The 72089-nt window shown below is 38.3% G+C and overlaps 2 protein-coding genes across 3 annotated transcripts; both read right to left on the bottom strand.

Moving 5' to 3' along the window:
* Window positions 1–35198: 35198 nt before the first annotated feature.
* LOC132296150 (uncharacterized) lies at window positions 35199–42061 on the bottom strand (the record flags this gene model as incomplete). Its single annotated transcript, XM_059794379.1, has 3 exons — window positions 35199–36395; window positions 36481–36515; window positions 41662–42061. Coding segments are annotated over 3 exons (1302 nt in total), but the record flags the coding sequence as incomplete, so codon positions are not given.
* Window positions 42062–45569: 3508 nt separating this feature from the next.
* On the bottom strand, window positions 45570–49873 carry LOC132294840 (uncharacterized). Of its 2 annotated transcripts, none has more exons than XM_059792841.1 (6): window positions 49475–49873; window positions 49025–49120; window positions 48712–48930; window positions 47418–47514; window positions 46570–46632; window positions 45570–46475 (listed from the first exon to the last, which is right to left on the bottom strand). In XM_059792841.1, exons 1-6 carry the CDS (start codon window positions 49811–49813, stop codon window positions 46282–46284), a joined length of 1008 nt encoding a protein of 335 aa, XP_059648824.1. In that variant the 5' UTR covers window positions 49814–49873; the 3' UTR covers window positions 45570–46281. The 2 variants fall into 2 exon arrangements, with proteins under 2 accessions (XP_059648824.1, XP_059648825.1); XM_059792842.1 differs by having other exon boundaries at window positions 49470–49601.
* Window positions 49874–72089: the final 22216 nt, after the last annotated feature.

Raw genomic sequence — 72089 nt, 5'->3', positions numbered from 1 at the left:
ATTGGGATGCATAACTAGCTATGATGGTTTGATGTGTGCCCTGCTAGGTCTGCTAGTCAGGTTGAGACAGGCATGTAGTCCAGGGAAAGTCCTGCAGTATGAATATATTTATATTTATGGACTATTTAGATATTGCTGAGCTATCTAGGATGTATATGCGTATCGGGTTTATGTATGGATTGTAGGGATTGGAACTTGCATGTGGGCCTGACCCACTCTTATTTTTTCAGGTGTTTGTTAGTAACAGGCTTAGAGCTTGATCGTGTTGATGCAGATACAGACACTCACTCTTCCGACTACATAAGATTTTCTTTCTTATTTTAGTTTTGGATTTTAATTCTATAAATTTATTTATCGGTTGGGATTATTAGGGGTCCACTAGATGGATTCCTGAGTTGTACAGATTTAAAGATTTAAATTATATCAATATTTTATATTGGAGTTTCAGTGCATTATTATTTTATTCTTAATTCAGTTTTTATTCCTGCTTGTTTAGATATTGATTGTCTGATATCTCTCGGATCTGTGCTCGGACTTAATCACCCGTGGCTCTAGAATCGAGGAGTATCAAGTTGGTATCAGAGCACTCCAGGTTCTAGTGTCCTTAGGAGTGTCTTTCGTTAGAAGTCTTTCGCGTTGCGTCTCTTAAAAATTTAGAGCCATATTAGGATTCGTTGTACTCTTTTATGGTTCGTTAGGAGGAGCAGCTGATGTCAATTATATTCCATAATTTTGGAATGGTTGACACTAGAAGGAGGGTGGGGTCCGCGGCGACAGCGAATCAGACCGAAGGAGTAGAGGAGTACGTTACCAAGTTCTCTATCAGAAGCAGAACTTGGGATTGAAGGTTAATTCCGGTTGGCACTACTTTTAGAAGTATACGCTAAGGAAGGATTTAAGAGTGTGTTTTAGGTCACCGCATAAAGGGACCAACACAATTTCAGTGTTTTCATAAAGGAGACAACCGAGGAATAGGAGTCCAAAGAGGACTCTAGGGGAGGAGTTTTCAACATACTCAAGAAAGAGGGTATTGAATCTTGGAAAGCAAGGATCACGCGAGAGTGATCTTGTTCGTTAATAGTATAGTGAACGATACTAGTCGAGTTGGCATGGATCGACCTACAGATAGTTAACCTTTGGGATTACCTTTAGAAAAGGTAGATAAAGTGAACTCTTCAGGAGTTTAGGATCGGATGAAGTTCTTCTCTAAACGAAGCGATGATTTTATATCACGTTCCGAGGAGTATGGGGATTAGGTTGGGACGTTCTAAGTTGCTTTACAAAGCTACATTAGACGGTTTGCATTCCGGGGATAAGGAGGGTGAAGGTTAAGCCTTTGGAATTTGCTGAAGCAAATGGATTGTGTTGAGCTATGATTTGAGCTTATGTTTCGAGGTTAGATGATTTCCTCTGAAACTGTAAAAGGGAGATTATGAACCAATCAGGTAAAGTTGATTTCTAAAAGAAGATTTTCTTTGCTAGGAGGAACGATGTTTTACGTAGGGTTCTATCGTGTTTTATTGTGTTTTATTGTGTGTGCTTTGTGTGTTTCCTTTTCGTTAATAATTCAGGATAGGGAATACGGTCTGGTTGGGGACACAAGAGGGTAAACAGTCAACTACTGTTTTGGAGGAATAACGTTAATTATGCTAAGATTTTGGGTATGTGGTCATGGGATTTGGTAGGTATACCAACTTTTAGCCACTCTGATGAACCTAGACATGTGAGGTTATAGTACGTTTTCAAGATGGGGTAAGTAAACCAGCAGTTCGAGTCAAATGATATAAATTCATTTGATAAACTGTAACGTCACGATGGTTTATCGGAGGAGCTGACGTGGCTGATTATTTTCTCAAAAATTTTTAAACAGGTGTTTCCAAGTCAGTAGGAGGATTTTGTACTGGTTTAAGTACTTATTAGAATGGCACCGACTGAGAATAGTAGATGAACTAACTAGTCATCAGTAAATCCTTGATCAAGAATTTGGTTCATGAGGGAGTGTCATTAGGAGGCGTTGCTGGAGTTGCATATCGAGAAGGAAGCAAGTCTCTTTATTTACACAAATAATATGGGAATTTTTTTTTTTTTTTTAGGTCCCAGTTTGCAACAAATAGTTGTTGCTGGGAATTGTAGACTATTTAGAGAATGGAAAGATTCAATATTCTTTTGAAGTTAGATAGGAAGTCTAATCGACACTTACTTGAGTTAGAGAAGTAGGATGGCACAGACTTGAAGGTGAGACTGAACATCTAAATATGGAAGCTGGTGCTACCAGACTAATGATATTTTCGTTAGATGAATTGGAAGGAGGATGTAAGGGCTGAGGTTCATAACTCTTGGTCTTTATTTGTTCTGGAGGAAACATGATGCTTCACAGAGGGAAGCTGATGTTTGGAGGTAGGTCAGAGGAGGGACATAGTGATTTTTTTTTCTCATAATCTGATATCTGGTAAATAATCTAGATGGACCATTAGATATCATTAGATCCTTGCGGCCATTTCTCATGCTGAAGCGGGATTGACAGAGTAGTTTCCACGGATCTAGATAAGAGGTTACTGATTCTACACAAGGGTCAGGATTTTGGTTGGGATATAGGTTGTCTGATAAAAGTTTAATCAGCTTCGCTTTGTCTATTGTGGAACTAGTAAGGTATCAGTTCCTACGAATAGCATGAATCACGAGACGGCTTAGATGGATAGATGTGGTGATTCACACTTTGCATTAGGTTGCGTCTAGTTGAGGTAATAGGGAAGAGGATGACTTTACTAACCCCTATGGTAATTGAGTCTTTGGTGGTTATTTTGGAGTCAGTTGAGTTTAGCATGTGGAAATAATAACACTTGCTGTTACCGGGGAAATGGAGGCGGTCAACTTAAAATATTTGAGCTGACCCCACAGGAGATCGTACTTTACTCAGATGAGTTTAGGGCATTGAAGGAGGATTGGTGGTTGTCTGTTTGATTCTAGGAAGGTCGGAGTGACTGAGATGTAAATTTCATAAATTTTACGGTGCAGTCAAATGGATAAGAGCTACTGCACGACTTACCAGGTTCGTCTTGGTAAGCCGGTATGGATGGAGACATGTATATCATTATCTCCGAGACATGTATATCATTATCTCCGAGTATATCACTTGCTAACAAGGTGGACAGTTGATACTTGGATATCATTAGAGGTTTTAGCCACTTCCTATATCAACAGGGAAGTAGGGCTAATCCGGAGGTGGATGGTTGGTAGAAAGTACCGACATTTGGTTGGAATTTTAATTCCATATGGATTAAGAGTTGTGGATAAGCAAGTTTGATGGTAGACATCACTGTTAGTGTGGTTTGTTTTAGCGTGCTATGTCAGTTCTACATTGCACTGATAATGGAGTTATAGTAGGTGGTTATCTCTTATAAGGGTTAAACACTGCTATAGCAACGGAGTCTTTGAACGTGTTGGAGCAACAACTATGCTTCGCATCTCTAAATGGAAAATTTAATCACAATATAATATTGGATCATGGCAAATATGCTTAGGATATATATCCTAGGTTGGTATGGGTAATTGAAAGCGTTACTTAGCTTTTCAGTTATTATCTGTGCTGTTGTTGGCACAAGGAGGTTAGTGCGACAATGTTTGGGATTTTGGATAGTATGTTGTACAGATCTCTCACTGGTTGGTCTGCCATGGAAGTAAGGTTATATAATAAGACCTTGTCTTCTTTAAGGATACATTGGAGAAAAATACTCTATTTTGGTAAGGATTGCGCGCGGGTTGGGGGCGGCAGTCGGAGGTAGTAGATAGTTGAACTCGTACATATGAGTTTTCTATCAAGAAATGGTTATTTGGGAGGATTTCTGTATAGGAAGCAATGTGTTTTGGAGGAAGGTCGGTTTTACGTATTACACTGACTTTTCATGGATTTTGTTAATCGAGTTAGGCAGTTGCCTATTGAAGATGCAAGAAACTCCTTCTATTCTTTCTCTCTCTAGAATTCTTACACCTCAACCCGAAAAAGATCCCTCTCCTCTTCATTCCAACTCCTATTTATAGATATTTACAAGATATTTACAAGATATTTACTGATTGCTGGATCTGGGCCTATTCCTCTGCAAGCCCTGGTCACCCTTGATGGGCTTACTCCCGTTCGGCCCATATGGCAGTGTCTTTCTATGGGCTGACCCAGCTGTTCGGACTGAATGTTGTGTTTTGCGAGTCGGACCTGGCCCATGTCATCCGGGGCCTCCTCAACTGCCCCCATAATTGCCCCTTATTTAATAAGGGGTAATTATTGATGGCGTCTCATCATGACGCTGACGGCTCGAGATAACCACGTGGGGGAGCGGACGGTCAGATCCAGAATCAATGTTCCGGGGCTCGAGGGATTTCTCGCCTTCCCGACGCTTCGGCCCTCGGGCCCCCTCGCCTTTATAATGCTCTAGAATTCCACTTCACTTCCCTTTACCGTCTCCATCATCAGCCAAGTCTCTTTCTTTCTAGAACAGTGCTAAGCTTTTTCTGGTGAAATCCTTCAAGAGTCATTCTTCCAGCGATCTTGCAGTCCTCCGAGGTTAGTTTCGTTCTTTTTACTTTCGGCAGGCTTCCATTTACCCTCTTTTAGATTCTTCTAGCACTTCCACCATGGTTGTAGATCTGGATGTTCTTCGTATGAGACTTAGACTTCCTGACAACATCGAAGTTAGGGTTTGCCCCCAAGACGTTAATATTACGACCGGCGCCGGCCTCCTGCCCGGCGAAGTCTTATTCACGAACCTTCAGTTGAATGTTGTTAGGTTCCCTCTGCACCCTTTCTTTAGTTATGTCTTCAATAGATTGGGGATATCCCCTCTGCAGGTCAACCCCAACTTCTTTAGGATCATATCTGTTATGCTCTTATTGATGCGTGACAGAAATCTGGACCTCGACCTCATAGACCTCCTTCTGTGCTATAAGGTCAGTAAGATCCGTACTAACGAGCCCTTCTACCACCTCTACCCGTTCGAGAAGATGTCCATATGCACTGACACAATAAAATCTGAAAAGGGTTGGAGGGATAGCATAGTGGGCATTAGTGGGGCTTGGTCTTCGCCGGCTGCAGAGGATTACCCAATCCCGAGCGCCTTTGGTGTCTGCTCTGTCTCCTCCTATAAAAAATTCAAATCCCATAAACATGACTGCCCCTGTGAAACATGCGTTCCTCGTTTTTGCACTTACTTATGCCGCTCCTTGGGAATACCTTGTGATGACTTGAGCTATAGTGTTTGCAGGGATAGGAGTAACTACTTGAAGAGATACGTTCTGAACGATATTCCTTCCTGCTCAGATCTCCTCACTTCAGACAACCTCTTTGCGCTCTCATCACTCGGCTACAACATGAGCAGACTTCAGATTCCCTCTTTTGGCAGGAGGAAAAATACTCCCCCAGCCACTCCTGCTGCTGGGGTGACCTCCTCTCCAGCGTCAGCTTCTTCTTCAGCCACCATATCTGACACTGTCCCGAGCGTAGTGGCTACTAACCCTGTTGCCAGCGCCCCTGCTGCCAACCAGAACGCGCCCTCCCCAGCTACCATAGCTCCTGCTGCTGCGGGGGGCGGTCGGGACAAAGAACGAGGCAAAAGGCCTCATCCTGACAGTGAAATCGATCCTGAGGAGGAGCCTCTCATTAGAAGGACCCGGGTCTCTGGGCCGGGTACTCTCTTGCACCGAGCGATCAGAGCTCCTTCTCCCTCTGGGCCTCCCGCAGCTGGTGGCTCTGCTTCTGCTTCAGGCCCCCCTTCTATCCCCAGCTTACCGCCATGGGCCCCTCGGTACACCCGAACGGATGGGACGTTCGTGAAACCGAACGAGACCATGCTGAAGGATGGCCAGACCGCTATGGCCTACTACAGGAGCATGTGGACTCCGAAGGACCTTGAGGCGGCAAAAGGCCTTTCCCAGAAGGACGTGTTCAGTCGCTTTCCCCAGTCTGCTATGGAGGTGACTTTTATTTTCTAACTCATGAATTCTCTCATATTACTTGGTCCTGCCTTCACCCGTTCTGACAATTGGTTTAACCGTTTTTAATGTGCACCTATGCAGACATTGTTCGGGATGATGGCCATGCAGAAGCAGGTGGAGATGGGGAACGCCAGGGCCCGTAAGTATTCTGACAGCCTGGAGGTGGCTAATAAAGAAAACGACCTCCTTGCCATGAAGAATACCGAGGTGCTGGTTCGGCTTGACAAAACCGAGCAAGAGAGAGATGTCCTGAAGAAGGAGAATGATTCCCTTCAGGATGAGAAGGACGCCCTCCAGCTTGAGAAGAGCGTCTGGCAGACCGAGAGGGAATCAATTAGAGAAGAGAAGGCAGAACTCCAGCGCCTTCTAGCTGATGAACAATCTGCTCGGATGGCCTTTGAAAGAAGAGCTCTGGACGAGCGTACCGCTTTGATCGACGCGATCAGCAGAGTGGGTGGTGGGATGCTGGCCCTTCACGCCCGGTTCTCAAGGGTCGGTGCTCTTAGGTATGCTCAAGGATTCCGGGAAGGTTTCACCGACCGGGTTCCGGATGAGGGACAGACCAGCTCCACTCCGGATGAGGTAGACAAGGATCTGGGGATCGAACCTCTGGGGGTCTATGTCGACCCAGAACCTACCGAAGCGGAGCGTATATTTGATGAGTGCCAGGACATCGCATCCTCAAGGATCATCACAGCTCCTCCTACCGCTCTGCCACTGACCGCTCCTCAATCGTCAACCGTGGTTCCTTCTATAGCCACTGCTGACGCTGAACCTCAGCTGAACGATTCAGTCATTCACCTTGATTCCCCACCTCATGAAGGTGAGGCGGCTGACGGGGCCGAGGAGGCGAGTCGGCACGACCAGGATGCTGTTGGTACTGAGGCGTCCAGCTAGGGCTCCTTCGAATTCTTCCATTTCATATCTTCTTGTAATGATGGACATCTCTCTTTTGTAAACTCAATGTTCAATATTAATAAAATGACAGAACTCTTTTTCCCTATGTGTTGTGCTCTATTCAACTCATCTTCAGTACATACATATCTTTTCTCTTTTTTTCTTTTATATTAGCTTTGTCGTGTGTTTGTACGGCAAGTGCCTGGCGCTCGGCTAGAATGCCACTTGCCACTTGGCTTTAAATTTTTAGCAAGTGTCTGGCGTTCGGCTTGTAGTGCCAGCTGCCACATATCTTGCTTAAGTGCCTGGCGCTCGGCTAGAATGCCACTTGCCACTTGGCTTTAAATTTTTAGCAAGTGTCTGGCGTTCGGCTTGTAGTGCCAGCTGCCACTTATCTTGCTTAAGTGCCTGGCGCTCGGCTAGAATGCCACTTGCCACTTGGCTTTAAATTTTTAGCAAGTGTCTGGCGTTCGGCTTGTAGTGCCAGCTACCACTTATCTTGCTTAAGTGCCTGGCGCTCGGCTAGAATGCCACTTGCCACTTGGCTTTAAATTTTTAGCAAGTGTCTGGCGTTCGGCTTGTAGTGCCAGCTGCCACTTATCTTGCTTAAGTGCCTGGCGCTCGGCTAGAATGCCACTTGCCACTTGGCTTTAAATTTTTAGCAAGTGTCTGGCGTTCGGCTTGTAGTGCCAGCTGCCACTTATCTTGCTTAAGTGCCTGGCGCTCGGCTAGAATGCCACTTGCCACTTGGCTTTAAATTTTTATAGTAGACCGTTGGAAAAGAAAATTCTTTTTTGTAAATTCCAGTAACTTGCTCATTCATACGTATTTGATTGACAACAAACAACATCCAATTAAAGCCAGAACTTAGCTTTTATTGGTAGTACCTCTTCAGAGACGTGGCGTTCCAGGGCTTGCTGACCAACCTTCCCGCCATGGTTTCCAACGTATATGCCCCCTTGCCAATGACTTCTGCAATTCTGTATGGGCCTTCCCAGGGTGGCATCATTTTTTTGACCATCCTCACCTTTCTTTTCAGAACCAGATCGCCCGGGGCAAAATCCCTGTGTTTTACTCTCTTGTTGTGACTATTCGCCAGCACTTGCTGATACGATGCTAGCCTTATAGCCGCTGCGTCCCTCCTTTCGTCTATCATGTCGAGGTTCAATCTTAACATCTTGTCGTTCTGATCTCGACTCCATGCTAAGCTTCTGATAGTGGGGACTAAATGCTCAACCGGTATAACTGCTTCGGTACCATACGCCATTGCGAACGGGCTCTCCCCAGTCGGCTGCCTTGGGGTGGTTCTGTAAGCCCATAGAACGTTCGGGAGTTCATCCAACCACTTCCCCTTATGATCTTCCAGCTTCTTCTTAATGCAGGCGAAAATGGTTCTGTTTGTGATTTCTGCTTGTCCGTTGGCCTGAGGATGATTTACTGCAGCCAACTTCTGGTTGATTCCATACTCCTCCAGCAGCTTTCTTACTTGCCTGCTGTCGAGGTTTATGCCATTGTCCATGACTATCGATCTGGGAACACCGAAACGGCAGATAATGTTGTTCCAAATAAATCGTCTCACCTGAGTCTGAGTCACGCTAGGATACGGTTCTGCCTCCACCCATTTAGTGAAGTAATCCGTGGCCAGTAACACATACTTGTTCTGAGCTCTTGCAGTTGGCAGAGGACCGACCACATCCATCCCCCATTGCGCGAAAGGCCACGGCGAGGCCATTACGTGCAATTCCTCAGGTGGTTGGTGGATCAATGGTCCATATCGTTGGCATTTATCGCACCTTCGGGAGAACTCCTCCGCATCTCTTGACATGTTTGGCCAGAAATACCCTTGTGTCATTGCTTTATGCGCTAACGATCGCCCGCCAGAGTGATTGCCACACACTCCCTCATGAATAGCCCGCAATACCTGCTGCGACTCCGCGGGGGTGACACATTTCAAGTATGGGCCAGAATAGGACCTTCTATACAGCATTCTTTTTGAGTCTCCTAGCTTCATCCCTTTGCATAGGCAGAACGCCATCTCGAATATAGGCAATGATTGGGTCAATCCAACTCGGTTCATACGGTATGACGTTGACTTGCCAAGGGTCAGAGTCCAACGGTTCTTCGAAAATAGATGGCTGGGTCACTATCCCTACTGGAATCACCCTCGCCAATGTTTCACCGCAACACGAAGCACTGCATGCTAAACGGTCTGCATCTGCATTCTGTTCCCTCGGCAGCTGTATGAATTCAATCGTTGCAAAGTCCTTGGCTCTATGCAGAACGGCAGAACGATATGCCCCCATCGTGTCATCCTTGGTCGCGTACTCACCATTTACCTGCCGAACAATCAGCTGCGAGTCACTATACACTGTCAAACTTTTAATCTGTAGCTCTTTGGCCAACTTTAATCCATTTAGCAACGCCTCGTATTCCGCTTCATTATTGGTGGCTCGGAACTCAAGTCTGAGTGCTTGGCTCAAGGAAGTACCCTCTGGGGTTTGCAGTTTGATCCCAATCCCAGCCCCCGTCTGGTTAGAGGAGCCATCCACAAAAAGTTTCCAAGAGCCGCTTCTAAGGTCCTCTTCCGTATCTTCGGCGTCACATTCTAGTAGGAAATCGGCTACCGCTTGCCCTTTAACAGCTGTTCTCGGCTCATACGTTATGTCAAATGAACTCAACTCTATGGCCCACTTTGTCATTCTGCCCGAGAGCTCTGGCTTGTGCATAAGCGTTCTGATTGGGAAAGTTGTCAGAACAGCTATGGGGTGGGATTCGAAATAATGCCTCAACTTTCTTTTTGCATTTACAAGTGCAAGTACCACCCGTTCGGCCTTTGAGTATCTTTTTTCTGCCTCCATCAGCGTTTTGCTTACATAAAATACCGGGTATTGCACCCCTTCCTTGCAACGAATCAGAACGGCACTCGTCGCGACACCAGATACTCCAAGATATAAAAATAACTTTTCTTCCGGTTCTGGGGCTGACAGGATTGGTGGATTCCGCATATATTGCTTCAAACGAGTCAATGCTTGTCGTTGCTCATCCCCCCAGACCTGCCTTCCATGGCTCTGAATCGTGTCAAAGAATGGTTTGCAGTGATCTGACAATTTTGAAATAAATCGACTTAATGCAGCTATTCGTCCTGTTAGGGCTTGCACCTCTCTGATCGTCTTTGGCTCGGCATTCTTAATCAAAGCTTCTGCTTGAGCGGGGCTAACTTCGATGCCCTTGCGGTTGACCACGTGTCCCAGAAACTGTCCGGAACTCACACCGAACGAGCACTTGGCCGGATTGAGCCTCATTCCATATCGCTTTAGTACATCGAATACATCTTGCAGATGCTTCAGATGATCATCCTTTTTCCTACTCTTTACCACCATATCATCAATATAGGCTTCGACAATCTTACCCATTTGATTCTTAAAAACTTTGCTAACAAGTCGTTGATAAGTTGCTCCCGCATTCTTTAGCCCGAAAGGCATAACTTTGTAGCAGTATGTACCTCGCTCGTTGACAAAAGAAGTTTTTTCTTCATCTGCGGGGTCCATAGGAATCTGATTATAACCCGAATATGCGTCCAGAAAGGTTAAACGCTCATACCCAGTGGTGGCATCCACCATTTGATCAATCTTAGGCAGCGGGAAGCTGTCCTTCGGACAGGCTTTGTTCAAATTGGTGAAATCAATGCATACTCGCCATTTCCCATTTTTCTTCTGCACTACAACGACGTTGGACAACCACTCAGGGTAGTGCACTTCTCTGATAAATCCCGCATCAAGCAGCCTATCGACTTCTTCCGCTATGATCTGATTACGTTCTGGAGCAAATCTTCGCTGCTTCTGTTTCACTGGTTTGAAACTGGGATTGACATTCAGGGAATGATAGGATACGGAAGGACTAATTCCAGGCATGTCTAGGTGACTCCATGCAAATACGTCGACATTGTGGGACAAAAAATCCACTAGCTCTTGCTGCTCTTCTCTGGTCAGTCTTATACCTACTCTGGTAGTTCGTTCTGGCCTGGACTGATCGATCTGCACATCCAGAAGGGGCTCCTCGGTCAAGTCGACTGACTCCTCCACCCTATTCTGCTCGGGCGGAGGTTTCTGTAATTGCTATCTGGGGCTTGTCGAACGGACGGGCGCCTTTCCTTTCCCAGCATGCTTTAGTGTGACGGAATAACACTCTTTGGCTGCGACCTGATCCCCCCGAATGTCTATTACTTTATCTCCATCGGGCCCGAGGCACCTCATGACCTGATGCAGAGTTGAGGGTACACCCCGGACTCTGTGAATCCATCCTCTTCCCATCAGGAGATTATACGAGGGGTGAATTTCCACGACCACAAAAGTTTCCATAAGAGCTCGTTCTCCAAGTATATCACTTGCTAACAAGGTGGACAGTTGATACTTGGATATCATTAGAGGTTTTAGCCACTTCCTATATCAACAGGGAAGTAGGGCTAATCCGGAGGTGGATGGTTGGTAGAAAGTACCGACATTTGGTTGGAATTTTAATTCCATATGGATTAAGAGTTGTGGATAAGCAAGTTTGATGGTAGACATCACTGTTAGTGTGGTTTGTTTTAGCGTGCTATGTCAGTTCTACATTGCACTGATAATGGAGTTATAGTAGGTGGTTATCTCTTATAAGGGTTAAACACTGCTATAGCAACGGAGTCTTTGAACGTGTTGGAGCAACAACTATGCTTCGCATCTCTAAATGGAAAATTTAATCACAATATAATATTGGATCATGGCAAATATGCTTAGGATATATATCCTAGGTTGGCATGGGTAATTGAAAGCGTTACTTAGCTTTTCAGTTATTATCTGTGCTGTTGTTGGCACAAGGAGGTTAGTGCGACAATGTTTGGGATTTTGGATAGTATGTTGTACAGATCTCTCACTGGTTGGTCTGCCATGGAAGTAAGGTTATATAATAAGACCTTGTCTTCTTTAAGGATACATTGGAGAAAAATACTCTATTTTGGTAAGGATTGCGCGCGGGTTGGGGGCGGCAGTCGGAGGTAGTAGATAGTTGAACTCGTACATATGAGTTTTCTATCAAGAAATGGTTATTTGGGAGGATTTCTGTATAGGAAGCAATGTGTTTTGGAGGAAGGTCGGTTTTACGTATTACACTGACTTTTCATGGATTTTGTTAATCGAGTTAGGCAGTTGCCTATTGAAGATGCAAGAAACTCCTTCTATTCTTTCTCTCTCTAGAATTCTTACACCTCAACCCGAAAAAGATCCCTCTCCTCTTCATTCCAACTCCTATTTATAGATATTTACAAGATATTTACAAGATATTTACTGATTGTTGGATCTGGGCCTATTCCTCTGCAAGCCCTGGTCACCCTTGATGGGCTTACTCCCGTTCGGCCCATATGGCAGTGTCTTTCTATGGGCCGACCCAGCTGTTCGGACTGAATGTTGTGTTTTGCGAGTCGGACCTGACCCATGTCATCCGGGGCCTCCTCACCTATACTATAGCGTTACCAACTTGTTAAGCGCTGGATGCATCGAACTTTTATGCGTCTGTTCTGTTGAACATGGAGGAACAGGGATCGCTACCTTTCGCTTCATTTTGGGTACGATTGGAGTGTTGATAGATACAACCTATGAGTTGTACATTTATACTATTTTTTCTTTTACATAGAAACTTAGTATGTTGTTGGTTATGTTAGGAATTTGGTGGAGCTCATATAAGCGGCTGTGCCACACAAAAACGGAAATGAATTTTGCACAATAATTAATTCAGAGATTCGTGAATTCTGAGGATGGAATTCCTTTTTGTTAGGGGGGAAGAATGTAATACCCCTAATTTTCAAAAGGACAAAATGAGAATTTAATTTTGCATTTTATTTTTTATTTCATTTTTATTTGATTATATGACTTAGTTGTTTGAATTGATTGTTTTATTTGGGGAATTTATTTTATATGTATTTACTCAGTTGCTTAATTATTAGTTGTGTGTATTTGATTTAAATTGCTTAATTACTATTTATGTGTATTTAATTTAATTGTTGAATTGTTTATGTATGATTTAATTTAATTATTTGACTAGTATGATTTAATTGACGTGTATTATTGGTTAGTCTATATAATTTATTTGTCAATTGTTTATTTAATTTTTTTTTTTTTGCTTTATTTACAGTTATGCTTGGGTGACTCATTTGGTTTATATTTTAAATGGTCGTGGATATAGATTAAGGTCAGGGTTTTCCTTTATGGAGAGTATTTAGCCGACTTGTAAATTAGTCGAAATAAAAGTAGGTTAAATATAGAATGAAGGCCTATATATATTGAACAACATAAGTCTGCTAGGGTTAGAAAACCCTATGCACGTATTAGTTTTGAGAAGGAAAAAACAGAGGAAAAAGGGGCAGTGACCAAAGGAGGATGGGAAGGTCTTAGGTTTGCTGGAATTTGCAGACGAAGGTTAAAGGTTTCAAACTGAAACCTAGAGGCAAGTTTCAGTCTATCTCTTTCCTGTAAACTTGTGTTCTGTGCATTCTAAATAGACTCTAGGACATTAATTAAACATTAAAAACGGATGTGTTATGCATAATTAAATCAAACTGTAATCTATTGTTTGCCTTTGTTTAAACTGTAACTGGTTTGGTCTTAAAACTGTTCCGAGTGTGTTAAGTTTTTGTTAATCAATTCATAAAGGTTTTAAAGAGTTTCTAGGACTGTTTGGATTGAAAGTAGACCCTAAGAAGTTTAAAAACAATTCGGACAGAGACTTGGAATTTTGCCGGTTTTAAATAACTGAAATCGGTTCACGCATAAACTGTTTTGATTATGTATTAAACTTCTGTAATTTAATTCCTAATGGAATGTGAGGAGTTTCTAGGACTGTTTAGATTTAAATTAGACCCTAAGAATGTTAAAAGTGTTGGGACAGTGACTGGAAGCTTCGCCGAAAGCGCAAAAGGCAACCGGAAGAAGCAGAGACGGCTCTCAGGGGGAGAGAACCGGCTCCCTAAGTGAGGGAGCCGGCTCCCATTAAGATAGAGCCGGCTCTCCATGAGGGAGAGCCGGCTCTGGAAGATAAAGAGCCGGCTCCCATTGGGGGAGCCGGCTCCCTTGAACAGAAACCCCTTTGGGGGTATTTTTGGTAAGTTTTCTGGCTTCAGGGGCTTGAACGGAGTTTCCGGAAAGTATGGGAGGTCGTAAATACTTAAAATTCACCTGTTAGATCCTTAAAACAGTTAGTATAAGTTGGTGGGTTAACTGGAGAAGATGACATGAATTATAAAATATTAAATGTGAATGCCGTCGGAAGGAATGAGGACTGTATTGCTAGCTATATTAGCAAAATCAATGAACTGAGATAACATGTATTGTTAGGCTTTTATATCAAAGATATTTATGATATATTTAAGTTCCATGAGGGTTGGTTGGGTGTGGTTGTGGACGTCATGTGATTTAAATACATGACTGCTTGCTCTCAGGAGTAGATGAGCTTTGGTTTGCCGGTTTGTTTTAGCCAGTTTATTTCGATAAGTATAAAATACCGTTGGGGTTTTATATAATGTGCAGTAAGACTTCTTAGTTGACACATTATGTCAGGCACATGTTTTAAGATGGAGGATTAAAAAGGATGTCATGTAATGAAATGATAATTTTCATGCCGTCGGGGATTAAGGAGGACTTTCAATACTAGTCTTTATTTTAATAATTTAAATGAACTAGTATGAGGGTATGATTAGGGATGTCTAGTATAATGTGCTCAGGTCATATTTCTGATAGTCATTATACCGTGATGTGGGTGTTAATTGATGAACTATTGAAATTTCTGTTTTGTCAATTGGATGGATATGAATGGTTTAAATTGTCTATCAATGCTTTAACAATTTAAATGGAATTTTTATGATTATAATCATATACTGGATGCATGATAGGGTCTTAATACTATCTAAATTCTATTATGCTGGTTTCTAGATATATTTGATGTTCTAATGAATGTGCATCACTTGAGGATCATTTGCATTATATGTACCGGTATGGGACGGTGACATATCAGTGATGGATTAGATCAAAAAAGCTAAGTCCTACCCCTTTATACATAAAGAATGGATTAACTAAAACAGTTAAATCCTACATGGATACATGTCCTGTCAACTAAAACAGTTGAACGACATAATGGATGTTTACTCAATATTTTTCTGCAGTAGGAGGGTTAGGGATTTAATTGAAACATTTAAATCCTAAGTAAATGTCGTGTCTTGGCAATGAACAGTTGAGCGGCACTTCATTGGTTTTGGATGGAATTTATATATATATTTATGTTACAACGATATGAGCTTGAGTCCCAGGATCGACGGTTAGGGAGCGTGTATGCATTGAGATGCATAACTGGCTATGATGGTTTGATGTGTGCCCTGCTAGGTCTGCCAGTCAGGTTGAGACAGGCCTGTAGTCTAGGGAAAGTCCTGTAATGTGAATATATTTATATTTTCGGACTATTTAGATATTGCTGAGCTATCTAGAATGTATCTGCATATCGAGTTTATGTATGGATTGTAGTAGATTGGAACTTGTATGTGGGCTTGACCCACTCTTATTTTTTCAGGTGTTCGTCAGTAACAGGCTTAGAGCTTGATCGTGTTAATGCAGATACAGACACTCACTCTTCCGACTACATAGGATTTTCTTTCTTATTTTAGTTTTGGATTTTAATTCTGTAAATTTATTTATCGGTTGGGATTATTAGGGGTCCACTAGATGGATTCCCGAGTTGTACAGATTTAAAGATTTAAATTATATCAATCTTTTATATTGGTGTTTCAGCGCATTATTATTTTATTCTTAATTCAGTTTTTATCCCTGCTTGTTTATATATTGATTGTTTGATATCCCTCGGATCTGTGCTCGGACTTGATCACCCGTGACTCTAGAATCGAGAGGTATCACATGGATTTCATCATAATGCCCTACTTTAGTTAGGGCTTGGTGGTTAGATAGGTTATTCCACATAATTTTAATTACGGTTATGACACAACAAAATTTATTAAATTTTTTGCTTTGTCTTTTTGAAGTGAAAAGAAACCAAGTATTTTTAAGGAATATATCTGTATAAGAATGTTGGAATAGAAACCAGCCAATTCTTAGAAGTTGCAAGGGTGTAATTATTTAATTATCTTCTCTCTATTAGTTGTAACTATCACATTTTATAGACACAAAAAAATAAAAATAAAATAGAGAAATATTTGTTAATACATTAAATAATTAAAAAATCATAATGGGATGAAAAATCATATGAGACCATTTTCCACAAGTGACCTTGTTAGTTAACTAACCCAACAAAATTTGTTTGTAATCATTTGCAGTGAGCTGTTTTCCATGATAGCTAAGCAATTAAGACAAGGTAAGAAAAGAGTTAAACAACAACAACTAAATAAATAAAGACAGCTCGTTTCAGAAGGAAAAAAAATAAAGATGAGTTGATAAATGAAGTTCAAAAGGGGGGCATCTCTTGCCATTTTGTCTCTTGGGAACGATTTAAAGCGCTCATGTAGGTGCACATGCAGTCTATTTGGCTGTTTCCTACATATTCAAAACTCATTTGGCCTTTTTTTAATTCTTTTGGACGCATTCTACCAAACAACCACAGCCAACCTTGAAGCACGAAGAGAAAGGCAATTTACAGCTGTTTTTTTTTCTATAAAAAAACATTATTATTTAAGAAACATATAGTTTTGAAATTTTTTTTTAAAATCCAATTTTATTTGACTCTTTTTTTTTTTTTATTACATACATTTTCATATTTATTAAATAATATTTTCACCTTCCGAAATATATAAATAAAATCTTCTTCTTTTTTCTTTTTTCTTTTTTTTTTTTAATTTTGGCTATGTAATGGTGTGGCTATTCCATTTTCCAAATAGGAAAAGTTCCCATGTATGTATACCATTATTTTACTTTAAAAAGTGTCTACGTATACAAGTGTGATACCCCTCGGATTCGAGACACGGGTTGATCAGGCCCAGGCCCAAACCCAAGGGATATCAAACAATTAATTTGTTATAACGAACATAGAATATAAAAATATGAATTTAAGAATAAAAGTTTAAAGCTGAAAAGAAAACTAAAAGATAATCCTTAAATAATTAAATACTTAAATCTGATAAACCAAAAATCCATAATTTGAACAACTCGGGAATCCATCTCTCGTGGACCCTTAATAAAAATCTCACACTGAATGAAAGTAAAATGGAAGATAAAATCCAAATCCAAGATCTGGAAAGAAATCCTACATCGTCGGTAGAATGGAAGATCGTCTCTGCTCAGCACGAACAAGCTCAAGCCTGGAACTGACGTACACTTGAAAAATAGGAGTAGGTCAGGCCCACGAACAAGTTCTATCCTACTACAATCCAAGCAGAGACTCGATACGCATGTACATACTAAATAGTTCAACAATAACTAATAATCCGTACATAAATATATCCACCCTACTGGACTCTCGCTAGGCTATGAAGGGGGTCTCAACCTGGATAGAAGGAATCACACAATACGCACCTGAGTGGGCATGAGTACCTAAACCTAAACAGGGTATACCTCAACCCTCACAGCCAGCTACACATCCAACTGCGTATACGCACCCTAACCGTTGACTCTGAGACTCAAGCTCATGTCACGGTAATATATTTAAATTCCGTTCCTATCCATCCACACGAAATCCAGTAAGTCATTCGGCGTATTAAACCGTACCGACTTATATATATATAAGGAGGACTTTATTTAATAACCCGTACCCTAATTCCAAAATAGGTAGGACTTAGCTACTTGAGCTAATCCAAACCTAGTATGACACCGTCTCATACCGGTGCATACAATTCCATCCGTCCAACAGTTCATAAGGCATTGACAATTAAATAACAATATCAACCATTCCAAACTAAGCATATTAGAGTAGAGTAAACAACATGCTTAAGTAAACCAATATAGAAATCACAACTTGATCATACAGAACTGTGTCTGCAAATATAACTCTATTCCCAGTTTCCATATAATTAGCCCAGCCCAAATAGACATTGTATCAATCTGTTCCATGGCATGCAAAATAAATGTAAGTAATGTATCATATATATAATTTTCTGTCCAACAAATTGATGCACTAGGTTTTACAATGCAACCATCAATTAATCCTTAGCAAAAATATAGATTTAAAACATGTATTTTTTTTCAAATATACGTAATTAACAGTGAACTAACTATCACAGAAATTTCTAATAAAATTTAGAAATACAGTATCCAAAACCAAACAGGTCTGCAAGGCACATACAAAATCCATACAGTTTTAACGATTAACACTCGGTGCCTAAATTTATATTACTCTGTTCCTCTAGACTCTAATCTTCCTTTGGACAGTCTCTAAACACTCATTACAGTAATTAATCTCCTCAAACAATACTAAAAATTCACTAACCAAGAGGCTTCCTTACTGAACTGAAAAATAAGAACAGAATGTAAAAACTGTGAAGAAGACAACATGGAGCAGACTCAACACCCTTCAAACTTTATTCCCGCACCAGACCACTGTTAAACCATCCATTACAGTATTTAGTTTCTGTTAGAAAACTTAGAAATTCCATACCCAAGAACCTGTCTCACTGAAAACCAAAATAAAAATCAATAGAACGTAAAAACTGGGAAAAACCAAAATGGAGCAGGCTCCAAAAACCATGGAGCCGCTTCCATTGGCCTTGGAGCCGCCTCCTTTACAAGGAGAGCCGGCTCCCTCCAAGGGAGAGCCGGCTCTCTCCCTTCTTTTTTCTCTGTTCTCGCATTTTAGCATCGTTTACACCTTCGGCACTTCAGTATTTTGGTTTCCAGAATTTATGCCTTACTTCCAGTAAATTTCCACCCTTGTTTATGTCCTTGGTATACTACTAGCATGGATTTAAACAAAGAAATTTACAAGAAAGTTTCAAGTGTACCCAGTTTAATAAGTATAAACACATACTGATACGCTTCCAATTTCTAAACATGAAAACATATATTTTCTTTTTGTTTTAAACATGTAACTCAACCTGAAACTATTTAAGTATGCAAAGAACACGAAGCCTAAGGGAGAGAGTTAAGACAGAACTTGCCTTTGAGACTTTTGTTCAAAGTCTCTACGTCGACTTCTAAGGTTCCGGCGAAACTCTGTTTCTTCACTTGGCTAATTACCCAGACGTCACCAAAACTTCTCACCACCTTACTGTGTCGTAATGATATTCTAAAACCCTAGGTAGACCTCTTAGATGAGTATTTATAGAACATACTAACCCTAGACTTAGTTAAACCCTAATCAGATTACTCGGCCCATAACACAATCTAAGTGAAAAGCATGACGGCTACTTATGTGTTTACCTAATGGAACTATATAAAAGTCACGTAAAAACTATTAAATAAATGTATACCATTTAAAGCAATAATTTAAACAACTAATTACAACAACCAATTAAATAAATTAAAACAATTAATTTCAAATAAAACAAATAATCAAATAAATTCAAAACAAATAACCAAATAATGAAATTAAAAACCATTTATGCAAATAATCAATTAAACAAAACAATTAGTCAAATAATAAATAAAAATCGCAATTTAAACAATAATTTAAATACCAGGACTATCCTTTTGAAATAAAAATCGCAATTTAAACAATAATTTAAATACCAGGACAATCCTTTTGAAATTAGGGGTATTACATTTTTCCCCCCTAACAAAAGGAATTCCGTCCTCGGAATTCACTCTTACCTTCTTCCATTAATCAAGGAAACTACAAGCGAATAACATCCTCCCGTTCCCAAGTGGACTCAGCCTCATTGTGATGACTCCACTGGACATGAACCAAAGGAATAACCTTATTACGAAGAATCTGATCCCGACGGTCAACAATACGACATGGTGGCTCCGAATAAGTTGCGTCCGGCTGCAACTCAATCTCCCCAACATCGATATGCTGATACTGATCCTCATCTCGCAGAAATTTTCGCAACATGGAAACATGGAATACATTATGCACGCGATCCAAATTATCCGGCAGCGCCAACCGATAAGTAACAGCTCCAACTCGATCCGTAATCATGAATGGACCGACAAACCGTGGAGACAACTTCCCTTTCTTCCCAAAGCGCATAACACCCTTCATAAAAGATACTTTGAGAAGAACCTGATCCCCAACCCGAAACTCCAAAGCACGAGTGCGACGATCAGCATAGCTCTTCTGCCTACTTTGGGCAGTACGCATGCGATCTCGAATAAGAGCAATCTTTTAAGAGGTATCCTTGATGAACTCAGGACCTAAGAATCGATTCTCTCCAACCTCCATCCAACAAACAGGTGATCGACACGGTCGACCGTATAACGCCTCAAAAGGTGCCATCCCAATAGTCTTCTGGAAACTATTGTTATAAGCAAACTCCACAAGTGGCAAATATTCCTCCCAGTGGCCCTTGAAATCTAGAACACACGACCGAAGCATATCTTCCATAATCTGATTTACCCTCTCAGTCTGTCCGTCAGTCTGAGGATGATAAGCAGTACTAAGGTGTAACTCCGTACCTAAAGCATGCTGAAAACTCTTCCAAAATCCAGATACAAAGCTCGAATCCCTGTCCGATATAATAGACAATGGAATGCCATGTAGTTTCACAATCTCTAAAATGTAAAGCCTCGCCAACTGCTCCGAAGTGTAGTCAGTGCAAATAGGCAAGAAATGAGCTGACTTGGTCAACCTATCCACAATGACCCATATGGAATTATGCCCCTTGGAAGAATTTGGCAACCCTTCCACAAAATCCATAGATATGCTCTCCCATTTCCACTCCGGAATTGGTAGTGACTGTAGAGCTCTTGGCGGCCTCTGATGATCAATCTTAACCATCTGACAAGTACTACACTGAGAAACAAAAAGAGCAATGTCCCTCTTCATACCTGCCCACCAAAACTACCGTTTCATATCCTGATACATCTTATCGCTTCCTGGATGAACAAAGAACTCAGAGTGGTGAGTCTCAGTCATCACATCCTTCCTCAAATTATTAGCAAAAGGTACCACCAACCGTCCCTTGTACCTTAAACCTCCATCAGCCCCAACATAGTAGAATGAAATCTCTCCGGAAGCTATCTCTGCGACCTTGTCGACACACTGCTGATCGGTGAGTTGTGCTTGTAAAACCTTGCGAATGATGGAAGGTGTAACCACCATGCAAGCCATAAAAGCGTCTGACAACTCATCTACATTCTTCAAAGCGTTCCACTCAGTAGTGAATAGAGCAGAAAGACTACCAACAGGTCGGCGACTGAGTGCATCCGCCACTACATTTGCTTTCCCTGGATGGTACTGTATAGAAAAATGATAGTCTTTTACAAACTCCAACCATCTACGCTGTCTCATATTCAGCTCCCGCTGAGTGAACAAGTACTTCAGACTCTTGTGATCACTGAATAATCTGAAGGACTCACCCAATAGATAATGCCTCCAAATACGCAAGGCAAAAACCATTGCTGCCAACTCCAAATCATGTGTTGGATAATTAAGCTCATGAGGTTTAAGTTTCCGAGATCCATAAGAAATCGGTTGCTCCTCCTGCATCAATACACATCCAAGACCCTGCAACGAAGCATCCGTATAAACAAGATACTCAATCCCACTCTGTGGAGTAGCAAGAACTGGTGCAGAAGTCAACTTCCTTTTCAGCTCATCAAAAGCTCGCTGACAGTGCTCATCCCACACAAACTGTACACCCTTCTTGGTCAGATGAGTGAGTGGTCCTGCTATATTGGAGAACCCCTGGATGAACCGACGATAATATCCTGCTAAACCGAGAAAACTCCGAATCTCGGTAGGTGAAGTAGGCTGTCCCCACTCTACCACAGCTGAAACCTTGGCGGGATCAACCGCTATCCCCTTTTCTGACACCATGATAAGCGCCGAATATTGTATATTCAAGCGCCCTAAATTGCATTAGTTAAGTCCATCGTTTGATTATTTAAGTAGATTATCTTCATTTGTGTGTATGTATATATTTTCAGGTCCATTTGCCAAAAAAAGTGCAAAATCAAGGCTTTGTGGAGTTTTGGCCATCAAAAGGCACAAGGCTGAATTTCTGGCAGCAGTGGATCCTGAACTTTGCTCGCCATTTTGACCTTGAAAACTTGAGAAATGGACTTCCATCATAACATGACATATTTAGAGCTCTGAATCAGCTTTCCAAATCTTCAAGTGGTTTGTCATTCGGAATTCGGAGCAGAGAGTTATGATCTTCTTATTATAGGTGCTCAGAACTGCCTGGCAGCAATGAATTTCTGCCTTGCTCTTCAATTTAGACTAACCAGACTTAAGAATTGGATCTCCACTAAAACATAAAGTTTTTAGAGCTCTGAATTAGCTTTCCAAATCTTCAAACGGTTCATTATTCGGAGTTCGGAGCACAAAGTTATGGCTATTTTACCAGAGTAGGTTCGGGCGAATCAAAGCAAGCATGGAGCAATCTGCTCCATTTTGGAGTGCTCGAGGCCTTGCTTAGAGTGCTCGAATTTGGGACAGAATTGCCTTCGGGAATTCTCATTTTGGCAGCCACTTGTGCATTGGTTTCCTCATTTTCTACTTACTTCTTTATGAGGTGGTTGGGGATGTTTTTGGAGGAGAGAGAGAGCTTTGTTGGAGGAGATAAGGCAAGGGAGGCCACACATTTACATTATCCTACATTTTGCAAGATAGAGGGGAGAGAAGAGAGCAAGAAAAGAAGGGGTTCTTCAAGCTCCAAGGAGGTTGCACGAAAATGGCCATGAAGATGGAGCTTCTTCCTTCTTCTAGCTTGGCAATGGGTAACTAACTCCCTATCTAGGGAGGTGATGAAGCCCTACTTTGCAAGCATGTCTTAGTTTTGGTTTAATCTTAGGAAATATGTATATATATGGCACTTTCATGGTCTAGAGCTTGTATTTGATGTAATGAACATAAACTCTTATAAATGATCATGTTGAATATATTATCTTCTCTTAGAGTGTATGTTCTCATGGTTGTATTACTTTCATTTCCATTGTGACAATGGAAACAGGATTGTGAAAGTGTTTTTATTGGCATGTATTTGAGAATCTTGTTAGTCCATAGCTTAGGGTCCCCTTTGATGGATTTATTCTTGATTCTTAGCTCCATGTGCTATCACCATAGTTATTGAGGGGTTTGATAGTCCCTAGCTTAGTGAATATGTGAAGCTACAATTTCATTTAGGTAGTCAAGCATGTATAACTTTGAGGAAATATGCTTAAATCTTGATTCTATGAAATTCTTGGAGATAGTGTAGTAATTTTGTATTGCTACATATCATTGCCATATATCTAATTTGTTTCCCAAGTTAACCACATACTAGTATGTTAATTGAGTAGGTAGTGGATTCATCTCCCTAGTCTTCTCTACTTGCATTTCACCTCTTTACATTCCTTGCAATCTACTAGTTTATGCATCTTTACATTTCTAGTTTAGTGACAAACAAACAAACCCTTTATAAACCCCTCATCACTCTAAAATGACTCTAAGTACTTAGGTTGCCTTAAGACTAGCACAGTCCCAGTGGTTCGACTTACCCGACCAATAGCCCTATTTTACAATGATTCGTGCTATTGCGAAGGTTGATGTATGATTGACCAACCGATCACACCACGTGACCCAGAAATTTCACCTCCCGCTGCCAAAATTCACATTTCTCGAACTTGGCATATAACTGGTGTTCACGAAGCGTCTGCAAGACTATACAAAGATGTTTAGCATGATCGTCCTCTGACCGAGAATAGATCAAGATGTCATCAATAAAGATAATAACAAACTGATCCAAATAAGCCCGGAAGACTCTATTCATTAAGTTCATGAACACTGCAGGTGCATTAGTCGTCCTAAATGGCATAACACGAAACTCATAAGAACCATATCTCGTGAGAAACGCTGTCTTAGGAACATCCTGCTCCCTAACCCTCAGCTGATGATACCCAGAACGCAGATCAATCTTGGAGAAGTATGTGTCTCCCCTTAACTGATCAAACAAGTCATCAATCCTAGGCAAAGGATACTTGTTACGAATCGTAACCTTGTTCAACTTCCTATAATCTATACACAGACGAAGCGAACCATCATTCTTCTTCACAAACAAAACCGGTGTTCCCCAAGGTGATGTACTCCTACGAATAAAACCCTGGCTGAGTAACTGCTGAATCTGATCCCTCAACTCTCTCATCTCTACCGGTGACATCCTATAGGGTGTCCTAGCAATAGGCGCAGTGCCTGGAGCTAAGTCTATCACAAAATCGATCTCGCGACTAGGTGGCAACCCTGGAATCTCCTGAAATACATCCGGGAAATCCTGTACAATTGGTATGTTATCCAATGACACAGTAATCCCCTCATCCTTTTCCTCCTCCACATGGAACAAATAGGTGCTACCGCCTCCTTTAGAACGTGGCACAGCTACTACATACATATCCTGACCAGGTATGGTAAAAATAATAGATCTATCAAAACAATCAATTTGGGCATGGTAGTGAGACAACCAATCCATCCCAAGTATCACATCATAAGTGTGCATGTCCAGGACCAGTAGATTGGCTAGAAATCTGAGTCTGCCAATATCTAGTGTCACAAGCCCATCACTCTCATGTATAATAGCTGTATCACCCAATGGTGTAGAAATACCCTGAGGTCTAGTGCATACCCTCGTCCTCATCCCAAATAAAACAACAAAAGTCCTAACTACAAATGAGTGTGTAGCACCCGTATCAAATAAAACACGTCCATGTAAACCATGAATAGGAAACTTACCCTCAATAGTCTGAGGTGCCTGAACATCCTGTGGCTTGGGGTTATACACCCTGCCATAATACAACTGCTGTGGTGCCTGTCCCTGAGTTTGCGGCGGTGTCGGTAAAGTTAGATGTGTCTGTCCCTGAATCCGTGGAACCTGTGGAGCTGGTAGAGGCACTGGTGCCCTCTGTCCCTGCTGCACATACTGTCTCTGTCCCTGTCCTGCTTTAGGACACTGCCTAGTGGTATGACCATACTCTCCACAAGTGTAACAACTACCCTGGAAAGTACCAAATGGCCTCCTCTGTCGGTTAGCCTGTGGCTAACCCTATCCTGCCTGAGGTCCCCCATTCTGTTGCCTTTGAATAGGTGCCCCATTCCGATGAGCATCTGAACCACCCTTGTGCTTCTTCTAAGGCTGTTGCCCTTGGAACTTGCCTTTGTCATTCTGCCAGTGACCATTGCCGTTCCCCTTTTCAGCTGACTGATTAGTAAAGTCTTTATCACGCCGCTTCTCACCACGAGCCTATCTGATGTTCACAGTCAACTGATACTGTTGTAGAGCGGCGTCTACCACCTGAGCATAGGTAGTATAGGCTGGACTACCTGTAATAGCTCTCTTGATAGACCACATCAGTCCCTTGACGAAACTGTTACGCTTCTTCTCCTCTGTATCCACCTCCTCCGGTGCAAAGAGAGACAAGCGTGTGAACTGCTGCTCATACTCCGCCACTGTCATGTTTCCCTGCTGTAGACTTAGAAACTCGGTCTTCATAGCTGCCCTGACTGCATAAGGGAAATACTTTTCATCAAAACGGGTACTGAACTGATCATAAGTTAAAGTCATCCTCTCCTCTGCGGTGGTAACTGACTCCCACCACTGTAGTGCATCCCCAACTAGTTTAAAAGTAGCAAGCATCTGTTTCTGAACCTCCGTGCACTGAACCAAGCAATGATGTCGCTCGATGTCCTGTTTTCACTGATGAGCTGCTCTCGCATCGGTGGAGCCTGTAAACACAGGTGGACTCCCCTTTGTGAAAGAGCTCCTAGCCTTTTCCCAAGAATCCGTCTGAACAACCGGTGCTGGTGCAGGTGCCTGATGAACCTGAGGCTGGTTTCGAAGTGCAGCCGTTACCCCCGCTTCTATAGCCCGAGCAACAAGGTCATTGAGGTGAGGAGGAATCTCTGGATCCCTGACCTGGTCCAGAGTCTGCTGAACATTCTCCTATTCCTCCTGAAACTGACCCATGTCATCCTGAAATCCAAGCCTTTGCTGCTCTTCCCCCATTTGCTGACGCCGTAGGAGATATTGTTGCCTACGTGCCGCTCTCCTTTCCTTCCTAGTTCCTTGCATGTTCTGTCTGTTTCTAGCGTTAACCATCTGTTAACACGAAAAGACAGACATCAGTACCATTTCTATACGAACCGTAAGGAATACAATGAATCTTAAACTTAAAGCTCTAATAAAGAGAAAACGCTACGCGGAAGACTTAATAAGAAAACATCCTAGAGACACTTGAACCTAGAGTGCTCTGATACCAACTGTGATACCCCTCGGATCCGAGACGCGGGTTGATCAGGCCCAGGCCCAAACCCGAGGGATATCAAACAATTAATTTGTTATAACGAACACAGAATACAAAAATATGAATTTAAGAATAAAAGTTTAAAGCTGAAAAGAAAACTAAAAGATAATCCTTAAATAATTAAATACTTAAATCTGAAACCAAAAATCCATAATTTGAACAACTCGGGAATCCATCTCTAGTGGACCCCTAATAAAAATCTCACACTGAATGAAAGTAAAATGGAAGATAAAATCCAAATCCAAGATCTGGAAAGAAATCCTACATCGTCGGTAGAATGGAAGATCGTCTTTGCTCAACACGAACAAGCTCAAGCCTGGAACTGACGTACACCTGAAAAATAGGAGTGGGTCAGACCCACGAACAAGTTCTATCCTACTACAATCCAAGCAGAGACTCAATACGCATGTACATACTAAATAGTTCAACAATAACTAATAATCCGTACATAAATATATCCACCCTACTGGACTCTCGCTAGGCTATGAAGGGGGTCTCAACCTGGATAGAAGGAATCACACAATACGCACCTGAGTGGGCATGAGTACCTAAACCTAAACAGGGTATACCTCAACCCTCACAGCCAGCTACACATCCAACTACGTATACGCACCCTAACCGTTGACTCTGAGACTCAAGCTCATGTCATGGTAACATAAAGATATATTTAAATTCCGTTCCTATCCATCCACACGAAATCCAGTAAGTCATTCGGCGTATTCAACCGTACCGACTTATATATATATAAGGAGGACTTTATTTAATAACCCGTACCCTTATTGCAAAATACGTAGGACTTAGCTACTTGAGCTAATCCAAACCTAGTATGACACCGTCCCATACCGGTGCATACAATTCCATCCGTCCAACAGTTCATAAGGCATTGACAATTAAATAACAATATCAACCATTCCAAACTAAGCATATTAGAGTAGAGTAAACAACATGCTTAAGTAAACCAATATAGAAATCACAACTTGATCATACAGAACTGTGTCTGCAAATATAACTCTATTCCCAGTTTCCATATAATTAACCCAGCCCAAATAGACATTGTATCAATCTGTTCCATGGCATGCAAAATAAATGTAAGTAATGTATCATATATATAATTTTTTGTCCAACAAATTGATGCACTAGGTTTTACAATGCAACCATCAATTAATCCTTAGCAAAAATATAGATTTAAAACATGTATGTTTTTTCAAATATACGTAATTAACAGTGAACTAACTATCACAGAAATATCTAATAAAATTTAGAAATACAGTATCCAAAACCAAACAGGTTTGCAAGGCACATACAAAATCCATACAGTTTTAACGATTAACACTCGGTGCCTAAATTTATATTACTATGTTCCTCTAGACTCTAATATTCCTTTGGACAGTCTCTAAACACTCATTACAGTAATTAATCTCCTCAAACAATACTAAAAATTCACTAACCAAGAGGCTTCCTTACTGAACTGAAAAATAAGAACAGAATGTAAAAACTGTGAAGAAGATAACATGGAGCAGACTCAACACCCTTCAAACTTTATTTCCGCACCAGACCACTGTTAAACCATCCATTACAGTATTTAGTTTCTGTTAGAAAACTTAGAAATTCCATACCCAAGAACCTGTCTCACTGAAAACCAAAATAAAAATCAATAGAACGTAAAAACTGGGAAAAACCAAAATGGAGCAGGCTCCAAAAACCATGAAGCCGCCTCCATTAGCCTTGGAGCCGCCTCCTTTACAAGGAGAGCCGGCTCCCTCCAAGGGAGAGCTGGCTCTCTCCCTCCTCTTTTCTCTGTTCTCGCATTTTAGCATCGTTTACACCTTCGGCACTTCAGTATTTTGGTTTCCAGAATTTATGCCTTACTTCCAGTAAATTTCCACCCTTGTTTATGTCCTTGGTATACTACTAGCATGGATTTAAACAAAGAAATTTACAAGAAAGTTTCAAGTGTACCCAGTTTAATAAGTATAAACACATACTGATACGCTTCCAATTTCTAAACATGAAAACATATATTTTCTTTTTGTTTTAAACATGTAACTCAACCTGAAACTATTTAAGTATGCAAAAAACACGAAGCCTAAGGGAGAGAGTTAAGACAGAACTTGCCTTTGAGACTTTTGTTCAAAGTTTCTACGTCGGTTTCTAAGGTTCCGGCGAAACTCTGTTTCTTCACTTGGCTAATTACCCAGACGTCACCAAAACTTCTCACCACCTTACTGTGTCGTAATGATATTCTAAAACCATAGGTAGACCTTTTAGATGAGTATTTATAGAACATACTAACCCTAGACTTAGTTAAACCCTAATCAGATTACTCGGCCCATAACACAATCTAAGTGAAAAGTATGACGGCTACTTATGTGTTTACCTAATGGAACTATATAAAAGTCACGTAAAAACTATTAAATAAATGCATACCATTTAAAGCAATAATTTAAACAACTAATTACAACAACCAATTAAATAAATTAAAACAATTAATTTCAAATAAAACAAATAATCAAATAAATTCAAAACAAATAACCAAATAATGAAATTAAAAACCATTTATGCAAATAATCAATTAAACAAAACAATTAGTCAAATAATAAATAAAAATCGCAATTTAAATAATAATTTAAATACCAGGACTATCCTTTTGAAATAAAAATCGTAATTTAAACAATAATTTAAATACCAGGACTATCCTTTTGAAATTAGGGGTATTACAACAAGTCTCAACAATCTCTTCTCACGTCGCTTTAGAACTCAATGTCTTCACTTGTCTAATACTCATGACATCCTCTACCCGCATTGCAATCCCTCTCGTGGAAGCACTAAATGGGCGTCTTAAATTTGAAATTGGAGAAAATTTAATTCGAAGTTTAAACTACAAATTCGGTGCTCCCAAACATTGTTTCAATTTCAAATTTGTTGTTTGGTTCAATTAAATAAGTGTGAAATTGGAATTCATTTTGAAATCCATAATTACAATTCCAAGTAGAGAATTGTTTTTATTTTTTTATTTATAATTCCTTGCAAATCATCTTAAGTGATAATCATATCATCAACATAAAGTAGAAGAAGGATGACATCACAATCATTGGATGAATAAGCCTAAGTCATAGGAGCTAGCAGAATAACCGAGACGAGAGATAATTAAGCTAAATTTGGCAAACCAAGCTTAAGATATTTGTTCCAGACCGTACAAGGCACGACAGAGATTACGCACCGTATTAGAAGGACGATGATATCCTGGAGGAGGCTGTATATAAACTTCCTTAAGTAAATCACAGAAAAGCATTCTTCACATCCAGATGAAAGAGACTAGCTCCAGTGACGGGAGGCAACCACGGTAATAAGAGTATAAACAAAAGGGAGGTGAACAACTAGAGCAAAGGTCTATTCGAAGTCAATACCATACTTCTGTTTGAACCCTTTGGCTACGAAATGGGCCTTATAGCGCTCAACAAAACCATCTGAGCGAGTCTTCATCTTATAGACCCATTTGTATCATATAACAGACTTTTCACGAGGTAAATTAACCAGATCTTATGTCTAAGTTTTTGCAAGTGCATCTAACTCTTCTTTCATTACTTGCTGCCATAAAGAGTTAAGAGTATGTCTAACAAAAATTTTGAGGTTCATGTAAGGTGGCAAGGGTATGGTGACAATGAAAATTACTAAGATGTGAAGGAGGAACTCTTACCCGAGTGGATGATGAAGATCTACAATAGTTGTATTTTCAGGCACCTTAGATTGGCCAGATGACTATGACTTAGTTGACGGAGAATCGACTAGGATCAGGAGAGATTGTCGATAGATAATAAATAAAATAAATAAATAAAAACAATAAAGAAGAAGAAGAAGAATGATCAGGAACACTAAAGGTGGACAATGTATGAAACATCTTATGTTCTTAGAAGACAACATGACAAGATCGAGCCTCTGAGTTATTTAGCGACAAGATCATAATATCGATACCCATTTTGTTCAAGTACATACCTAAGAAAACAACAAAGTTGAGAGCATGACTATAATTTGGTGCACTCATGAGGTTGGAGAAGAACAAAAAGAGGCACATCGGCCCAAAGACTCTAAGGTGACCGTAGTCAGGAAGCTTTCCATAAGGATGTTCATAAGGTGTTTGGTTGTGTAAGAGTGGTGAAGCTACACGATTTGTGGTATAGACGATGGCGAAAGCTACTTCATCCCAAAAGAAGGAAGGCACATAAGTAAAAAAGACAAGCGAACGAACCAACTCTACCTAGTTTGTGCTTAGCCCAGGACGGTGCCATGTACACTTCAGTGGGGGCAATTGCCCCCTCTGAATTTTTTTTCCTCACTATTTTACCCCACTATTTTAACTTTATGATATATATACTTATGAAATATTTATTACCTTTGCCCCCCTAAAATTATTTAACCCCCCGCCTTAAGTTTCTGTATCCGTCCTTGGCTTAGCCCAACCATTCTGTTGTGATATGCATGAACAAGAAATGTGAAAAAATAGTACTATAATGTTGGACGATTTTTCAAATTTTATTTTGCCGATATTAGAAAGTAGTGTCAGAATGTAATATTTTGAGTTTAAGTCATTTTAGTAAAATCTTAATCCATTTAGAACGATTTTTCATCAAAAATGTTCATGTGGCCGTGATAAATCATCAACGGGTATAAAAAAATATCGTGATCCCCCGTGGTAGACACTAAATAAGGCCCCTAATTAACATCATAATGAGTAAGATCAAAAGAAGTAAAAGACTTTTATTAAATGACAATATAAATTGTTTTTAATTAGATAAAATACAATCAAAAGACTCAACTTTGAGTTGACCTAGCAAACCTTTAGATGCAAAGGTTTTGACACGAAGCAATGATGCGTGACGGAAGAAAATGCCACGTTTGGGCACGTGAAAATGACGGAAGAAGGTTTTCAGGCTGAATTTTCTGTCAGTCTGCCGCTGTTCTTCAGTACTTTCAATAGATGTGATTGGAATCAAACGAACATGTGGATGTAGGAGATCTGAAAATGAACAGTGCGTGATATTATACATGTATACAAAAGGGCCGGAAGAGTAGCATCAAAAGCGAGAAGAAGGTTTAACCAAAAAAAGGCCACCAAACCCCGTGACATTGAGACATCCCAAAGCCCAATATTCATGAAAACAGTACTTTGAAAAACAAATTTTAAATAATTATAAAATATTTCTTTTTAAACATGCATTTATTAACTAAGTTTCCAAAAAAAGAAAAAAGAAAAAGAAATTATCAATCAAATATTTTTTTGTACTATCATAGAGAAATATTCTAAAAAATTAAACCAAAGAGTTCATTAAGTTACTAACAGGCTGATGGCCTAACGGTATTAGATCACTTACTTCCCAAAGAGAAATTAGAAGTTCAAACCTCATAGGAGGAATGTGTGTGTGAGTATCAACTAAGAAAAAAAAATCTATGGTGTTTCATTTATAAAAAAATTCATTAATCTAACACGTAGACTTGCTAGTGTTATTTTCCCTTTTATCTATTCTTGTGGAGGCTAAAATAATATTTCTTATTTATATATAAAAAGGGTAACTAATGTAGGAGACTTTAATTTTCAAAATTTTATTTACATAGATCCTCCAAATTAGCCCTATCATCCATGTAAGATAATTTTATTTAAATATTAGTCATAGTACATATAACCTTGACAAAATTTAAAAATTAGAAAATTACAACTTAAATAAAAAAGAATATGAGAAAAAATTATAGAGAAGAAGAAACTTATTGTTTAGTCTCCTCCACGAGCAAATTAGTTAGGGTGTGTTAAGTTGTGCACAATTAAATTAATTGAAGTGGAATGGTACATGTATTGGGATTTCAATTTTTTTAGCGAAATAGGAATTTAGTCATTTTCTAATTTAAATAGAAAATGTATTAGAGTGTTGGAATTAAATGAGAGTAGAAGACTCCAAGAAACTCTCTTGTTCTCGTTTTTCTACGTAACAGAACATGGGCTTAGATTCACGAAGGAATGAATTTCAAAAACAAGTTTTTCAGACAATTCATATATATATATAAATATTTATTTATTTTTATCCTTCTAATAAGCATGTTAGGACAGTAATATATTACAATCAATAATAATTTATATATATTTTTCTTTAACCTATAATATTTATTTGAATCAGTTTATTTATTCTTTCTCGTAATCTGTCTAATGATTAGTGTTGACTATTGGGTTTCCTTTATCCTTCCAGCACTCATGGCCATTGTATTCCTTCTGACCACATGGATTCTCCCCTCCAAACAATCACTTTATAAATGTCACACATTTTGTTATCCATGAACATGAAATCAATTTTGATTTCCAATATTTAAAGGTGATGAATTATTTTGAATATTTGAGAAGTAGAATTTATTGAAAAACTTTTTATTTTTTTAGACATCATATACACGGGTAAACTAGATGTTTAAGCTTGGTAAGTTGGTTTGTACGGGCATTCCTTTCTTATTTATAGCCCACTTCTCCTTCCTTTAGTTTCTAGATTTTTCCATTTTTAATGTATTAAATTACAATTTTTTTTTTTTTTTTTACTCTTTTTTAAGATTTTTATCATTTACTCTTTTCTAGATTTTTTGGACAACTTTAATAGTCTAGAAAAATCTATCTATATCTTTAAAACAAAAAAAAATTAAGAATTTGTCAAATTTCTAGGTTTGGCCCGGATTTCACTTTCTCCCTCCAACATCAGTCATCACCCTCTCTCTAAAACGTGGGTCCTCTGTCTCTTTTTTCTCTCTCCAGTGCCAACATAATGGCAGAGTCTATTAACAATTTACAGCACTGAATTACATATGGCAATGGCAGAAAACGTCATCTCCATCTCCGTCGGAAATTGTTTATTAAACCGGACAGGGCGAGGTGGGTTTTGTAGAGTGTTTTCGTAATAGTTTATGAATATAATGAAAGTAAATAATGAAACAAAAACAAAAAAATTCGTCTTAATTGTTTTCGTAATTGTTCATTCTCTCTTTTGTGAATAAAAACAAAATTCAACTTCTTAATTGGAACTTGAGATTTAATATTATTATAGTTACATAAAAATAATACATAAAAGTTCTCAAATAATAATAATACAAATGAATATATAATGATTGAAATAAAATAAACCAAGATTTGCCTAATGTATACATAATATTATTGAATATAAAATAAAATATAAGGACAAAATTATAATTTATCATATAAATGGGAGGGTGACATTTCCCCATCCTCGCCCCATAATTGGCTTTTTAATCCTAATCCACATCCTTGCTCCCAAAACCATTTAACTATCCCCATGACTATTCTAAATGGGCGAGATGGGATGGGTATTCGACAAAACAGGATATTTTTCCATCACCATGCATGAAGTTAATGGATTCTTTCAAACTTTTTAAATTTTAAATAAGTGAGTTCTTCAAAATTTTGCATTATTTTGACTTACCTAATATGCCCTTTTTACATTGAGAATATGTTTTAAAAAAAGTTGGTTCGAACCACCACTATTGTTCACTCAGATGCAATTTATGTGCAACTTTGTATTTTTTAGATGCAAGTAGCGCTTTTGTTCACTTAAATACAATTTATGTGCAACTAGATAAAATTTGTGTACCATCAGTATTCAGTACTACTATTATCCTGAAATAATTCACTTAAGAAGTAAAAATGACATATTAGGTAATTCAAAATAATTTTCATGTTCATCTAGCAAATTTAAAGAATTTACCTATTTAAAGTTTGACTTCATGTAACTGTAATTGTAACTCAAAGGCATGATATTGATATTAAAATTGTGGCACATGTGGTTATACTTGGATTGATTATGCTTTATAGGATATATATATATATACATTTTTTTTTTTTAAAACAAAAAATGTTAAAAGTTAGATTAGTAGATGTAGAAAGTCGTGCACTAATACTATTAGATTACTAGATGTAGACATTGTAGATATAGGACTTGTTTGCCTGGCTCTTTTATGTAAAATGTGCACATAATATTGTTTTTATTGTTTATTGGTGCATGTGGTGGAAATAACCACTAATAATAGTAATAATTATTAGTTTTTTAAACCAACTAAAGCATTAGAGAAAAAAAAACACCAAAGCATTAATTTTAAAATCAAGCATGACAAATAAAGAAAAAGAAAAAATATATATATATACCAAAGTAATAATAATAAAAAAAATTCAGGTCAAACAATATTGCTAAAAAATATGCATTCGACTTACATTGAGGAGTAAAATTGCATTTATAATCCATGCAGCCTACAACATTCTTTATTTGCCAGTATATTAGTCCTTTATTAGATTAACGATTAACCATAAATTATTTTTGTATATTTTTTCTCTAACATTTACTTGTCAAAAAAAAAAATAAAAAAAAAAATTGAAAATACCTCTGGATGAATACGGTTTAGCTTTCCAAATTTTACTTCTTTAACCATTTTACTTATTAGACTTCTTTTAGCCCTTATTATTATTATTATTATTATTATTAGTTTGGTATTGTAAGATTATCATAGTTTTATTACATAAAACATAAATAAAATAAAATAAAAATTCCTTGAAGAGACACAATCATAAATCGATTCCAGCTAGGTACAAACGATTTTTTGGAGAGGGATGTGTGAGTACCAAATAGGGGGAGAAAAATAAAAAATAAAAAAATACAGGTCCAACTGTAAAATTTAAATGACCATAAGTCTCTTCATTTTTCATATACATTAGCGGGGTAACTGAAATTTCAAGTTATGAAAAAATTGCCTTGAAAATGTTTATGTTGAGTGAATGATGGAACATAAGCATAGTTCGAGAAAGTGAAATGGTTTTACACACACACAGAATTAACAATGTACTAATTTTAGATAGAAATAAGGTTGAAAAAAGGCGAGGCCGGTCGGAGGAACATCTGAGTCAAAACCATCTTAGCAACATATCTTCAAGATTTCAAATTCCAGCATGAAAAAACTAGGGCTTAATGCGCTTTCATTTGGCATCAAAAACCAAAATGGCTGGAACAAAAATGCAAAACATGGAATAATTTATCTCGGTGGCCTGTAATTTCAACCGACATTTCCCACTAAATTAAAACTACAAACAACGCAGATCACAATCATACAATCTGATTAATCAAAAATCAGATCATCTAAGTGAGAGAGACACAATCAATTAGAAAACAAGAAGGAAAGACCATTACCTCCATTAGAAAATGTCTCCAGATATGTACACAATTTCCAGCTTCACTTCATATTAGGTCCTGCTGTTGTCTTCGAAGACCCAACTGCTCCATGATCAACAGACCTTCCAATTAACAGCTGCGACGAATATGAGCCACTTTTCTTCAATTTACCGGGAAATTCCTTGCCTGATTTACCCTTCAAGGAAAGATTCTTTTTAATGCGATTCCGGTTGAGTAACAACATAGTGTTGCGAGGGGGCGCATGCAAAGCCCCTTCAACACAATCACCTGCATGTGCGCATCCCCACGGCTTTGATGGTCCATCCTCACAAAAAGGTCTGAGCCTAGGGAAACCATTCCTCAACTTGGAAAACACTGGCTGCTCTGGGGAATTTTCTTCCTCCGATCGTACACAGAGAGGGCAAGGTGGGTCACTTTTACGCGTTTTTGGTGTTGCTTGGTCCAAGCATTCCGCATGGAAAACATGCTGGCATGAAAGAACTCCAGCAACCGGCAAGTCTCCACTTCTCACAATTCGACGAGAACCCCATGGTGACCTTTGCGAAAGAAACCTCTCACACAATCCACATTTAAAACCCTCTGATGGATTACATGAACGACTGTAAAAGTCAGATTCAAATGACTCGGCAACGTCAGCAAAATCAATACTACCACTAGCACTGCTCAAACGGTGCACCTCTCTTTGTGGAGTGGCAGTATCATACTCTGAAAACCCAGCAATAGTGGCATCCGCAGATTCTCTTGTAGGTGTTTCAGGTGGAAAAGACACAGGGTGGATGGGTTTAGACATAAAGCAGCGGCGACTTGAGAAGCTACGATGAGAAGAGTGTGACTTCACCACAGGCTCATACTCGCTACTGTCTGATTGAGATGAAGTAGAGCCCCCACTGTCTTGAGCCACCGATCCCTGCAAAAAACCTCGTCACCATAAGGAAGTTGAATGCTAGGAACATACTCAGCTAAGTTCCAAAGCAAAGATGACAATGCAGTACCTCTACAGTTGGTGAAAAGGATAATGACCCCAAAACTGCATCCAGCAAGGGTGAAATCATATCAGCAAATGCAAACAAAAATACTGTTATAAGCAATTTTAAGCTAACTTAATATCTTTGTGCAAGTGTGGGTTGGGGGTAGGAACTGTGTGATGCTAACTTAATATCTTTGTTTTTGTCTGCAACCTCATTCTTTCATTTCAATACAAGTAAAGGAGAGTAAAATGTCATGGCATTTGGAGGCAGACTTGTGGGAAGTGGGAGGTTGAAGAGAATTCAACAACTAAGACCCACAGCACAAGCCCGTACTATGGCACCATGAAATAATTAATCTTAGGCCACAATGGTTCGGCATCCAACAGAGAACCTGCAGGAATCTCAGAGCTACTAGTTTAAAGCCCCACCACTTTCATTGAGCCCTTCAACAACAGAACTAGAAGCACCTAGAACCCATATGTTACAACAGTTGATATCGGGCAACCATGCAACATTGAAATAAAATTTAGAAGAAAAACTATGGTCAGTATTTGAGCTACAAAAAAACACACATTCACTAATGAAAATGGATATTTACAGTTAATAGTCGTAAAGTAACTCCAAAATTCTCAGCAATGCTCTTCCACTCCAATTGAGAATAGCAACAAATAACTGGTTCTTTTGGACTTTGAAGCTTTGAACTTCCAAAAATTGATTCAATTTCTTCGCATGGACACACACACACACACATAGAGAGAGACTTATGAACACTCTACAACACCAGATTACCCAGAAGAAATAATAATAATAATAATAATAATAATAATAATAATAATCACAAGTAATTATGCAAACAAAAATACTGTTATAAGAAATTTTAAGCCAACTTAATATCTGTGTGCGCGCTAGTGTAGGGGGTGCGAAGGAACTGTGTGATGCTATTTTTTGTCTGCAACCTCATTCTTTCTTTCAATGTGAGTGAAGGAAAGTTAAATGTCATGGCAATTGGAGGCAGGCTTGTGGGAAGTGGGAGATCGAACAGAATCCAACAAATAAGACCCACAGCACAAGCCCGTACTATGACGCCACAGAATAATTAATCTTAGGCCACGATGGTTCGGCATCCAACATAGAACCTGCAGGAATTTCAGAGCTACTAGTTTAAAGCCCTACCATTTTCATTGAGCCCTTCCACAACAGAACTGGAAGCACCAAGAACCACATGTTACAACAGTCAATATTGGGCAACTATACAAAACTAAAATAAAATTTAAAAGAAAAACTATGGTCAGTATTTGAGCTAGAAACAAACACACATTCATTAATGAAACTGGATATTTACATAGTTAATAGTTGTAAAGTAACTTCTAAATTATCGGCAATCTCCAGCTATAACACCAAATCACCCGGGGCAGGGGAAAAAAAAAATCACAAGGGAACTCCCAGATAACTGCTAAACATATGGGGAGCTCAGAAACCAAGTAGCACAGGCATATTTGAAAGAGTCATTGCATTATATTTTGGTCATATTTGAAAGAATCATTGCATAATTGACTTGTATAGGAAAATAAGTCTCGACACTTTAAGGTGTGTAAATATTATTTGAAGATGGTCGATCATGACTACTTTTAAATGTGTTTGCATTTATAAAAGACTTTTGTTGGAGTGTATGGAATGTGTAGGCCAGTTGTCTCCAAAGTCCAAAATAATGGAATTTATTTTTAAATTATGGACAGGTTCAAGAACTATCAGACAAGTGTCAAGGAGTGTCCGTGAAAAGTTGGTGTTCGACAAATCTCCAACATGAACATGGCAGATTCATAGAAGTGTTCGTGCTTCTTAGTTCGGAAACAAATCCAATTCTGAAACCCGTGACTCCACTAATTCAAGTGTCAACTGTTGATTTCCTTCCAAATGTACCGCCAAAGCACAATGATGTAACTATCCACACGTTTTTAACTCAGAGACCAAAGGAGAGAGGGACTATAATTCCCATGCATTTAAACAATGGATCAACACTTTTCTGTCTCGTTTTTTCACTCACCCAAACAACACCAGTTATGAATAAGTTTTTTGTGTGCCAAGTCATCTATGGTTAAGAACTTCTCTAAGGTTTTGTCTAACCAAATAAAGCCAATTTGGAAGGTACTTCAGTATACCAAGTGACCTTCCAAGGAAGATTTGAGATCCCCGCTCAAAGACTATATTAAAAGACCTAACCTCAAATCTTCCCCTCCTAAGGGCTTTCATTTGCACATAAACCCGTAGAACGTGTGAATGTAAACAACACTCCACTCTTAACGCAACTCTAAATTACCAACCAAACTTGGGATCCTAAACCACACTGCTCTCTATAAAACTCACATAGTCAGATACTGATTGCTTCTTACCAACCATAATCCTAAACAGATTATAGATCTAAACTTCGTAGGACCCTCCCCCCGAAGCGAACCATTCAAACTCCTAACGTTTGCCCTCTTCCCACTAGCCATAGCCAATGCTCTTCCACAGACCTATCCAATAAGATGATACAAGTTTAATGCAGTTCAGAAGGATCCATACTAGATCTAGAATTTAATCGTATAGATGAATGTAGTGAGAATTCACTTTGAAGCTACAAAGCATGGACATGCCAGGGATAGAGGACATACCGGTGTCCGACATGTGTCCTGTATTGTTTTTTCATTTTTAGTACATGTCCGGACACGCAAGACTTTTCTTTTTTATACACATATGGAGATGAAGAAGATGAGGAGAGAGAGCCAAATAGTTCCATATCTGATGTGATCCTGATCAATTTTGTGTGTGGTGTGTGCATGTACACATATATCTAAATTATATATATACATATATACACACACACATTTAAAGAAAGATACGATCTAAAACTTGTGAAGAGATGGAAGGGATGAGGGAGAATCCTCTGGGAGAGAGGGAGCCGTGTGCGAAGGAGAGAGGTAGAGATGGAGGGGATGAGAACATAACAGCCAGAAGATCAAAGAGAGAGTGGGAGAGAGATGGTGGTGGATAAGATTACAAGTTTACAATCTTATCTTTTATGGTTTCTTTTATACTACACCTGTCTTTGATCAGTTGTAAGCCTTTAGGCTGTTATATGGGCTTTCCCATTACTTTGGGTCTAGGTTCTGCCTGTAAATTTCTTTATATCATCTACATAAAAAACTTTTGAAAAAAAAAAAAAAAAAAAAAAAGGAGGGGGGGAGGGGTTGTGACTTTTGGATATTATATTTATATTTTAATCGAATTTAGGCTTATGGACTTTATATTTAAAAATATATACGTAGGTTAGTTGGTAGGCTTAATTCAAATGGGTTATGTTTATGAGTATCTATGACCAGTTGAACAAGAAATTAATTTTATATATAATAATAAAATAATTATATTATGGCCGAATCCTTGCCGTGTCCGTATCATGTCGTACCCGTGTCCGTGCTTCATAGCTTTGAAGTGACAATTCCTGGGTACACTATCATCACATTTAATTTCACAATTCCATTTTACAACCCTAATAAAAAACAATAATGCACACAAAAATAATCAAATATGTAAGGTATTTGCGAAGTTTGAAAAATGAAATCACACCTAACATGCTCCCAAATTTTCCTTCCACTACACTCCTCCACAAGAAGCAATTTTCTGCGTATCTTCACAACAACTTGCCTAACAAAGTTTAATTAAAATCTCAGCTTTTCAATGCCCAATGCCTCTCCTTCACACACACAAACAAGGCAAGAGATGCTTCAAACATGCTATTCGCAACCCCTCCATGCACAAACACAATTATGAGTGTGTGGAACACAATATATATTGCACCTTGTGAGAAACATGGCATAGAAGATTCCACATTCATCATCATCATCCTTGCCTTTTTCCCGTACAAACGGGGTCAGCCACATGGATTCTCTTTTTCCAATTTTTTTTTTTTATTTTTTTATTTTTATTTTTTTTTATTTTTTATTTTTTTTTTATTTTTTATCTATCATAAGCCATTTCTCCTACCAGATTTAAGTTATTTAAATAATTTCTTATTACTTCATTTCAGGTTAGTTTTCGTTGACCTCAATTTTATGAGTCTGTGGAACACAATATATATTGCGTAGGCATAGAATATACCACCACATTCATCATCATCATCCTTGCCTTTTTCCCGTACAAACCTACATAGATTCTCTTTTTCCAATCTATTCTCTTATTTTCTCACTAATAGGAGCCATAACTAATTTCTCCCTAAACCTTCGATTATTAATCTTATCTTGCCCAATTACTCCTAACATCCATCTTAAGATCTGTATTTCCGCCACATGGATGCCTTGTTCATGTTTCATTTTTAAGGCCCAACACTCCGCCCCATATAAAATAATTCGTCTAATGATTGTTCTATAAACTTTCCCTTTCAATTTATTTAGTATTCGTTTATCACATAAAACCCCACTAGCATTCCTCCGCTTTGTCCAACCTACTCTGATTCTACTACTTACATCATCATCATCTCTCCATCTTTTTGTACAATTGATTCCAACTATCGAAAATATATAGTCAGTGGACTAACTAGAAACACTAAACCAAGAGAAAGAAGCAAGATATTGTATTTACAACCGGCGGCCGCGCGCGCGGGGTGGGGGGGGAATGTGGGACAAGAGGCTGTACCAACCGTTAAATACTAAATGCAAGATAGTGGTATGTAGCAGACAATTTTTACATCATTGTGTTGATGATCACGTTTAGCAGACAGCGGTTAGCCAATAAAACAAATAAAGGGAACTTCTCAATTAGTTCATTGTAATCAAATCAAATTAGCTTCAAATGCACATGCTATAATACATAGTAAGGTATAATCAATCTGGTCAATGATATATTTAAACCTATTTATAACTCCTTTGAATTTTGGAAGTAAATAAAGGAGTGAAAAGAAACCCCAAATCACTTTAGTATCGCATATAAGCAGAACAAATTAAAACAGTCAACAGAAAACACAAACAAGAACAGGCAGAAGTATTGCGATACTCTTTACGACCCAAAATAAATTAGACGATAAATGTAGCTCAATCTTCACAGCTATAAAATTTCCTACACATCATAATTTCAATATATAAATAACATAATAATCAAAAAACTGGCACTTAGGGAAGTCTTGACAATCCCAATACACGAAATGTTGAAAGGAGTAAAGTCAATTTAAATTACCTCGTCTTGATGAAGTTCCATAATCATCAACACTGATTTCTTGTATTGCTGGGGGAGTCCACTGTTGGGCAGGAGAGATGTCCGATGGACTACTAAAATATGGCCCAGCACCATCAGGTGTAGAATATTGATGGTTGGGAAGATGAGTTCCCCTCGCCCAGCTCCTACTTTCCCTACTGTTTGATGATGTAGAAGACCCATACAATTGAACACCATCATGAGACCCAAATGATAGCCCTTCAGACTGGAACCGGAAATCCCATCTCGATGGGGGAGGTGAAAAGCTTGTATTAGTTCGCCAATAGGGCTCAGGGGGACCCATGGACCACTCCCTGCTAGCTGCATTAGATCCATGTGGCCTTGCAGCCACACAACAGAGCGACCCCGTCTTAGCTATGTTTTATGGAACTCACCGGAACGTATTCTGCTTGCTTTACAATTTTTTAGAGCTTGTCGTTGGCTAACTCAAAAAAATTGTGTCATTTTCTCCCAAATTCTGGTTATAAATTACACATGTTTACACCACATCTTGCAAATTAAAAGCACTACATACAATCTAAGCAAGAATTTGCCATCCAAGAAACCCAAGCTTCATTATATTAGAAGAATAGTATGCTGACCCATGATAAAACTTTGCCCATACACTGAATACATTCTGAATATCAAAACCGCCGTTCAGGATTTCCAGCGGGAGGGCTGCATCAAAAGAAGATAAATACCATCAGAATAAAAAATGCAATACCATAAACAGTCATGCAAGATAAGGATTCCATCAGCCATCGCATGAAATCATGGTCACAGCTGCCTTTACGGTAATGGTAATTGTACCATGGGTGCAGGGTATAATGCACATATATACAGATGCAGATAACAGCACAACTTTTTTCCTTTATGCACATAACATCTATAATATATGCTTGTCACTTTTAACCACAGAATTCCATAATTTTTTTTTTTTTAATGGCTTAAAATGAATTTTGTAGAACTTAGAAATTTTCTTTTTCCCTTGGCAAGAAACTCACACACCCATTTGCCCCTACTCACCTTCCACTTTCGGAGATAAAGGGGATACCACTAGGTTACAGTCCTTCATGGTGAACTCAGAATCTTTTTTTTTTCCTAGTTGTGAACTTCGAAACTTGATTAATAGTAATGATTAACTTTGTATTTTTATACTGAATTTTAAGTTGCTGGCAGCAAGAAATGCTTATTAACTTTTACCTTTCAATACTTTTGTGGACAAAAAAACACTTACAAATATGAATAGTTATCAAGGTAAAAATACAGTTAGACAAGATCATTGTCTCAATGTAACATAAGTAAAAAATTAGAGGGAGTAGATCTACAGAGAGACCTAGGTCAGCAAAGTAACAAAGTGAGACATAGTTCACCAACAAATTTTTGTGATTTGACTTCAAACAAAGATTAAAGTTAGAGCTGATAAATATATTCTAAATAAATAAGGGAGAAAAAATAAACAAATTTTTTAACTTTCCATCAAAGTGGAATATTCAAGAGCCTTGATTAAGACCAAAAGTTAAATCCTATAGACGATGTTTCTGAGTTAAATATACAGTCATATTCTGGTTCCCTAGGACTCCAATGCCCAAAGCTACAAAATTGAAAAAATGGCTGAAATAGGATTATAAATATTCACCCGGGTTGTTATTGGCGCCACAATGGACCGTAACGGCACCATTATGGTCCCCTTACGCCTGTGCATTTCAACAATAACACATGGTTGGCAACATGTGCAGTACCTACCATTATCATTGCGTAAATCAACTAATCCATCAAACTTAGAGAAAATAATACAAAAACAAGAAAGCTAAGTAAAAGGGCAACTAAAAATTATGAAAGTAATAGAGAATCCAAGCATGTGGTGCATACAATAAAATTAACAAAATGCCATGAAACATTAAATATCAGAACTTCAATCAAAAGGGTTCTACGACCACACATAGTAAATGGAAGGGAATCAAATAACCTTGGTTTACAACTGCAAATGTTCAAGAAAAAGTCAGCACTTCTAAACATCACCAGCATCAACAATAGCTGCAACAGCAGCAACCACAACAACAACAATATCAATGATAGGTATCAAAGGATAAAATTAAAATAAAAAATAAAAAATGAGTCGCATACGATTATAGTCCATCTAAGAATAACAGCAGCCCCAAATTTGAAGCAACAAATTCCTATTATTTTATTTAAAAAACTATATATACGAAAGAAGCCTAGAAACAGAAAATTCTCAGCAATACACCTACAGCAAAATCAGAAATCAAAAAATTTGAAGACTGTCTTAGTTTGAAGTTCGACCAAAAACAAAATGCGACAACTGTAAAACTAGGGCATGAAAAATTAACAAAGTTTTTTCACTCTCCCATCAAAGGCCATACACAGATATAATATATATGCATATATGCACATATAGAGAGAGATAATTGGGTTTCTGTGCGACTGTGCTTACGTTCGGTGAAGAAGACTGCGAGTGTAGGAGCGACTGAAAGGGCATTGGAGGAAATGTGTGCAAGCTCACCAAGTTGAAAACCCTAATATGTCGGGGAGAGCGCGATTATCTATGGACTCTTCCCATTAACTCCCTCTTCTTTATCGTATTTGTAGTTATTTCCAGTATTCCCTTCTTTTTTTCGAAGACACCCCCTTTTGCACACTTTTTATTATTATTATTATTTTAAATATATAATATGTAGTAGTAGGCTAGTAGCTATTCCCTCCTTTGAAACACATTATGGAGTATTTTATAAAATATGTTACATAATTACTTAATTTTTACAAAAATTATTAGTCGAATTTCATTACGTATTTTGAATCTAATCGATTAGACTCACTTTATTACATCCAATGGATCTAATCGATTAGACCAACCATTTGGACTAAAATGACAAAAGGGCTTTTAAATAGTCTTTTTTAGAACATAGAAAATAATATAATTGAAATATTCATAAGATCACCATAGAAAATAAAAAAACTATTATACATTTGAAAAACGAGTCACTTGTTTTTCGTAACATATAATGGTATATAAATATAGACTACACGAGAGAGAGAGAGAGGGAGAGAGAGAGAGATGCCAGAGCATAAAAGATTTTCTTCAAAATGATTATGGTGGTTAGAAGTTTTTATTTTTGACCAGTTTTCTTGTAGCCCAAGAGCAATACCACAATTGCCGACATGACCGCATCAATTGTGAGAGTGGAGAGTGAATAGAGTGTGTGGGGTCAATCACTTTACACTTTCCTCATTTTTGTCGGCATTGCAAGGTGTCAATAAAAAATGATATTAAGATCTACTAGTTAAGCCTATTTGTTAAAGAAAATCAATTATAGGTGGATCTCGTTTTAGGCCTACTTCGAACCATCAATGACCTTTATTATTTCACTTTGACAAATACGACTAACTAGTGAGTCTGTATCTGTATCTGAATATCATGACTCGGGGACAATTGTATAAATTTTTAATGTTTAAAATTGACTCAAAATTTAAATCTTATGATAAGAAAGTAAAAATTAATATAGTGTTATAGCTGGGAAAGCAGTTTTTAATTTCAAGATAGGTGCTGCTAATTGGTCATTATGTACTAACTGATCAGTGATGATTTACCATAAAAGGATTTGATTGGTCCAGTGTTTGCAACTATGCTCATAAGCAAACACAATGTTAAAAAAGAATAAGCATCTCAACTTGAAACTTCTGTACACACCACTTGTCCAACAACCGTTCAATCATTTCAATTATCTGTTTCCTATTAAATACAACTAAGTGCTAAAATCTAGAATCACAAGATTTCCAGAGATTATATATATAATATTATATAGACACAAGTCTTTTCAGTCAACAACAATTCACCTCCAAGTAGAGAGAATCCCTAATACACCCTTCACTTGAATAAATCAAAATCAAAATCAAAAGCCCCCAAAAAAATCCACAAGAAAGCTCCCACTTAATTTTTAGATCAACACTACCATTTTGTGCAAAGTAAATCATAATGCAAATATAAATCTGAAATCAACCGTTTGTACAAAGTAATGCTCGGATTAAGTCCTCCGATCGTTTCCTTGCAGAACTTCACAGAGGTGAGACAAACGTGGAATAATGGATTTTATAATGCTCAAAATCATTCTATCATAAAATCACTGCATCACAATGCTGGGAAATCGAGGCTAGGAATGTCCCGGTGTAAGCCCTAATGGCCGGTGGTTGAATGCCACGTGAACCAACGGAAAATTATTTTTCGAAATGAGTATTCAACCAAAAACTTTCTCATGGAGACAAGCCAGAAATACTGATACAGATAAGCCATATACATTTTAATGCAGTTCATCTTGACAAAGCTATTCCACCAACCACTATTCATTTAAATGCAGTTCATCTTGACAAAGCAATTCCACCTACCATTTGATGGCAAGAAACTTATATTATGACTGGGAAGAAGCCATAACCTCCACAAGCACCCAAAGTCAAACTTCATGATTGCATTAATACCTTAAGGTGCACAACACTTTTGAGCTGGCCATCAAAAGCTACAACAACATTGCTCTTTTGGCTCCAAACCACAAGGTTAACAAGAATTACACCATTGCTTCGATTTCGGCCCTACTTGAAAGCAATTCCATACACATGAGGGTTTATAAGCGAGGCACTGGACAAGAAAGCCATGTTGATGTCAACGCGCGAAAACCCTGCTTCAGATATACTCTTCCCTGTTTTCCTGGTGAGGTGACACCCATCGGCAACTGTCTGCTGAATGGGATCAAGAACACCCTGAAAAAATTTGAGAATTGTTCCATCTAGCAGCCAACAACGAAAAACACATCCATTAATTTCAATTTGAACTAGCTTAGCAATGGGCGGTGAAGGAAAAATGAGTTTCCACTTGAATACCTTTTGCAGCTACATGCTCCACAAATATGTAAAGCCCACCCGGTCTAAGCACCCTCCTAACCTCTGAAGCAAATTGGTAAATGTTGAATATTAGCAGCTCAGATTTCGAACCATTAATATGTATAAAAATTATGTCTCCATATAAAAATGGCTTGGTTAGATCTTGAATTTTTGCTACATTCAACAGAAAATATGGAAAAAAGAAAATAAAAATAAAAAAAGTAGCTCAGATTATTGGCTAGTTTACAAACAGTTCGGGTTTGGGTAGTTGAAGTCATTATTAGTTCAACCAACTCAGGTAATTGACTAGCACTAAAGGGGCTTTCTGAAGCCCCTTGGAATTGGAATCATTAAATTATAATTAAAATGGCGTTTGAATTAAGTAAAAACATCTGTAAGTTCATATTTAAGATTTTATAATTGGCTTCATTTCAAGAATTTATTATCATTTTTACGTGTTCCCGGCAGTGTGCCTTCAGATTCCGAAAAAATTACAATCGGATAGTTCATTTACATTAGGCACCCTAACACATTCTAAATGTTTTACTCAATTAATGAAGTCCTTTTACACTTTGGGAGCCTCATTCAGAAGTTTAAAACATACAGCAAGTTATTCCTCAATGTCTGCATTCTTTAAAAGCTAATGGAACTACCAAAGAGCACAAGAACTGATTCATTATTTCTCAACTTCACAAATCAGATCATAAAGCTTACTGAAAAATGTATGGAAATAATACAGTAAGCTTACTTTCACTCTTTCAGCGGTCTCTTTGTGAATCTGAGGTCCCTATATGAACTTCAACATGACAAGTTGACTAAATAAGATGAAACCATAGTAGCTTATATACCTTTCAGAGTCATATTAACATCTGCAACAGAACATAGTACAAGAGTTCCAACGACCGCATCAACTGAAGCATCACTTAAGGGTAAAGCCTCTGCAACCTGCACAAATTCAAGACCATCAATTTTTAGAGAATATCAACCTCTTAATTTTAAACACTTTCTTGACTAAAATATAAATAATATAAAGAAACAAACAAATAGTTTAATTTAATACTGTATGAGTAAGATATGACTTATAATGCCTCCACAAAAAGAACAGGACTGAATCACTGCTACCAGAATAGTACCTTCACAAATCTATTACCAAAGATGTCTGATACAAAACTTATCCTACAGATACTTGAAACTTCAAAATTCCTAAAATTGTTTTTTTTACTTTCAAGGATGGAGCCCGTGTTGTTGCTACATGGATTAAAAACGATCAAACCCTTTCTAATGATCTAATCACCGAAAACATCTAAGAACAGTCATCTCAATGAAGCAACCCTATAAAAAATATTTCCAAAATTATTTAGTTATTCTCGCACTGGAAGTAGAAGTATGGTAAAACTAGGCCTGCTGAGGAAGACAAAGTAATTGAGTTACTAAGAACATTGTATTTACTTCAGATAGAGAAGCTACGTTACGTAATTCCTAGAAAACATTCCTCTTATCGTCTTGGTTTAGTCTGCAAATACAGAAACAGGTCCAACACTTTAAGTTGAGGTCTATAATGCCAATCACACTACCTAAAAAGCCTCAGAAGCACCATACTGAATATCCCAGAGCTGAAAGTCATTACATGATAGTAATCCCTTGCAACTTTGTTTTCTCTACAACAGCATGCCACATGCCTATGTTGACTCAAGTACGAGTATTATCCATGCGTTGAATGTGTCAAATCTTCAAACAGAAAGACACATGGACATTGCTAAATATTCATGTTATTTAATATTTTATTTTATTTTCTAGAGTAAAAGGATGACTTCATGTAACATAGATTCTAACATAAGTATTTCATTTCATTTTGAAGCAATAATATAATAAAATTGAATTATTAGATGACTTATTTAGGATCACATCCAACCAAAAGTGTCAGACACAACACATGCTAAATGCCAGTGTCATGACTTGTGTTACTACCTCATCGATAACCTTTGCTGATAACACCATCTAGACAAAGAACTTATTGAGCATTTCTAATCCAGTCAACTAAAAGGTTGTTTTGCTTCCAAATACATAATTTTAAGTAAGTTTCATAATTAACACTTTGTGGGAGTTCAATAATAAGTAAAGCCATACTGAAGAGAAACTTACCGCTAGTTTAAATTCAAAATTTGTGGGAGGTAATCCAGCAGCAAGTGCCGCGGCCCGAGCATACTTTTCCATCTTTCTGTTGGGATCAATGCCAAACACGTTGACACCGGCATCAGCCGCATAATATCTGAGATTAGGACCTGTCCCAATGCCAATTTCCAACACATTCTGAGCCTTTCCCCTCAAATTAGAAAAGAGCTGTGACTTATAACCTGCAATCTTACCAAATAACAGGCACAGCTTAGAAATGCACTAAAACTTAGAATTAATACCCATCTGGGTCCGAATCAATTGATCCTAAATGATCACTAACCTCTTTCTCATAAGATTTCATGCTCGAATCCAACACTGACGCATAGAATTCCTCATACCAATCTGGCCTAGGAGGGTGAACCCTCTTCAACATGGCCTGTATAATGAATGTATATAGAACATGTCACTTCCATTCCACAATCACTCCAATTTACTCATGTAAGTACTACCCAATACACCAAGAAATCAAGTTAAGAGAAAATTAACTCTAAGAAAACTACTTGAGCGAGCCTCTCTCCTCCCACAAAAGGGGATGTTGAGAGTTCGAGTGGCACCAGTGACATGTTGTGTAACTATGGGTCAAATTTTTTTTTTTTTAAAAATAAATAAATAAAATTGCACATTTGTTTTGACTTCTTCACATGGTATGAAAAATACCCATATAATATAGTATGTAATATATATATATATACGTAGTATATAATTATATAGAGAGAGAGATGTACAGTACAGTGGGATCAGGGTGCAACTGGGAAGCATTGGAAGGAGGGACTGATAAGAAAGTGGTACCAAGTGCTTCAATGAAATGTCTTCTTCCACAAGAGCAGAATCTTGTGTGGGCACACAAGGATTCAGGGAGTTTTAGGTTTGATTCTTGAGGGGTCTGAGAAGAATTGGACTTTTGTTGGACATTGTTGTTGAAGATTGTGAATTTATTAGCAAGTGAAGTTTGATTGGAAGTGCAGCAAAGGTTGCGACTACAAGGGATGAATGAACATAGTGGATGAAGAATCATTTTGTTAAGACAGGACTTAGGGTTTTGGTTTTCAATTGCGAAGCTATTGGCCATTCATTTGGACTTGAAGGAGAAGCTGAGATTATCTTTTATCTTTGGTTTAAACAAAAATGGAAATAAATGGTTTATTTGTCAAAATCGAGTTTGACTTTATATTTTAAGAACAGTTCATTATCAATTCATTCGGCCTTAAAATAACCCCCTTTTTTTTTATTTTTTTTTATTTTTGGTATAATAGAGTAAAATTTTACTCCATTTGGAACTATAATCAATTATTCATCGTTTATCAGTCTTGAACTAAAATCGAGCTTAATATTGGGTTTGAAATTTAAAATCGAGCTCAACTTGGATTATGAAAGTGCCATCAATATATTCATAAATAACGAATCACTTGCAACGAGCAATAAATAACTTTGAAAACACTTATAGTTAAAAAAAAAAAATAAAAGACTCAGAATATTAATTGATGAAATATTGAATGAATTTTAACGAATAAATTAAGATAACTACTGCTCCCTCCCTCCCATGTTGTCCTATCTTTTTATTTTTAGTTATCTCAATATAATTATCATATTTCAAATAGGGAACTGATATTGGTGCCCTTTAAGTTACATGAAGCAAGAGTGAGAACGGAAGTGTGAGAGCGGCGGAATTAACCCATAAATAATGAGAATTTGAGGCAGAGCATGCGCAGAACGTAAAAACGAAAGTGCACTAAGAGCGTAAGAGCGACACCCATTGAGAAATATTGTGTGACTTAGGATGCTCCACTATTATCCTCAGCTGCTCTATTTCTTTTCTCTCCTAAGATGAAATTACAAAAGAGTCTACATGTCGCGAATAAATTTCGAGGTACATGTCATGAATTTATGTGACGGCTGATATAGCATGCTGACATGGTGCTTAGTTAATAAAAAAAAAATACACATAAGCATCCAAAACTATAAAAAACCTAATTATTTTGCGGCAGGGCTGGCCTGACACTCAAAATTTTGAGAGGTCTTAGGCGAACTTTCAAATGTAAGACCCTTTATACATAAGATTTCGCACACACCAAAAATTTATAAGAATGTGAAATTTTCATTAAAATTAGACGATAAATACAAAATATATTAATGTTGAAAACATACAAAACAAAAATCGATATTGGTACTTTATAAAGAGCACGATCCAGTTTACATCAAAAAATTAAAAGAAATATTCAACACAACTTAGTCACAAAAATCAAAATTCAATTTCACATCAAAATAAAAGTGATGCAAAATTGTCAATTAAAGTACTTCAATTAAGTTTCTCTAACATATTATCGACCGTAGATAAGATTTGATTAACTTAACTTTGAAAAGCTTATCTCAACAAATACAATTATACCTGGAATATTCAATAATAGTCTATATGCAATCCAAGCATTTGGAAAACAATAACCTAATATTTTTATAACATCCAATACCTCAATTGCATTTCTTGTTCTCTTGATAAAACTTCTTTTAAGACTTATAACTTTGAAAATAATTATGTCCCAACAATATCAAAAACCATGTCATATTTTAAGAAATCTTCAAAGTTATTTTAGAGAATGTGAGAGTTGATTGCACCCATGAATTAAAATTTTGGTTATTTAGATTGAGCTTAACAGAGTCTACCATGTATGCACACGAGCCCAAAAATAATATAATAATAAAATAAACAAGTTTATGAGTTTCAATATAGAAAATTCTTTCTTTTCTTTTCTTTTCTTTTTTATAGAATGGGACATAATCAAATTATTATTACCATACAAATTGTTGTATATATATATATATATATATATATATATATATATATATATATATATATATATATTATAAGTACGTGTGTTTATTGCCATTGATAGGAAAAAAGTAACCCTAGGGTTGACTCGCCGCTATTCTTCTTCAACTTGAGGATATATAGTTATTGTCGTTCAACTAACTAAGGGGATAAGGTAAACCTTAATATCGTAACCAACTTCATCAACTCAAGATCCCGTTATTGATGATAAGGGAGATCTCAACCATCGACATCGGCTGAACCAATTTGATTCCAATCGACAACCATAAATAGGGTATCGAGCCATTAAAGAAAGTATGAGAAAAAACCCCTAAATATTGAATACATAATTATTCTGTGATATGATTACAAGTACTAAATTGATCATCGGAGGGTCCTCGGCCGACACCCCACCGGTGCCATTCGAGGTGACGTCCCTTTGTTTTGCAGGTAAATGCCGTCAATCTGAGTCGCAAGGATTTTGCATCAACGGCTGACGCCGTCTGTGGGAACGATTAGTTCCCTGAAACAATAATAATTCTAACGCAACTTGGTTCGGATGGCAAGACGAAGATTTCCGGTCATGGAAACCATCCCAAAGCCATCCGTTGACAACGGTTTCCTCGTTCTTATATAAGGACAGGTCTCTACATCATGATTCCCCGTCCATCATATTGGAGGCAAAATAGTAGGGTGCGTGATGCCACCCAGTGTACGATGACAATAGTCAAAATTTGGCATATCAACCTAGGTAGTCCAATGTGGTGTCTTCCATCAAGCGATGCTCGATCCCCTCACTACTGAGGTTTGGTCGCCTAAGACCAAACATTGTCTCCTATCTAGCAGAAGCCAACTACCAAGGCCTGATCGTCGAAGGCTAAGGCCTGGTCCTTCCGCACTTACATAAACGAGTGGGTCTCCACCCACCAAGGAAATCACTACCAATAAGGGGGTCTCTACCTACTAGTAAAGCATCTGCCATTGAGAATGTCTCTAGCAACGGAGTCTCATTACTCCACCCGATCGTGAAATCAGGGTGGCCTTCTACACCCAAGAATGTATTGAGGCCCTCACCTCCAATGAGGTCCAATGTCCCTCAAGATCCCATTTCCAATGAGGTCTGTATTCCCAAGGAGGTTCCTAAGTCAAGGGCGATTATTGGACCCAACAAGGTACTCAACTAATGGTCACCAGACCATTATCTGTCAGACATGGAGCACCACGCCCCCATCCACCAGCCATCAAGCAGATCGTTGGACACCAAGCCTCCACCTACCAGACGCCGATCGTTTCCTCTCTTCCCTTGTAGAAAATGCCCATCTACTCCAGATTATGCAGAATTTTGGATCAATAATTCATTATAGGTTAATTTTCAGTAATCATTTCTAACACAATCTAACGTCTTAGACAGCTATAAATTGTTACAGCACCAGACATCCCGTCCACTGTATAAACGTCTATATAATGGGTTACACAAGATCCCACCATCATACTGGGGGCAGAATAGTGGATCACACGATATCAATCGTCAATCTACATATAATGACAAGGTTTAAAAAACTGACGTACCAACCTTGGTATATCGAGCTAGCCAGGTTTCTGGTCTTTCTCCCCCAGCAACCCCTCGGGGGCACTAGTTGTTTAAGACCAATGTTCGATCCTCCGAAACCATAGCCTGGTAAATCTCTACACACTAAGAATGACTCCAAGTCCAATGAAGTTTCTACAATCAATGAGTCCACCGTGTCCAAGGTGGTCCCATGAGATTTTTAACCATCGAGCACTAATGATGGTTTATTCTACCACGAACCAAGCTTGGTCACATGCACTTTGATGAGCACTGAAAAGTGTGCATTTAAACCCATTAAGCTTAGGTATTCTAGGACCTTTATCTATCTTATTTTCCTACTTTAGATTGATTTCATGTTATTTATGTTTTCAGGCACTTATCCCCAAAATAAGCTAATTTAGCCAAATAAGAGCATAATTAAATCAATCTTGAGATAAATGAAAGAAAGGGGCAAAGTGGAAGCAAAATGAAGTAAGTGGTGGAAGTTCAGCAAAGTTCGATCGATCACAGAATTTCTTCGATCGATTTGACATAGATCGATCTTTGCACTCCAAGATGGATCTAAGTTCTTTTGTCCTTATCCAAAGATCTCACAATGTTTGATCGATCCAACATTTATCAGATCGATCGAAAAGATTTCATCTTATCCTGTTGTACCACCCCACCTACTACTTTTGTCTCTTTCCCAAAATATCTCAAATTTGTCTTTATCCAAATAGGCGCCGCCATGGGAGGATTGATCCAGCCAAAGTTTGATAGATCTCAGTCAAGTTCGATCGATCTCAGCATAGGTTCAATCGATCGAACCCTCTCAAGTGCGAATTAAATCAATTTCCAACTCATTAAAAGTTGTCTCACGGTGCAATCATTGGAGGAGCCCTTGTGTATGAGCCTAGACCATTGGGTGTGACATTTAAGCTACCTATATAAGGATTATGAGCCACTTTTACATATATGTTTTTTTAGATACAACATTTGATATCATTCTTAGAGAGGAAGAAAAGAGAAGAAGAGGTTAGAGACACATTCTTGGACAGTCTTCCATCTACCTCAAGAAGAAGAGCATTTCTACCATGGAGATAGCCCTTGAGTGTTAGAGGACACCATCCATGAGTGGCTAGACATCCTCTTGGGGCTAGAGTTAGCCCTAAGTATGCTTTTTTTACCTTGATTTATGCATTTTTGAGGAGATTTGTGTTGTAATACATGTTTTGACATTTTTATATACATAGATCTTGTTTATTCAATTATTTGCGTGGTTTAATTCTTCCAATTGATCATTTCATTTTATCCATATGTCTATGTATGCTAAAATAGATGTTCATGTGTTTATCTCTAGCTCTTGTGTTGTTAATGCATGTCTATGAGTGTTGATGCTATGGATCTAGAGATTGTCAAGACATAGTGCTTAATAGAATGCTCTTGTGGTTTATTTGATGGTTCATACTCATTTTTTGATAGATTGTGCCTCTCCTTTAGTTTAATTAGTTTAATTTTCATGTCATTAGCTTAGATGTAGTATAGTTACCTTAGTTGTTAAATGGGAGGACAATCCATGCTTGTTATTTGATGTTCCATACTTATGAATGTAAGTAGTATATTTCTCTAATCATGTGATATGTTTGGATTGTGAGCTTAAAAGAAGGATTAATGGCTTAGTTTGATATATTGTGCTATTCATTGTGTTGTTTAGATAATATATACTTAATTGGTCATCCATACTTGTTGAAACAACCACACACACTCACTATTGTTGCAACATATGTTTTCCCCCTCATTAATTATGAATTGAGTGTATAAAAAGGTGATGCTTAGTGGTGATCTCTAAGTCCCAAGACCTCTCTCTCTTGTTTTCTCTATCCTTTAATTACTTATTTTATATTGAGCTTGTTTAGTCTTAATTGTAGTTTAATCAACCAAACCAACCATATTTTGATCACTCGACCTACTAACCCTAATCTTATTTCCATAATAACACGACCCACCAATCCCTTGGGACGATCCTTACTCACCCTAGTTATATTTTTAGTTAGAGGTAGTAGTGGCATTTATAAATTTAAAACTTGACCACATTGCACACTCACACTCTTAGTTCATCTCTTTGCAAACTTTTGGTGCAACGCGATGGCAACCACCACACTTCAAATCTGACAGGTCACTACCACCATAGCCACAAAGCAGGGCAAATATAAAGGATAAGTCCACGAAAGTGAAATACTTTGACTCCCTTATTAAATGGCAAGTTCACTGAACTAATAAAAAAAAATGCCTATTCCCTTATTAAAGGGCAAGCTTATAAAGTTTGGGCAAAACATTCCCTTATTAAATGGTGCGAGTCAGGTGAAATTCATAAAAATTAACCCTTTATTAAAAGGGCGGGCTGAGTGAAGCTCGAAATTATTATTTCCCTTATCAATGGGGCAAGCTTAGTGGAACTTGAACATATTACAAACCCCTTACCGAAGGAGTAGGAACAACTACTTCCCTTATTAAAGGGTCGAGACATCAATGGTTAAATAGATCTAAATATGACTCTAAAAAGAGAAAACAATTCTAATAGTAAAAGTTAGATCAAAAGGGTATAACCTCTGGTTATCATAAATCAAGGCTTGGTCATCCGAAACCAAGGCCTAGTCAACCAAGACTAAGGATTGATTGCCTAAAGTCTACAACGGCTCAGTTATCCAAGACCAGTGCCTGGCCACCCTAAGTCTGGTCATCAGAGACCAATACCAGGGCCTAATAGACAAAAGTATGGTCATCAAAGACCAATACCAGGGCCTAACTGACAAAAGTATGGTCATCAGAGACCAAGATCAAGGCCTAACCTATAAAGGTCTGGTCATCCAAGACCAAGGCATGATAAAAAAATATAAATACAAAAAAAAAAATCTGAACTCGGGAACAGTACCTGGGAGGAGATTACTGTGTCATTGGATAACATACCAATTGTACATGAATTTTTGGATGTTTTTTTAAAAGATTCCAGGGTTACTACCTAGTCGAGAAATAGACTTTGTAATTGACTTAGCTGCAGTACTACGCATATTGCTAGAGCACCAGGATAACTGATCGGTTGGTCAATCATACATCAACCTTCGCAATAACACGAATCATTGTAAAATAGGGCTATTGGTCGGGTAAGTCGAACCACTGGGACTGCGCTAGTCTAAGGCAACCTAAATGTCTAGAATCGTTCTTAGAATGATGAAGGGGAAATAAGGAGTTGTTTGTTTGTCACTAAATTGAATATGTGAAGTGCATGAAATAGAAACTTACAATAATTGAAGCGAGATAAGATACGAGTAAGAAAAACTAAGGAAGTGAATCCGTCTCCATCCCTATACACATGCTAGGCTAAATTTAAATTCGGGAAATCAACATAAACGATGGTCATGATACATAACAACCCTTGGTTGCTATAATATCCTCAAGAGGGTCATTGAATAAAAAACAAGAATAATCCATCAAAGAAATACATGCTTAAACTACCTAAACTAGGGTGTAGTCTTCAACATGCTCCCTAAGCCAAAGATTATCAAGCCCTTAATTGAATGATAAAAGCACATAAAGTTAGGAATCAAGAATAGACCATCAAAGGGGGAACCTAAGCAATGGACTATCAAATTTCTCTAACTTCATGCCATTAAAACTATTCCATGATCTCACTACCATTGTCACCATGAGAGTGCAAGCACTATGATTAAAAGAATAAACCATCTAAGATAGATAATTAATTCAACAATAATCATTAAAATACATGAAGATCCATTACAAGAAGCAAAATGCTCTAGACCATGAAAAGACCATAGGTTATACATTGAAATCCCAAAATAAAATCTACACTAGAACATGCTTACAAGGGAGGGACTTCATCACCTCCCTAGAAGAAGAGTTAGTTACCCATTGGAGCCTTAGAATGAAGAAGAAGCTTGAAGACCTCCTCCATTTTCGTGCTCCCTTCTTCAAGCTTGGAGAACTCTCTTTCTTGCTCCCTTCTCTCTCCTCTAATCTTGTAGAATGAAGCTCAATCATATTGTGTGGCTTCCCTCTCTTATCTTCTAGAGATAAGGCTCTAGAAACCCCCACCAACCAACATCTCCAACCAACCATTAAAGAGGGAAATTAGAATTGAGGAACCCAAGATGCAAGTGGCTGAAAATGGGTCATTTCCGGATGCAATTCTGCCCTAAGTTCGAGCACTCGAAATAAGGGCTCGAGCACTCGAAATTGGAGCAGAATGCTCCATTCTTGCCTTGCTCCGCCCAGACCTACTTCGGTTAAACAGCCATAACTTTGCGCTCCGAACTCCGAATGATGAACCGTTTGAAGATTTAGAAAGCTAATTCAGAGCTCTAAATATTTCATGTTTTAGTAGAGATCCAATTCTCAAGGATAGTTGGTCGAAAATGAAGATTAAGGCAGAATTTCATTGCTGCCAGGCAGTTCTGCGCGCCTCTGGTAACAAGGCCATAACTCTCTGCTCCGAGCTCCGAATGACAAACCATTTGAAGATTTGGAAAGATGATTCAGAGCTCTAAATCTTTCATGTTATAAGGAAAGTCCAGTTCTTGAGTTAGGAAGGTCAAAATGGTGAGCAAAGTTCAGGATCCACTGCTGCCAGAAATTCAGCCTTGTGCCTTTTGATGGCCAAAACTCCACAAAGCCTTGATTTTGCTCCTTTTTTGGCAAATGGACCTGAAAATATATACATACACACAAATGAAGATAATCTACTTAATTAAACAAACAACGGACTTAACTAATGCAATTTAGGGCGCTTAAATATACAGTATTCAGCGCTTATCACACCCCCAAACTTACATTTTGCTAGTCCCTTAGCAAAACTACAATGAAAAACTTAATGAAAAGACAACCATGGGCATGCTACTACAAAAATATCATCCATGGTAAAATGAGATAGATACATAGCTCAAATACAACTTGAAACAGACAAAAACTAGAGATGGGGTCATTGGGAAAACTACCTTGCATATATGAAGCATTGATACAAAAATTGGCTAAATACATTTCCACATACATGCATCAACATCAAAGTCTATATAAATAACTCAATTATCATCTCTTGAATGGAAATCAACTCTAGCTTCAGTGAAAGTGAATTGGATTCTCAACATGCGGCTTTTACTTTCTTTTCCAATTCCAAAGCACAAGTTTTCAAATCATTAAATTCCCCTTTAAATGAGGTCCCTAAGGCATGATTTTATTTACAAGACAACTTTTGTTGCTTGTTGACAATTTATTGTAACTCATAAGCGAAAAATAGAATGGTTGTGCAATGCTGAAGTCCCTTAAGCTTTCTAACCAACCTATGTAGCAAGCGTTAGGCCAACAACTCCCAAACCAGATGGCTTTAGGGTGCTAAGTGTAGAGACACTCCATAGGGCTTAATAGCTCAAGTTGGAAAGGCTACGAACTCTAACGAACCATGTTTATTACTAGTTTATTTTTTTGAATGACCGTGCAATGTTTAAGTCCCTTAAGCTTTCTAACCAACCCTTGTAGCAAGCGTTAGGCCAACAACTCCCAAACCAGATGGCTTTAGGGTGTTAAGTGTAGAGACACTCCTAGGGCTTAATAGCTCGAGTTGGAAAGGCTACGAACGTCAACTGGTCATTATTTTCTTTCCTTTTCAGTTTTTTTTTTTTTTTTTTTTTTTTTTTTTTTTTTTTTTTTTTAGACAACTTACATCATGCCAAAGATATTCATCTATCAGGTTCATCAAATCAGATTAACTAGGGCAAGGTCAAGGTCAATCAAGTTGCATGCCTCACAGTTAAGTTTCCAATGTGCATCTGTGCATTGTGAAGCTTAAAAGAGTGTCAAATCCAGCGAGAATGTAATTGAGACATTTATACAGACTAATTTGAATCTACATGATCATTTCAACTCAAATTTTCTTTATTTTCAAAAATATCAGCTGCTTCTATACACAAAGTTTTAAACATATGCTTTCATCTCCAACAGGTTTCAAATTCCATTATCATTGCTTAGCAAAAATGTAAAACCAAAAATACATAAATGCACCCCCAAACTTGAATGTCACATTGTCCTCAATGTGAGAAGACAAGTAAATCAAAATAAGCGCAAAGAGGGTAAAAGAACAATAATACCAAGTGGAGTGAGGACGACGTAGATATTCAGCCATGTGAGTGCGCAACGGCGTCCCCCAAACTTGGACATGAAGACCTATCAAGACAGAACTAATGTACATAGGTGAAAGCATAGGTCTCTTAAGAAAAAAAAAAAAATCAAAACAGAAATGAAAACACTAAGACGAATGTGATGGCAAGGTAAAAATCCATACAAAATACAAATTGGCACACATGAGTCATAAGTGTAAAATGGAAAACAAAACAATGCCAAAAGCCGTGCATTTAGAGAGATAAAGTTGGCTTAGGCAATTCGTCAAACACGTGGTGTGCAAGACAAAAAGGAAGAGGGCCAAAGGTTGATTAGAGATGAGAAAATCCAAAAATTTGGCCCTGCAAATGCAATACACCACTCCCAAACAATCACAAATCCTTCACACAAGCAATCCCATCCTCCATTGATCAAAAATTAAAAGAAAAAGAGGGTTAGACACTTACCCAACAATGGAGAACCAAAGGCCCTGTGTGCGTGGGATAAATGGTGGGGATGGGTGGGAGGTTGATGATGGTGCTTGGGTTAGAGGAGAGTGGGGAAAAAGGTGGAGGAGGTGAAGGTGGGTTTGCATGGGGTGGTGAGGTTGAGGGTGGTTGGGTTATGAAGTTGGAGTTGGTTGTGAGGTGCATGCAAGTTGCATGAAAGTGCCGAGAGAGAGAGATGGTTTTGGGCAGGCATGAGGTTGAGGGAATGGTGTTGGTTGAGTTATGGGTTGCATGCATGGTGGGATGAGATGAGGGTGGTGAAGTGAGGTTGATGGTGGTTGAATGGTGTGAGGCCGAGAGGGATGGTGGTTGGTTTGGGAGGTGAGATGCGGGTTGAGAATGATGAGGTGAGGTTGATGCGTTTGAGATGAAGGTTGTGCATGCATGGTTGTGCATGCATGGGTGTGGGTTAATGTGGGTTGGTTGAGGAGTTGCCGAGAGGGAGGAGGGTGGTGTGTGGGGTTGAGGTTGAGTTGGTGGTTTGCAGGTGAGGGAGATGGGGAAGATGGTTGATGCCGAGAGGTGGTAAGGGTGATGGTTTGGTGAGGTGAGTTGTGAGAGATGAGGGCTCGGGTGAGGGAGGAAGAGAAGTTGGTTCACACTTCGAGCACTCGAAATGGGACCTCGAGTGCTCGAAGTCTTGGCAGTGAGTTCGGGTGTGAGCTTCAAACAAGCTCGAGCACTCAAGAGGGAAGTGAGAGGGCTCGGGTGAGGGCTTCAAGCAAGCTCGGCAGAGGAGTGAGAGAGCTCGGGTGAGGTTGAGAGGGGGGTTCGAGGAGATGGGTGGTAAGAAATTCGAGCACTCGAAATGGGTTCTTCGAGTGCTCGAAGGACATGCAGTGAGTGAGGGAGGGAAGCTGCATGGTGGAAACTTGGTTTGAGAGAGAGAGAAGGTTTAAGGTTGAGGGGTGGTGGTTGCTGGGTTGCCGAGAATGGGAGAGATGGTGAGGTGAAGGGGTTGTGGGTTGGTTGGAGGTTGGTGGAGAGGATGGGGTGAAGAGGTTGGTTGATGATGGGAAGGTTGCTTGGTTTGTTGCATGGTGGGCATGTTGGCTAGGCTCGAGCACTCCAAATGGGAGCTAGAGTGCTCGAGCTTGGGGCAGAGAGATTGGCAAGATGAGGAGGGATGTCGAGCACTCGAAATGCCAATTCGAGTGCTCGACATTCAAGCAGTAGCCTCGGAATGGTTTTGTGCAAGCTTCATAGAGCTTTCGAGCACTCCAAAGAGGAAATAAAGTGCTCGAAATGAAGGCAGTAGCATTGAGGTTGAGAGATGAACTTTTGCATGCAGTGTAACATTATGCAGTGAGGTTGAGAGATGAACTTTGCATGTCATTCCATTAGGTGCCTCATTCTTATGCATTGTGAATGTATACATGATCAACTGAGAGCTGAAGAATTGATAAAACCTTGCAACATGCTTCCAAATCAAGGCATGGATGGATTATTTTCACCTTGCATGCATGGAAAATAATGAAACATTGCAAATTAATACAATCCAATGCATGGATGGATAATTGTCAAACTCTACACTTCATTGCAATGCAAGGAAAATTTTGAAAATTTTTCAGATTGTGCAATTTTCCTCCAATGAACTTCATTCCATTCCATGGAAAATTTTGAAAATTTTGTTTCTAAACTTTGCAGTTTTTTTTTTTTTTTTTTTTTTTTTTTTTTTTTTTTTTCAAACATTGCAATCATCTCAAATGCATGGAAATATTTTTTTGTTTAAACTTTGCAACTCCATTTTAATTCAATGCATGGAAAAATTTAAACTTTGCACTTTCATTCCAATGTAATGCATGGATGGAAAATTTTGAAAACTTTTCAACTTCTTTCTAATGCATGGACAATTTGGAAAGTTTTTCAAAATGTAGCACCCTTCCAACGCATGGATGATTTTGAGAAACCATGATCCAACAATGCATTGAAGATGAGAGGCTATGCATGTGAGTGCCATGTCGAAAGTCCGAGAAAATTGCCTGATAGAGCCAGAAACTTCTGGGAATGAAAACAAGAGTGGAGAAGGTCTAAGAAGTCAGTCTAAAAATGTGGAACACAACTTAAGATAGTTCCAGAGAAAGTTAAATTTTGGCATTTCTTAACCATTTCCTATAAAATTTCATGGCTCAGGCAATTGATCATTAGGGAGGCATTGAAGTCGAAAGAATTGCTCCCCAAGGGTGCTAAATTTAACGTCGATAGCTAGACGCACCGAGATCAGGTTAATCCTCCTTACCCTATACCATGTCTCTCTAGAGAGTCATAGGTCCCCAAATAGGATAATTCTTTTAAAAGTGGAGGAGGAAGACTTTGAAGACAAAAGTGGAAAAGAGGTAACGGAAAGACCTCAACCCACTCTTCTTTCTCAATGAAGAACTTTGGACTATGGGGCTGATTTGGATTATGGGAAGATGGATCAAGTGAGGGCACACCTAGCAAAGGGTTTTGAAAAATCATATTTAGCACGGGAATGCCCGGAGAATTGTCCTTCAAATTTTCAACATCCTCCCCACACTTATCCGGTGGTTCGGGCTCAACAGTTTGAGATAACTCAAGTGAGGGAATGGGATGAGATGCAAGCTCCCAAGAAAGAGATACATTTGATGTTGACAAAGGAAAAGAATGAATATGTGGATGAATATTAAGCAAAGAATTCACCTCTGAAATGGAATTGTCAACATTAAAATCCTCACAATTGAAATGAGCCAAACAAGCTTTTAGAGGATCCTCCATTAAAGGAGGTGTATCAAGCAAAGGATTATGTAGGGGCTGTTTTGGAGTAGGGTAGACAATCTCTACATCATTATTTTTCCCATTTTGAGCCACAATTGCTTCATTTTGATGTGGGGCAACAATTTGATCTTCCACCACCATTTTATCATTTTCACATGTAATAACCACTTGATCATTCTCATGATGAAAGTTACTAGGAGTAATCTCATCATTCATAGAATTTTCTTTTGGATTGGCCATAAATTCAAATGAAAATGTTTCCTCTTCTTCATGATTTTTAGCATTAATCCTTTGTTGAATTTGAGATATTTGGTCATCTATCATTACACTAACTTGGGACTGGTGATATGGTACCACTTGATTGATAGACTCTACTGTGGATTGGATGCTAGCAAGGGAGGCCAATAGTTGATTGTTGGAGTCCATCATTTGTGTGTGCATAGACTCCATCATTTGTTTGTTAGCAACAATTAGTTCATCCAATGGAGACGGTGGAAAAGGAGAAGAGGGCTGGAAATAATGATCATTGGGTTGAAAATTGGCTTGAAAATGTTGCCCATGAGATTGTGGGGCTGAATTTTCCATGTCATGCCACAAGAAATTTTGGTGATCTCCCCTACCCGAGTCATAACCATTGAAGTATGGATCACTACCCGGTTCAGAGAAATTTGCATTTGGTTGCTCTAGATAAAAATCTGAGAATTGTCTCGTTGGAAGACAATCTCTTGTATGATGTGTACTACTAGAGTAAAAAGCACAAAACGCATGTGGTGTGTAGAATTGAATTGGGAGACAATTATTCTCCATCTAGGAGTAATTCAACAACACACAAAGCAATCAACACAACACTTCATCACCATAACCTCCACATATGATATTCCCTTTCTCCTCAATTATCAAGACAAAAATGTAAATGGCCACGACAAGGACCGATGCTTGAACACGAAATATAAACAAGATAAGAGCCTCGACAAGGGCTTCACAACAAAACTAAACACATACACAATATTCACAATGCGAAACTAGAAGTCAAGAGACTTACTTGGGGTCCTCTAGACTTACAATTTGCTAGCAATCCCACGGCGAGCTTCGAGTCCCTAGAATCTTACAACACGAAGATGATCAAAACACACAAGGAATATTCACAAGACACAATATTAACAATCAAACTAAAATTAACCCTAGAACTTTGGTCGCTAAACCGTTTGCAGTCCCCGGCAACGGCGCCAAAAATTGATCGGTTGGTCAATCATACATCAACCTTCGCAATAGCACGAATCATTGTAAAATAGGGCTATTGGTCGGGTAAGTCGAACCACTGGGACTGCGCTAGTCTAAGGCAACCTAAATGTCTAGAATCGTTCTTAGAATGATGAAGGGGAAATAAGGAGTTGTTTGTTTGTCACTAAATTGAATATGTGAAGTGCATGAAATAGAAACTTACAATAATTGAAGCGAGATAAGATACGAGTAAGAAAAACTAAGGAAGTGAATCCGTCTCCATCCCTATACACATGCTAGGCTAAATTTAAATTCGGGAAATCAACATAAACGATGGTCATGATACATAACAACCCTTGGTTGCTATAATATCCTCAAGAGGGTCATTGAATAAAAAACAAGAATAATCCATCAAAGAAATACATGCTTAAACTACCTAAACTAGGGTGTAGTCTTCAACATGCTCCCTAAGCCAAAGATTATCAAGCCCTTAATTGAATGATAAAAGCACATAAAGTTAGGAATCAAGAATAGACCATCAAAGGGGGAACCTAAGCAATGGACTATCAAATTTCTCTAACTTCATGCCATTAAAACTATTCCATGATCTCACTACCATTGTCACCATGAGAGTGCAAGCACTATGATTAAAAGAATAAACCATCTAAGATAGATAATTAATTCAACAATAATCATTAAAATACATGAAGATCCATTACAAGAAGCAAAATGCTCTAGACCATGAAAAGACCATAGGTTATACATTGAAATCCCAAAATAAAATCTACACTAGAACATGCTTACAAGGGAGGGACTTCATCACCTCCCTAGAAGAAGAGTTAGTTACCCATTGGAGCCTTAGAATGAAGAAGAAGCTTGAAGACCTCCTCCATTTTCGTGCTCCCTTCTTCAAGCTTGGAGAACTCTCTTTCTTGCTCCCTTCTCTCTCCTCTAATCTTGTAGAATGAAGCTCAATCATATTGTGTGGCTTCCCTCTCTTATCTTCTAGAGATAAGGCTCTAGAAACCCCCACCAACCAACATCTCCAACCAACCATTAAAGAGGGAAATTAGAATTGAGGAACCCAAGATGCAAGTGGCTGAAAATGGGCCATTTCCGGATGCAATTCTGCCCTAAGTTCGAGCACTCGAAATAAGGGCTCGAGCACTCGAAATTGGAGCAGAATGCTCCATTCTTGCCTTGCTCCGCCCAGACCTACTTCGGTTAAACAGCCATAACTTTGCGCTCCGAACTCCGAATGATGAACCGTTTGAAGATTTAGAAAGCTAATTCAGAGCTCTAAATATTTCATGTTTTAGTGTAGATCCAATTCTCAAGGATAGTTGGTCGAAAATGAAGATTAAGGAAGAATTTCATTGCTGCCAGGCAGTTCTGCGCGCCTCTGGTAACAAGGCCATAACTCTCTGCTCCGAGCTCCGAATGACAAACCGTTTGAAGATTTGGAAAGATGATTCAGAGCTCTAAATCTTTCATGTTATAAGGGAAGTCCAGTTCTTGAGTTAGGAAGGTCAAAATGGCGAGCAAAGTTCAGGATCCACTGCTGCCAGAAATTCAGCCTTGTGCCTTTTGATGGCCAAAACTCCACAAAGCCTTGATTTTGCTCCTTTTTTGGCAAATGGACCTGAAAATATATACATACACACAAATGAAGATAATCTACTTAATTAAACAAACAACGGACTTAACTAATGCAATTTAGGGCGCTTAAATATACAGTATTCAGCGCTTATCAATAACACTGGTGGATATGCGAGAGCTGAGGGATTAGATTCAGCAATTACTCAACTAGGGTTTTATTTATAGCAGTACTTCACCCTGGGGAGCACCAGTGTTGTTTGTGAAGAAGAATGATGGTTCACTTCACTTATGTACAGATTACAGGGAGTTGAATAGGGTTACTTTTCGGAACAAGTACCCTTTACCCAGGATCAATAATCTTTTTGATCAGTTGAAATGAGCTACTTACTTCTTTAAGATTGATTTGCATTCTGGATATCATCAACTTCGGGTTAGGGAGCAAGATGTTCCTAGGACATCGTTTCTCACTAGATATGGTTCTTATAAGTTTCGTGTCATGCCTTTCGGATTGACTAACGCACCAGCAGTCTTCATGGATGTAATGAACAGAGTCTTCAGGGCTTACTTAGATCAACTTGTCATCGTCTTCATTGATGATATTTTGATTTATTCTAAGTCGGAGGACGATCATGCCCTTCATCTTCGCACAGTGTTGCAAACGCTTCGTGAACACCCGTTATATGCCAAGTTCGAGAAACGTGAATTTTGGCAGCGGAAAGTGAAGTTTCTGGGTCACGTAGTGTTAGAAAGGGGAATAACGGTAGATCCGGCCAAGGTTTCAGCAGTGGTAGAGTGGGGACAACTTACTTTACCTACCGAGATTCGAAGTTTCCTCGGATTGGTAGGATATTATCGTAGGTTCATTCAGAGGTTCTCAAAGATAGCGGGACCACCTACTAACTTAACTAAGAAGCGGGTACGGTTTGTATGAGATGAACACTGTCAGAAAGCTTTTGATGAGCTATAGAGTAAGTTGACTTCTGCACCGGTTTTGTCTACTCTATAGAGCAGGATTGAATATCTGGTTTACACAGATGCTTCTTTGTAAGGTCTTGGATGTGTTTTGATGTAGGAGGAATGACCAATTTCGTATGGAACTCGTAAACTTAAGCCTCATGAGCTTAATTATCCAACACATGATTTGGAGTTGGCAGCTGTGGTCTTTGCCTTACACATTTTGAGGCATTATCTGTTGGGAGAGTCCTTCAAATTATTTAGTGATCATAAGAGTCTGCAATATTTGTTCACTCAGCGGGAGTTGAATATGAGACAGCGCCGATGGTTAGAGTTTGTGAAAGACTATCATTTCTCTATACAGTACTATCCAGGAAAAGCAAATGTCGTGGCAGATGCACTCAGTCGTCGACCCTTGGGAGTCTTTCTACTTTATTCACCACTGAGTGGAATGCTTTAAAGTCAGTCAATGAGTTGTCTAATGCTTTTATGGCTTGCATGGTAGTTACACCTTCTATCATTCACAAGGTCTTAAAGGCTCAACTCACGGATCAGCAGTGCATTGATAAAGTTGCAAAGATAGCTTCTGGGGAGGTTCCATTTTATTATGTTAGGACTGATGGGGGTTTGAGGTACAAGGGACGTTTAGTGGTACTTTTTGCTGACGATTTAAGGAAGGATGTGATGACTGAGACTCATCACTATAAGTTTTCTGTTCATCCAAGAGGAGACAAAATGTATCAGGATATGAAGCGGCAATTTTGGTGGGCAGGTATTAAAAAGGACATTGCTATTTTTGTCTCTCAGTGTAGTATTTGTCAGATGGTCAAGATTGATCATCAGAGGCTGCCAGGAGCTCTACAGCCACTACCTATACCAGAGTGGAAGTGGGAGAGCATTTCTACGAATTTTGTAGAGGGATTGCCTAATTCATACAAGGATCATAATTCTATTTGGTTCATCGTTGATAGGCTGACTAAATCAGCTCATTTCTTGCCTATTTGCACTGATTTCACTTCGGAATAGTTGGCGAGACTTTACATTACAGAGATTGTGAAGTTACATGGCATTCCATTATTTATTATATCGGATGGGGATTCGAGCTTTGTGTCAAGATTCTGGAAGAGTTTTCAGCAGGCTTTGGGTACAGAGTTGCATCTTAGTACTGCTTATCAACCTCAGACAGATGGTCAGACCGAGAGGGTTAATCAGATCATAGAAGATATGCTTCGTTCTTGTGTTCTTGAATTCAAGGGCCACTGGGAGAATTATTTACCACTTGTGGAGTTTGCATATAATAATAGTTTCCAGAAGACTATTGGTATGGCACCGTTTGAGGCATTATATGGCCGACCATGTCGATCTTCTATTTGTTGGATGGAGGTTGGAGAGAACAGCTTTTTGGGTCCTGAGTTCATTAAAGATACTTTTGAAAAGATCGTTCTTATTCGGGATCGCATGCGCATTGCTCAGAATAGGCAGAAGAGTTATGCCGATCGTCGTTCTCGTACTTTGGAGTTTCAGGTTGGGGATCAAGTTCTCCTCAAAGTGTCTCCTATGAAAGGAGTAATGTGCTTTGGGAAGAAAGGGAAGTTATCACCGCGGTTTATCGGTCCATTCATGATTACAGATTAAGTTGGAGCTGTAACTTATCGGTTGGTGTAATACCCCTAATTTTAAAAAGGATAGTCTTGGTATTTTAATAAATTATTAGGTGCATTTTTTTTTTTACTTGTTTATTTGTGTTTATGATTTGAATTAATTGATTAAAATACATTTACTTGTTTAATATTTATTTTATTGTTTATTTGTCTGTTTAATTATTTTGTTTAAATGAATTGTGTTATTTGTTTTATTGAATGAAACTACATATTTAATTTGAGTATTGGTTTAGTTGTATATTTTGTTTTATTTAATTGGGTTTAAATGTTTTAAATTATTTAACGTGGCTTTATTAATTGGTAGCAGGCATAGTTACAAATTAGGTTTTGTTCTATCGGCCAAGTAAGTCAGTTTAGGGTTTAATTGGACCTAGGTTTAGTTTTGCCTATAAATGTACGTTTAAGGTTCTGCCTAGGGTTTTAGAACCCAACTCATGACTGTGGAGGCAGAGAGAGAACAGAGGAGGATTACAGTAGTCGGTTCGCCGGAGAACTTAGGAAAATGACAGTGAAAGACTAAAGGCAAGTTCTAATCCTAACTCTCTCTTTTTGGCTCGTGTTCTTTGCATGTCTAACTTAATTCCAGGAACAAATAAAGATTAAAATCAATTTCGTACGCATGTTTGCATTGTCTGAATCATTGTGTGTTCGTGAACTGTAAATTTTCTTGTTTTACATTCTTTGTACACAGTTCATGATTTAAATTGATGTCAGTTGAGGAATACATAATTTTATTAGTTCTAAAGCACATTGGGAAGCATTAGAATTAATCTGTTTTGCTTGGTTGATCTTCGTAAAACAGTATGTGTTCTTGTATAGATAATTGGCCGGGTTAAGTCCGTTGTGCATAATTCATGTTTAAACTAATGTTGGTAATTGAACGAAGAATTTAATGGGTTCTGGAACATGTTGTGACTTAGTTTAGACACCTAGGAGCTTTAGGAATGGAGGACAGATGATAAGAAAGTCAGAAAATAGCCGGCGTCGGAGAAGACGGAGGCTGGGAAGAGTGGAGATGGCTCCACCCTTCAATGGAGGTGGCTCCATTGAAGTGGAGCCGGCTCCGCACTTTAATGGAGGCGGCTCCAAGAGGGTGGAGGCGGCTCCACTTGTTTTTGGAGCCTGCTCCCTTGATTTCTTTAATTTTTTTTTTTTTTTTTCTGGTATTTCCAGCAAGGTTTGGCTATTGTGTATGGATTTATGGGGTTTTAAACTTTAGTTAGGGACTGTGATGGTAGGTTTTGGATGGTTTAGAAGTGCAAGTTAAAACACAGAAGGTGTACCCAGTTCTTCATTGTTAGAAATTTGAATAATAGAAATTTCTTAACAACTTACATATACTGAATTTGACTATGGTTACTTAAATTGCCGGGACTTGTTTTAGCAATTTTCTGTCAATGATTATACGTCTCTAACCATGTATCAATGATGTAAAATAAGTATGTCAAATTATATATTTTTGTTATGCTTAGTGAGGATTAATTGATGTGTAGTTTTATTATTTATCGTATCAATTACTGGGTTGGTATAATATGAACATGATAGATTATCTATTTTTATTTTACTTGTCATGAAATTGATTGATGTATCTTATCACTTAGAGTTATCAATTACCGAAGTAAGCATATTAATTTAAATATGACTGTTTATGCTTATTATGGATCAGTTAATATGTGCATTTATTATTTGCATTATCAACTGCTGAATGTTGGAGTACATGCACTGGTATGGGACGGTGGCATGTCTAGGTTTGGATTAGCTTGAAACGCTAAGTCCTACCTATATCAGAATAAGGGAACGGATTATAAAAATTAAATCCTACTTATATGTAAGCCTGTGCAGCTGAACAAGCTGAACGGCTAACTGGATCTGTTATGGATGGATAGGACGGACTTTAAGTATATATATTTATGGTACCGCGATCTGAGCTTGAGTCTCAGAGTCGTCAGTTAGGGAGCGTATATGTAGTAGGATGCGTAGCTGGATATGATAGGTCGAGGTATACCCTATTAGGCTTAGGTACTCATGCCCACTCAGGTGCGTTTTGCATATTACCTTCTATTCAGGTTGAGACCCCCTGCATAGTCCAGTGAGAGTCCTATAGTGTGGATATATATATATATATATATATATATATACACACAGATTATATAGCTATTGTTGAGTTGGTTAGAATGTACATGCGTAAGTCTCTACTTAGATTGTAGTAGGATAAAACTTGTTCGTGGGCCTGACCCACTTCTATTTTTCAGGTATTCGTCAGTTCCAGACTTAGACCTGATCGTGCTGAGCAGAGACTATTACTCACTCTTCCGACGACGTAGGATTTCTCTCCATGGTTTAAGTTTTGGATGTTCTTTTAGCTATTTATATTTCAGTTTGGATTTTCATAATAGGGATCCAATGGATGGATTCCCGAGTTGTTTAATTATTGGAGGTTTTGGATTATTGGATTTTCTAAGCATTTAATTTGAAATGATTTTATTTTAGAATTCATTCAGCTTTTATTTATTTCTTAATTCATTTTTTTTTGTAATCTGTGTTCGTTTTAAAATATTAATTGTTTGATATTTCCTCAGGTTCGGGCTTGGGCCTGATCAACCCGTGTCTCAGATTCGAGGGGTATCACAGTTGGCACTTCCGGATCATTTGGATAGTGTGTACAATGTGTTTCATGTTGCGAAAATTTCAGCGAGATGAGGATCGGTATCAGCATATTGATGTTGGTGAGATTGAGTTGTAGCCGGATGCAACATATATGGAACCACCATGTCGTATTGTCGACCGTCGGGATCAGATTCTTCGTAATAAGGTTATCCCTTAAGTGCGTGTTTAGTGGAGTCACCACAATGAGGCTGAGTCTACTTGGGAAAGGGAGGATGTCATTCGCTCGCAGTTTCCGAAAATAATGGAAAAAGGTAAGAGCGAATTCCGATGACGGAATTCCTTTTGTTAGGAGGGAAGAATGTAATACCCCTAATTTTAAAAGGATAGTCTCGGTATTAATTTTATATTTTTATTTCATTTTTAAATTCATTATTTGTTTATTTGGTTTTTTGTTTAATTGGTTAATTGTTTAATTGATTTATTTGTTTTGATTGAAATTATATGCTTATGTGGCATTGAATTAATTGTGTAAATTATTTTATTTGTTTAATTGAATTATACGTTTAAAATTGATTTAATTATATATATGTATGAAATTGCCGACTTTGTTTTATATTTTATTTCTGTTTTTTTTTTCTTTTCTTTTCATTCTCTTCACAAGATTAGAATTAGGTTAAAACTTGTTTCCATATAAATATACTTGTTTTGTCTGCCAAGGGTTTTAGAACCCTATTCATGAAACAATGGAGGCAGAGATGAAGAACAGAGAGTTGTGAGAAAAATGAGAGAGGGAGAATTAGGGTTTGGCTAGGAACCAAGGCTGAACCAGTGTAATACCCCTAATTTTAAAAGGATAGTCTCGGTATTTATTTATTATTTTTATTATATTTTTGCATGATTATTTGGTTTAATTATTTTATTTAATTGTTTACCTGTGTGACGTGTATTTAATTGGTATCTATTTCTTTGTTTAAATTGCATTCTATTTATTTAATTGATTATTCGTGTATTTAATTGGTATCTATTTATTTGTTTAAATTGCATTCTATTTATTTAATTGATTATTAAAGGTTTTAATTTAGGAAGTATTTTAATTAACGATTTTTCAAAATTGAGGGTTTAGTTTCTTTAGCCGACACAGGATTTAATTAAGTTCTATGGGCCGGTTAGGATTTAGTTAGGGCTCTAATTAATGTAGGGTTTGGGTACAACTCTATAAATATATGGGTATACGTCTGCCCAGGGTTTCTAAAACCCTATTCACCATATTCCCGTATACAGTAAAGAGAGAAGTTGAGAGAACAGAGCGTCGTAACGGTCTGTCAAGGAGAATAACAGAGAGGACCAAGGGAGGTGTTTGGTGGATTAGATCAGAACCAGAGGAGGCTAGAAGGTAGTCAGTGGTTGCCGGAAAGCTTAGAACAACGGCGTCAAGGTTCTGTTTATAAAACTATACAGGCAAGTTCTTCTCTTTCTCCTTCCCTTTGGCTTGTGTTCTGTGCACCTAGACAGTCTCTAGGAGATTAATTGGCCTTAAACTG

The sequence above is a fragment of the Cornus florida genome, unplaced genomic scaffold, assembly GCF_030987335.1.
Source record: "Cornus florida cultivar Cherokee Brave unplaced genomic scaffold, ASM3098733v1 CherokeeBrave_3.0.0_Hap2_Chr02, whole genome shotgun sequence".
Lineage (NCBI taxonomy): Eukaryota > Viridiplantae > Streptophyta > Magnoliopsida > Cornales > Cornaceae > Cornus > Cornus florida.
Note: the sequence above shows the minus strand (reverse complement) of the source record. Positions and strands in the feature narration are given on the sequence as shown.

Bases quoted from the DNA above. Each gene is read 5' to 3' on its own strand.
- LOC132294840 (XM_059792841.1), bottom strand. From the start codon at position 49,813: ATGGCCAATAGCTTCGCAATTGAAAACCAAAACCCTAAGTCCTGTCTT. The intron at 47,515-48,711 runs GTAAGTTTCTCT...GAATTTGTGCAG, and splicing joins ATTTTGAATTTAAACTAGCG to GTTGCAGAGGCTTTACCCTT. The intron at 46,633-47,417 runs GTATATAAGCTA...AATTTGCTTCAG, and splicing joins TGTTAATATGACTCTGAAAG to AGGTTAGGAGGGTGCTTAGA.